Consider the following 69,460-nt stretch of genomic DNA (forward strand, 5'->3'; position numbering starts at 1 on the left):
ATGGAGTGTTTTCTTGAATTGCCTTTGGGAAGCAAGTGAAAAATGGTTCTGAAGATGGAACCCTGTGGATTTCCATCAGGGGGTTCTGATGAACCTGATTCAAACAAACTAAGCACTGAGGATTTGCAGAGACATAAACCACCCCCTTCACCTCCCACTGACAGCTCACCTCCACCTTCACCTCCACCTTCACCCTCCTGTTCGCCATTACTACCTCTTGAAATACAAATAAACTTGTTTGTATTTTAATTTTTGTCCATCGTCACACAACCTGCTCGTGGCAGAGCTACATGGGCAGGTGGAGGGTGGGCGGAGGGTGGGCGGAGGGGCGTGTGAGTACAGGTGTCACAGCATCATTAGAAAGGAAATCTGCTTGGCTGCTGATGAAGTCAGTGACTCAGACTTCCAGCTCTGATAGAGTGCTTGAGTTTCTCTCTTCTGTGTGTGTGTTTGCATGTGTGTCTGAAAATGAGTGTGTGTGTGAGAGAGACTATTTTCAGTTGCACTATATTGTACGGTTTTGAGTTTACTTTTGATCGGACGAGAGAGATGATGTGAAGATTGTTGTGGAATTTTTGGTTTGATGAGTCAAGCTACTGACGCTGCTCAAGGAGGGTTGATCGAGGATTGCAGAGGATTCACACACAAATCAGCTGATTGAGAGCGAGGCTGTTGCTGCGAGGAGCGGCCCAACTCTGCTGTAACTTCCGCCAACATCAAGGCCCATAGCCAGATAGCCAGGTGTCGTTTCTCAGGGGAAAGCTCACGTTGACCAAGTGACTTCAGACAAAACAGGGCATCCTTCGCACGGTGTTCCTGAGAACTTCAAGACAAAGAATTACTCCGAATCAATGATGACGATGATGATGATGGTGATGCTGGCAATGGCTGGAGCAGGCTCCAGAGGAAGGATGGCTCCGCCCCCTGCTGACGCTGTTCACGCTAATTGAAAGGGGAAGACGTTTAAAGAAGTAAATCAGAGAGCAGCAGATGTGATCGGATGAGAGGTCTGTTGACAGTTTGTCCCGGTGAACCGCGACAGCGGCGCCCTGGCTCCCTCCCAGTGAAGACAACCGCTCATTAGTCGGTTTCTCCTTACTGTAAATGAGCACATTAGGATGTGCTGTTTATTTTCTTTGCATTACATGTAAATGAGAGGCGGTGTGAGCTGAATGGACTCTTACAGGCTCACAGCGTCTGCTGGCCTGAGGTAGCTTCATGTACCGATGGCTAACTTTAACCTGTGTGCTCACGGCAGCTCTGTTTACTTTAGTTCCTGGATGCAGTCAATGGTGTGCAGGAAGCATCGGTCCAGAACGAGGGAATACCTCTGAGGAGGAGGATGGAGAAAGAACTCATTCAAAGCTGGAATGACAAATAGGTGAGGCTGTTTACGCACGCAGTGTTTACATAAGTGTGTGTTTGGTTTACTGGGTTATTGGGCATTTTGGAATAAATCTACACCTTTCTGCGTAATACAGCCCCACAAAACAATCCCAAAACTGTTTGGTGAAGTGTAATTTATTTGAGAGTGATGACACCCGCAAATACGTGAAGTCAACAGGAGCGTTGGTACTAATGTGTGACATGAAGTGACACAGTAACACCAGTCTGCTCCAATAACCCTGGAGGACTCCTGGCCTGCTTCCTATCAGAGGCTCCACATCTGGCCTGCTTCCTATCAGCGGCTCCACATCTGCCTTGCAGAGGTTTTATCTGCCGGCGGGACACAGGGCCGAGGCCGCCGCCGCCGCCGCCGCCTCCACACAGGCTGCAGTGTTTCCTCCAACATAAAGGTTTTCTTCATCGCTGATATTTTTGTCTTGTGGCACTCTCTCAGCCCGGCAGCGACCTGCCAATCTCGCAGCGCCTCCTGGAAGAAATACTGCGGTGAGAGAGGCACACACTAACTCAGCCATGACTTTAAATTAAGCGTGATATTTTTTGGGGGGGGGGGGGGTTCGGACACGGATGTTAGTGTAGCGCTTCAGACATTGGGCAAAATATTCCAGTTATATTCAGGAGGTGGAAGAAAACCCAGGCTGCTTTTCCTGAGTTCATACAAACTGACTTTAATGTTTTAATGCTGAAGTGAAGAGAGTCCGACGCCGCCTCCTCCCGGCGTGTGGAGGCTGTGTAGCGGTCAGAGGTCAGAGGTCAGCCGGCAGGAGGACGCCTTCACTCCTCGCCGTCGCTCGACCTCTCCTGCTCTCCTGGCGCTCCTCCTCCGGCTGGAGACGCTGCTCCTCCTCTGTCAACGAGTCAAACACATCCGGTGTGAGCAGTGTGTTAATTCAGCTCCAACGAAGAAGCTCCAGCCTGAAGCAAGACGGCTCCAGTCATCCCACTTTAATCGTGTTTACCAGTTTAGCTCCGAATCATCTCAAAACTTCATTTTTTACCACTCCATTCCAAGATATTTTTATATATTTCATAGATTTTTTTAAAACATGTTCAAAAAATGCTGTTGCAAATTCAGATATAATCATGTAAATAATCCATGATTGATCAAAATAATTATGATTATGATTTTTTCCATCATGGAGCAGCCCGAGCCTGAAGGAACACTGAGTCCCACCAGGAAAAGGACGCCGGTGGCAGCAGCTGACGGCCTTACAGACAGTAGAAAGGTCCGTAAGAGTGAGTAAAGGTCAGTAAAGGTCACTGCGAGGGACACAAACCTTCATGCAGTTCAGCCACTGCGTGAAGGTTTGCATCGGTCCTGGAAAAGGAAGCGTGAGCTGGATGTCCTGACGGAGAGCCAGAGAGCAGCAGTCAACGAGTGTTTGGTGTCAGTGAAGCTGACTGGAGCAGTGCTTCAGCCTCCTGACACACATCATGTATTCATGAATAACGGGGAGGTGGGACGAGAGCAAAGTGGGAATTTCCCAGTGGGAGGTTTGGAACAGTTCCCAGAACCTTCCATCAGCGTGTCGGCAGTTTGGTCGCTGTCACCGCACCAAGCTCAGTCACACCTGCACAGGTAAGGAGAGCAGCTGCTGCTCTGGGATGACAGATGTGATGAACAGCAGCACATCTGGAGGCGGCCATGATGTTTGTCAGTGACATATGAAGGGACCTTCTCCTGCTGAAGCTTGTTTATGGTGATTGTGTGTGTTTGTGTGTGTGTGTGTGTGTGTGGCTGTGACCAGCTCCAGACGTTTGCAGATGACTTTGTCTTCAGACATCAGCATGTTTATGTTTGACATGTCCTCTTCCTGTCTTGAACCTCCCACACTGTGCTCAGTCAAACATGTTAGCATGTTAGCATGGAATACACACCGCCCTGGTTTCACAGCGCCGACACTCATCAGATCCACACTGACCCCCACTCCAGGAAGCACCAGCTTATGACCAAACCTGGAAACCCCCCTGAAAACAGAGGGAAAGACACACACACACACACACACACACACACACACACACACACACACACAAAGCAGCAGTATCTCACGTCAGTAATCTGATTACAGTGACACCATGTCTGGTCAGTCTGATTTACCCTGAACGCATCATTCCCGGGGTAATGTCGCCCTCTTGTGGAGAAACTCCTGAACCGTCGTCCCTGGTCCTCACGCCGTCCTCCGTGTCCTCTCCATGCTGCTGAAAGACATGACATTCCAGGTGAAGTGTGACTCTGAACCGTCAGACTTCAGAGTGTACTTTGGTGTGGATTTCTGTATGTACCTGAGTATATACTGCGGTGTATACTTCTTTGGGTACTTGAGTGTGTACTTTAGTGTGTGCTTGAGAGCATACTTGAGTGTGTGCTTCAGTGTTTACTTCTGGGTGTATTTCAGTGTGTACTTGATTATGTACTTCAATGTATACTTCTGTGAGATCTTCAGTGTGTACTTCGGGGTATACTTCTGTGTGTACTTGAGTATGTACTTTGGAGTGTACTTTGGTATGTATCTCAGTGTGTACCCCGGTGTGTACTTCTACTTTGGTGTGTACTTCAGTTTGTACTTCAGCATGTACTTCAGTGTGTATTTCAGTGTGCACTTGGGTGTGTACTTCAGTCTGTATTTCATTGTATACTTTGGTGTGTACTTCACTGTGTACTTTTGTGTGTACTTCAGTATGTACTTCAGTGTGTACTTCATATCGCACGACGGTGTACTTTGGTGTGTACTTTGTTGTGTACTTTGTGTTGCAGCCGCTGCAGCTCTTTGATCTGAGCATCTTTTTCTGCCAGGGTGACTTTCAGGCTGTGGACGAGCGCGCTGTGCTCTGCCGCCTCGTCGCTCCGCTGGTGGCTCTGCGTCTTCTTCTGCTGAACGGTGAAGCTTTGCAGCATCGTCTGCATCTGACTCTGTTGCTTCTGTTACACACACACAACACGGAGAGAGAACTGAAACATTGTCTCTCAACTGTAAACTGTAATGCGTCCATCTTCTGAAATACTTCACTCGATTCGAGGTCGCTGACGTGATCACAGAGAGTAAAATGTAGTCGACTATGAGTAAAAATGCAAGGTACTGTTCTTCAAAACTACTCAAGAGTATTAGTTTCAACAGCACAACTCATTTACGGTCGGTCTATTTCTATTTGCTACTTCTCTTGTGGATTAAAAAGTAAAGGTGTGTATGACATTGTTTGTGGTATGTGCATTCATCCTGCAGGGGGCAGCAGAGCTGCAGGAACCAGCTCCTCCTCTCCTCCTGTCCCTGTGTTGAACATGTGACAGGAAATCTGCAGTCATTCTAAGAAGTGTGTGTTTCAGTCGGTCCCTCCCTGCTCCCTTCAAGCAGAGTGTGTGATGAATTAATAAAGTCGACTCAGGAAGACGAAAGCAGATTTAGAACCTAAAAGTGGAACTTTCCATCTCCTTCTGCAGGAAATGAGTTCTTATTCAGCTTCAGCATGTGTATTTATTGATTACATGATCGATCTGGTCTTCAGCAAATTGATCTGTCTACAACTATTTATTATCTATTTCATTTATTCCTTCATGGAAGCGTTGAATAGATTTACTTCTATAACTGAACTATAACTATAAACACTCACATCAACAGTCTGTTTCTACCTGAACGTCTGCAGCATGACTGTGTGTGTGTGTGTGTGTGTGAGCGCCTGACCAGTAGAGCGTCCACCAGCTCGTCGTCGTGTCGTCCTTTGTCCAGCAGGGTGCAGACCTGCTCCTTCAGAGACTTCACCTCCCCACTCAGTGCCTTGCTTCGGGCCCTGGAGGCCTCCAGCTTCCTCTTCACGTCTTCGTGCTCTCTGAGCAGCAGCTCGTGTTCGACCAAGATCCTCTGTGTGCAGACGGCAGTCGTCAGGGCGTGAACGCACTCACACACCCATTCCAGGGTTTCCCACGCACCTCCAGCGCCTCCCTCCTCTCCTTGTCCATGGCGCGGATGTGGCTGAGGTTTCTGTCCCCTGGAGGACTCTTGGTGGATGGACAGTTCTCGTATGAGCTCTGTCTCTGGTTCAGCTGCTGCTCCAGATCCCGGACCTGTTTCACAGCAGGAAGGTGTGGTCAGGTCCCTCCCTGTACCTTGACCTGTACCTGTTCTTGGGGTGGGGGGGGGGGGCTAACCCGGGTCTGCAGAGCCAGGATCTGCTGCGCTCTTCCTCTGAAGCTGGTCGGGCTGGCGAGGAGCTGCTGCAGGGGTACGTCCTCTCCGAGCTCGCTCAGCAGAACCTGCAGCGGCCCACAGGTTTGGGGAGAAGTTGGTTTCCTCAAGTTGTTCTTGAAGGAGTCCGAGGAAAACACTTCATACCTTCTGAGCCACCTTCAACTCTTGTTTGGAAGCCTGAACCTGGTTGCGATATTCCACCACCTTCAGCTGAGCTGCTGCCAGTTTGTCCTGCAGACATCTAATGGTGGGACTGTCGGCAGAAGCTGTGGTTCCAGAGAGAAGGTTCTCCTGACGGCCTTCAGAACCGTCCACCTGACGGCCCGGAGCTGCCTGCAGCTGCACACACAAGCACAACATCTGCCGTCTCTTCTCAAAAGCTCAGTTAAAACACCTGAAGAGAACCTGCACCTCCTTCTCCAGCGCCATGATCCTGAAGGTCTGCTGCTTGGTTCTGGTCTTCTCCTGCTCCAGTTCAGCACTGAGCTCTCGGATCTTCTTGGAAAGTTCAACGATCTTTGTAGCAGCAGCAGCTGCAGACAAGCTGGGCGAGCCTGGAAAAGAAGGAACAACCATAGATCCTACTGGAGGAGGAGTGACAGGAGCGTAGAGCATCACGGTACCTCCTAAAGCCTGCCTCCAGAGTATCACAATACCTCCTCGTCCACATCGTCTTTTTGTTTCCTTTTGTGTTCCTGCTGTTGTCAAACTTCTTGTTCTGCAGCGCAATATTCAGGTACAGTCTTCGGGAGCTTTTGGATCTGAGTGGAACTCATTTTGAGCCTAAAAACAACTTGCTGGACTCCGGATTCCTCCTCCGACTGGATTCAGCTAATGTGGCTAACCAGGCCATCCCCAGTCAACATCAGCCAAAGGCCTCGCATCACCAGCACAGGCCGCACACAACACGCTGAAGTGGAAGAGAGGCAAGAGAGGAGGGCTACATGCTAGGCTAAAGGCCACAGCCACGAGACCACCGCTGCCTAGTCTGCTCGTAGCTAACGTCCACTCACTTGATAACAAAGTAGATGAGCTACGGACCAGAGCGACCACTCAGAAGGAAATGAGAGACTATTGCGCTCTTATGTTCACGGAAACCTGGGTCTCGGACAGCGTACCGGACTCAGCTCTGCTGCTTCACACACACACTGTGCACCGCGGAGATCGCACATCAGACTCGGGGAAGACCAAAGGTGGAGGTGTCTGTGCCTACTTTAACAGCAGGTGGTGTACGAATGTTCATGTAGTAGGAAAACATTGCTCTGCCAACATCGAATTGCTCATGTTAAAATGCAGACCCTTCTATCTACCGAGGGAGTTCAGCGCTGTGTACATGCTCTCTGTTTATATTCCACCATGGGCTGATCACGTGACTGCACTTGGGGTGCTGCACGAGCACGTCGGCAAACACAAAACTCTACACCCAGATGCAGTATTCATTGTAGCCGGCGATTTCAGCCACTGCAACCTGAAAAGTGTCCTTCCAAGGTACAACAAATACATAGACTTTCCAACAAGGGTGGACAACATCCATGAACAGGTCTACTGCAACGTGAAGGACGCTTACAAGGCCGTGCACCGCCCCCATTTCGGACAGTCTGACCACATCTCCATTTTCCTGTATCCTGTCTACAGACAACTCCTGAAGAGCACTCCACCAGTCAGGAAACCCTACAAAGCATGGACTGAGGATTCAGAGCTGGTTCTCCAGGATTGCTTCAGGCGCACTGACTGCTGCTCTGAGGACTGACGGTTCTGTGGACCTGGAGGAGTATGCTGTTGGTGTGACTGGCTACTTCAGCACATGCAGAGATCTCATCATCCCCTCCAAGCAATGCAGAATCTTCCCCAACACCAAGCCGTGGATTAACGGGGAGGTACGATCCATGCTACATGCCCGCTCTGCTGCATTTGTGTCCGGTGAAGCCGAGGAATACAAAAAGGCCAGATATGGCCTGCGCCGTTCCATTATTACACCAACTCAGACTCTCGGCGCATGTGGCAGAGACTGCAGCAGATCACGGATTACAGGCAGAGGACTACATGGCCCCCATCTAGCCAGGCGGGACTTCCAGACGAACTGCACAAGTTCTACACCCACTTTGAGGTCCCAAACACTGACCGCTGTACTGCGGTGCCAGGCAGCGAGAGAACAGAGGCGATGCCGGTCTCAGTGAGGTGAGAAGTAGAGGTGCGTAGGGCCTTGAGCAGAATCAACCCTCAGAAGGCAGCTGGTCCTGACTCCATCCCAGGCCGCACGCTGAGAGCCTGCTCAACAGAACTAACTGATGTGCTCACCGATGTGTTTAATCTGTCTCTGTTACATGCAACTGTACCTGCCTGCTTTAAATCCGCTACCATAGTGCCACTCCCTAAAAAAATACCAGTGGAGTGTCTCAGTGACTATCGTCCCATAGCGCTCACCCCAATAGTGATGAAGTGCTTTGAGAGGACAGTCATGAAGCACATCAAAACAGTAGTACCACCCATCCCAGTCTGCGTACCAACCAAATAGATCCACTGATGATTTGGTCGGTGCCATGCTCCACACGGTTCTCACACACCTCCAGGGTAAGGACACGTATGTCAGGACGCGGTTTGTTGACTACAGCTTAGCATTCAACACTGTCCCCCTCTGAGGCTGTGTGAGAAACTCCTGGAGTCAGAAAAACAATTTCTCCTTGAACATAAACAAAACCAAGGAGATGATTGTTGATCCGAAGAGGAGGCGGCTCCAGCATTCTCCCGACTTCATCGGGGAGGCTGAGGTGGAGAGGGTGGATACATTTAAATTCTTGGGTACTCACGTCAGTAATGATCTGACCTGGACACATAACATAACACAAATAACTAAACAGGCTCACAAACAACTGTACTTCCTTAGGAGGCTGACGAAATTCAGAATGTCTCCTATGATCCTCAGCAACTTCTATAGAGGCGCAGTGGAGGGTGTGCTCACCAGTGCAATCACTGTTTGGTATGGTAATGGGCCATTTTCACAGCTCCACTACTTCCTGAAATTAACTGTGCACATTCATTTCCTGTCTTGCATTATTGGCCAAAATGATTAATCCAGGTGTGTCTTGTTGCAGCAGTCTAAACCAGACACACCTGGATTAATCAGTTTGGCCAAAAATGCAAGACAGGAAATGAATGTGCACAGCTATTTTCAGGAAGTAGTGAAGCTGTGAAAATACCCCATTGCACCCTGCTGGACAGGAAGTCACTCCAGCTTGTGATAAAAAGCACACAGCAAATTTCTGGAGTGATCTTCCCATCCCTGCAAAACATTTACACTAGTAGAGTCATCAGGAGAGCCCACAACATCATAAAGGACAACACACACCCGACTCGCAGCTTCTTTCCTCAAGCCATTCATCTCCTGAACAATAAATGCCATACATGACTGTGTAGGCAAGCACTGTGCACTTTAAAATAAATTATGCTGCTAAACATGAAATTTTACTTAAAATTTTTTTCCTAGTTATTGTTACTTCTCTTTCTTTTCTTATGTTGCTGGGAAGCTTGCAGTCTAAGAAATTCACTGCATAGCAATAAGCCTGTGTGTTTTTTTTACTGTGTATATGTGACAATAAAACTTGAATCTTGAATCCTAAAGCCTGCCTCCAGAGCATCCTGAGAAATCCTAAAGCCTAAGCTCCAGAGCGTCAAGGTACCTAAGCCATCCTCCAGAGCATCATTCATTTTCAGCATACATTGTACCGGTAATATGTGCCTGTTTATTTGTATGTAAATTCTATTAGCTTTCACGCCTTTTGTACGTCCTGTCAAAGTTACACAGATCCCCAAAGCCCACTTCTGACCAGACAACACATCCCTGAGACGGTTTCATCCAGAGGCATGGCCAGCAGGACATTTTATTGGTGACAGCACTTCCTGTCAGCCAGCTCCCCTTGTCATACTGGGACAACTGAAAAGACCTGCTACTTTTTCCCACCTTTTGCACCGACTCAGTCTTAGGAGTTGGTCTGCCCTGCGGTTTAACGCAAATTTTTCTCTTCGTAAGGAAGACTATCAAATCTCATTTGTCGCACGAATGCAGTCACGTTCAACACGTCCGGTGAAAACACGGCGTTAGAGCAATCGCCACTGCTTCCATGCCTCCAGAGCATCACGATACCACCTAAAGCCTGCCTCTAGAGCGTCATAGTATCTCCTAAAGTAGACCTGTTAAAAAAAATTCCTTGTCTCAGATTTTTATTCAGTACGATATTCCTGTTCTCCAAGCTCTAAAATGACTAAATATACCTATATGTTGCTGGGACTGTGTTTTTGCCTGCTACAAGAGCCATGAAGTTGTATTATTGACGTATTGGTGAAATCACCTAAAAACGTAGCACACGTGTCTATTTTTCTTAAAAAAAAAAGACTAAATGTTATGGCATAACAGGTGGTACCAACTGAAAGCTCATAAAATTTCCTTTCACATGACACCAAGCACATACACAATTAGAGGATCTGAAGCTCTATACAATCATATGTCAATAATACGACTCCATGGCTCTTGTGGCAGGCATAACCCATGGTCCCAATTGGTATATTTAGTCATTTTTGAGCTTGGAGAATGGGAATCAGGCTGTACTGCCTCTACAGTTGAACAGTACCTCCTAAAGCCTGCCGCTCCTCTTCCTGTTTCTTCTTCAGGTGTTTGATCTCAAAGTCTTTCTCACTCAGCAGTTTGAAGAGCCGGCCGTTCTCGTCCTGGAGCTCCCTCAGAGCCTGACTCTCCTCCTGAGACGTGCTGAGGGACAAACAGCAGCGTGAACATTTCTGCTCCTCCTGCACGTCGACCTCTGACCTCAGGTGGGACTCACCTGTGTGTCTCAGCAGTTGGCTTCGACTTCTCAGCGCTGCTCACGTCAACGCTCTCTGCTTTCCTCTGCTTCTTTTTCTCCTCTTTTCTTCTCTCTTGCTGTTTCTGCAGCTGCTGAAACTGAAGCTGGAGCTGCTCCATCTCCTGCTGCTCCACCTGCTGCTCCACCTGCTGCTCCATCACCAAGGCTGCGTCCAACAGAGAGAGAATCACCTCACAACATTTAGAGAACGTCTCACTGTCTGTATTAATGGGTGTTGGTAGTAATGCTAATAACAGTCACTGCTGTTGTATTTTTATTCCAGTACTTTCAGAGTCCCCCCCCCCCAACACGCACACACACAGACACAGACACACACACACACACACACACACACACACACACACACACACACACACACACACACACACACAGTCCGCTGGACTGGTATCAACTCACCGTTTGAAGCCTCTTCTGCTCCGGGAAGCACTGACTGCGCTCCGCAACACACACGCGCGCGCGCGCCCTGTCCCGTTTCCACAGTAACGCATGTCAACACGTCCCAACTCCCACAAGAATCCGCGAGAGCTGCAGCGTCATCGAGAGAGCGAGGTAACCATGGCAACGACCGGGACAACATCAGTAACGGCGGAGCGTAGAGTCGAGTGAAACTCAGGAAATCCATCACGACTGTAAAGCTGACAACATTCAAGCTGAGGGACTGTGTTCCTTAGTTATTTTACAGCAGTTATTTTAAGGATTTTTTTTCAGGAAAATTTTATTTAATTTTCTGCTCTGTCTTTGGAACGTTCATGTTACAGTATTTGTATTCCAGTATCTGTCAAAAACAACATAAGAAAAATGGAATTGTGGATGTATAATTGTCAAATCGAAGGGTTATACATTTGTAAAAAAAAAAAAAAAAACAAGCATAAATAGAACATCAAACAGTATTTTCCACCAAAAGCTGCTGATCAAAGCTCCGTTCTCAGTTTCAGTCAGATGATCTGACCATAAACTTAAAATAAGTCAGGCAATATCATGGGCAGCGTGTGCCTGAGGACCTCTGTTTGTCTTCCTGGCTGCGCTGAGTGTGTCACTGCTACACACTCTGGTGAGTTTCACAGTTTTTGATGTTTCAGACAGTCAGTATCCCTGTGAGGGCAGCTGGCCCAGGCCAAGGCTTCCTTTCTGTTTTAACCCACAGTTAATTGAATTTAATCACCTGACTAACATTATTGAGACGCTAACAGCTGAGGACTGCAGGGTCTGTGGTTGTTTGATTTAATTCAATCAACACAAAACAAAGGCACTAAACCACTGGGGGGACGAAAACACAAAACAACAGCGAGCTGCAGTGTGTGATATGATTTGATCAGGGGCCTGTTGCACAAAACCAAGATCAAATCAGGGATTAATCTGGGATATCTTGGTTATCCTGGATGAAATAATCCTTGATTCAGTTGCTGTAGAGTCTAAAGTAGGACGGGTAAAGTGAGATACTAATATATACTAAAGATAAACTGAGCTGCATGCGACGGGCACAAGGCCGCCGTGGAGAATGCAACGTAGCCACAGGCCTGCAGTGGAAGACGGAGGAAGAGGCTGGAGTTTGGAGACATTTCACTGGAAACAAACCAGCCAAAACGTGTGACGCTCAGGTCTCACTTCATGACAACGCGACGGCCGCGCGGCAATCTGAAACACCAACACCGCCCAGCCGCCGGGGCGCAGCTCAACTTCAGGTCTGGAGCAAAGCGCTGGACACAGTCATAAAAACATAAAGTGCAATAAAATACAACAGGAACAAGAAAACAACAGAAGACAGCGATAAAACAGTAAAAGCAGGAGCAGCCTCATAAAAATATTTTAAAATCTCTTTTAAGAACAGACAGTGAGGAGGCCTGTCTGATGAGAAGTGGCCAAACAGAAAACCCTGTCCCCTCTGAGCCTCCGTCTGGACCCGGGTACCCCTAGGACCCGAGCCTCCATCTGGAGCCAGGTACCTCCAGGACCCGAGCCTCTGTCTGTACCCGGGTACCTCCTTTTTGTACCTGAATTTTGTATATTTGTATGTTTCTGGACCAGGTTCTGGTCCACAGGGTCCGTAGGGGCCCAGTCTACAGGCTCTGGTCCATAATGGTCTGGTTTCTTGTCAGTGGCCTCTGTAGCTGTTGGGACGTGGCTCTGGGGGGGTCTGCTGGTCCTCTCTGAGGCCCCCATCACCTCTTAGCCTCTCCTCCTTTTTGAAAACTCTCCAGTTTGTCGGTTGTTTGAAATTTACAACGCAATCAACCGAGTTCCTTTATTGAACATCCAAAGTTCAAATCATTAAGAGATCAGAGAAGAAAGTCGTCTCCTCTTCCTGTTTGCAGCTGTGACTGATTGACATTCCTACATCGACCTGAACCACAGAGGAAGAACTGGAACACTTCACTGGAGAGAGAGAGAGAGAGAGAGAGAGATGGTTGGGGGGGTTCTGTCAGGCCGCTTTACTAAATAGAAAGGTCTTAAAGGGGCCTGGTTTTTATTCAGTTTTCTAGGTTAAGAGAAGGGTTTTAATTTGTATTCTGGATTTATCAGGAAGCCAGTGAAGAGAAGCTAATATTGGGCCGACGTGATCTCTCCTGCTGGTTCTTGTCAGAACTCTTACTGTAGCATTTTGAAGCAGTTGGAAAACTTTTTAGGTAGTTTTTGAGGCCCTCTTATAACAAGGAATAACAGTAGTCTACTCAAGAGGGGACAAATGCATGGATTATTTTCTCAGCATGGCTTTGAGTCAACATGTTCCTGATTTCAGAAATAGTACGCAGGTGAAAGAAGGAGGTCCTGCAGACCTGTTTAATGTGGGAGTTAAAGGATAAGTCCTGGTCAGAGGTGACTCCCTGTTTCCTCACAGTGATACTGGAGGTTAACGTGACACCATCCAGGGTCACTGTCTGTTTAGATCATTTCTCTCCAAATATAATAACTTCTGATTTATCTGAGTTTAGAAGGAGAAAATTATGACTCATCCAGGTTTTAATGTCTTCAAGACAAAAGTTTGACAAGTTGATCATCTGGCTTCAGAGATCAGTAGATTTGTTTATCATCTGCATAATGATAGAATTTAATGGAGTGTTTCCTGATGACATTCCCTACAGGAAGCATGTAGAATGTGAAGAGTGCAGGTCCTATAACAGAACCCTGTGGAACTTCATGTTTAACTTCGATCTGAGCTGAAGAGTCATCGTTAACATTAACCAAGTGGAACCTGTCTGCTAAATATGATTGAAACCAGTTTAATGCTGAACCACAGAGATCACTGATCTTTTTCTATGGCAGTTGTGCTATATAACCACTAGAGGGCTCTGTCTCTGTTGGAACACAGTCCTTCGTGAGCCCAGTAAATCAAAGAGATTCCAGTAGTTATTAGACAAAACCTTTATTCGATCATCTATTGACACAGGCTGCATGTCGAGTCCCAACGTTTCAGCTGTTAAGGTGCTGATATGTTCCCTACGTGTTTTGCTGCATTTCTTCGATTGTTGACTGTAAAATCCCTCATGCTGGCCTGTGAACCGCTAGCGGTATCAATAAAGAGCTAGCTAGCTAGCTAGCTAGCAGTAGCGACTCTCCACTTTTTTGGGGTGTTTCCGTGACAGCTGGTCTCTCCTGGACCCCGTGCTGCTGGTGTAAACCAGCTTTGCCTGACACAGCCTCCACCCAGCAGTATTTCCAGTCTGTCAGAAGAGCTGCCACATAGCGCTCTGCTCGTTGTTAGCTGCCATCGCGTCTCCAAGTCAACTTGAACTCTGGCTGCTGCCGCGTTTTTTTTTTTTTTTTTTTTTTTTTAATCAACGTTGCGTCGCATGTATCTATTATGTATGTGGATAACTTCACTAGAGGGAATAGTTAGTTAGTTAATGTTATTATCTGAAGCTTTCAGGCAACATCAGCACCCCAAAAAACATGATATATATTGGTGAAAAAGAAAAAGGGGGAGGAGGAAGAAAGTAGCTGTTCATGGTTATTGATTTTTCCACAGTTATGACTTGTTATCCGTGTAACCGTTTACATGTGTAGATGTTGACACCCCTGCTCTGTAGCAGGATGTCATGATCAACAGTATCGAATGCAGCGCTGAGGTCTGACAGGACCAGGACAGAGACCAGACCACAGACCTGGACAAAGAACAGACCAGAGACCAGCACAGAGTCCAGTCCTTTGAGGCCTTGAGAAGATCATTAGTAACTTTTACCTGAGATGTCTCTGGTCTATGATGAGCTCTAGAACTTGACTGAAAATACTCTACTTGATCGTTATGATAAAAATGTTCTCAAAGCCGACTTCAACAACTTTCTCTAGGATTTTATAAATAAAGAGAGGGTTGGATATTGGTCTGGAACTTGTTAGAACACCTGGATCAAAGATGGGTTTTTTAAGACGAGGTTTAACAACAGAACCTTAAAGGCCTGTGGTACAGAACCTGTTACTAAACAAAGGTTGATCTGATATATTGATTACTAATCCAGGGGAAATGTTTTGAAAGAGTCTAGTTGGTACTGGATCATGAGACCAGTTGTAGGTTTAGATGAAGAACTAAGAGAGTTCTATAAGATGGAAGATGGATAGCTGTAAGTCAGGTTCGACTGACAGATCTGAGGATGTGATTGATCAGTCTGTCACCACTTTGGGGAGTGTGCTTTCAATGTTATCATTCAACAGAGAAACTAGGATCGTTTCTGTCTTGTTGTAATCAATCTGCTCTGACACCATGAAAGAGTCCAAACAGTGAAGCCATGCTCAGAAACTAAAGAATGAATAACTAATATGGACTCAATCTGTTCTCTACTGTGTCTCTGGAGTGTGTGTCTGGGGTGTGTCAGAGGGGTGTGTCTCTCTGGAGAGTGTTTCTGTGTTTTAATAAACTAAATCTTTTTGAACAGAGAATCGAGGATCAGATTTTAAAAATATTTCACGTTTTTATTATATTATCTAAGCAAAAAGTAAAATTTGAAAACCCTACATTTTGTTAGACACTCGAAAGTCTCACTTCCTTGAAGGTGTCTTGGCTCAAAGGTCAGACCCTTGGCCAGCGATTCAACATCATGAAAATATAACAAAAAGAAATGTCCAGCATGGTGTAATCGTGTGTGTGTGTGTGTGTGTGTGTGTGTGTGTGTGTGTGTGTGTGTGTGTGTGTGTGTGTGGAGGGTGAAACGCCTTTGTTTTGGCAGAAAAACTTAAAAATGCTAAACGATCATTTCACAATGCAACGCTCAAATAAATACAGTGACGCTGGAGTAAGAGGACGACCCTTGACCCCTGGAGTGACGTGACCCGGTCCGTCAGAGGTCAAAGTGAAGCAGCTGATCACCGATGGTCCATCAGAGGTCAGAGGTCAGAGCGACACGGCTGATCACCGACGGTCCATCAGAGGTCAGAGCGAGGCGGCTGATCGCCAATGGTCCATCAGAGGTCAGAGGTCAGAGCGAGGCGGCTGATCGCCAACTGTTCCATCAGAGGTCAGAGGTCAGAGCGAGGCAGCTGATCTCTAACTGTCCATCACTTTTGCCTCACGGCCTTCTGCTCCTCCGCAGGCTTCAGGATGTATTCCTTGTACATGGAGTAAAGCACGCCTGCAGGACAGAGGTCAGAGGTCAGGCAGGGCTCACAGGTCAACGCACTCGGCTGGAGGTCAGAGGTCGACACGTACCCACAGTCATGGCTCCCACCACGAAGCCCTGAGCCGCCACTCTCATGTGGATCAGGTGAACCGACATCTTGGTGTCTCCGCGGCTCTTCAGCTTCATCAGCCGGTAGCCCACGATGGCAAAGAAGCCCGCCATGCCTGAACACACACACACACACACACACACACCCTGGTGAACCGTGTGTGTGTGTGGTGTGTGGTGTGTGTGTGCATGTGCGTGTGTGTGTCTCACCGATGGGAACAAAGGGGTTCTCCTTTGCCTTCCGCATGAACTTGGAGTCATTTTCCTCGTAGGTGGACATGTTGACTGAAAGAAGTCAGAGGTCAAAGGTCAGTTCAGGACACAGGTTAGCTTCATGGGGCATTTTAACTGGTTAACTTAATAGGCTAGCTTCACAGCTTAATTTAATGGGTTAGTTGAACTGGTGAGTTTAATGGGTTTCATTCGATGGGTTAGTTTAACAGGTGAGCTTCCCCGTTCACGGTAAAGAGACATCAAGACACCATGAAGACAGTGATTTCACTGGTTGCCATGTTGATCGGCCATGTCAGCTGTTTGGGACTGTTCAGCTGGTGACAGACAGTCAGCAGCTCCTCAGACAGGCACTTTACCAAAGGCTGTGAAGACAGCAGGAATCAAACCTCTTCAAAAAGTGTCACCTGGAGGCATCTGGAGTTAAAGAATCCTGACAGGATCCAGATTCAACACCTGGATTTGTCACAAACACAACTCTCCACATTGTAGCATCAGTTAACACCTGTTCCACTGTCTTTCAGTGTGTTTTACTGAAGTAATGCAGAGAAGAGTGTTTGCTGCTCTCTTTCCTCCTCCGCTGCCTCAGCAGAGCACGAACCCCGCAGGACGGCTCCCGGTCTGATTCCACCTGTGTGACCCTCCGACAGCACCGCAGTGCTGGAGCCACTGAAAACAACACCGTTGCCGTGGAAACGGTCGTTTTCAAACTTTCCTAAAATGACGACTTTCCTCTTGAATCGCCTCGGAACCAGAACCTCAAACACCTGCTGTGGAACACCTGCCCGCTGCCTATTGACACGCTGGACTAGTTTAGCTGGTTAGTTAGTTGTTTTATTGAGTGAGAAGAGCAGCTCTATGGAGTAATTATGATTCTGTATCGTAATATCAATCTATTAAGATGATTCAGCTCCTTGTTTTAATGTATTTCCTTCACTTCCTGGTGGAGCTGTGAACTGCGTCAGAACGGAGGAGAAATAAGCTCAACTTGTCAATATTATACTGACACTGATCACAGTATAACTAAACAGAAAACAGATAAACTAAACTGAACTACTAAACTGATCCCAGGCGAGTTACTGGCCTGACACGAGTCACAGATCAGTCCGAGCCGAGGTAACAAACTGACCGGAGGTCAGTTACACCACAGGCTCACACGGAGGTCAAACCAGAAGCAAGCCTGAACCAGCCGACCCCGAACCCGGTCCCGGTACCGAACTCCTACCCAGACCCGGACTGGACCCTGTACTTACCAGAACAACCCGGACCCGGTGCTGGCTGGATGAAGGAGTGTCAGGATCTGTTCGGAAAGTCCGCACGCTCACCGGAAGCCATCAGCCGGTTACGTGACACACGTGACCACCCGACGCGCCGTCTGACGTCAGTTACGGCGTGTTGTGTTCAGGTGCGGGTGGAAATGGGAACACCGAGAGGCGCCCGTGCATGACTTTGGGGGTATTCCTTTAAAACAAACTAACGACAACGAGAACCAAACATAAGACCATCAGATAGAAGAAGATGCTGAGGGACACACATGGCGACACACAAAAGTACACAATTAATGGAAAAAAAAAACAAATGATAGCAAAAAAACTGAGGGACCCTGAACGCAGCATGTTCGTAAAGCTGTCTTCATGACACTGTGTGTGTGTGTGTGTGTGTGTGTGTGTGTGTCCTCTCCGATGATGTAACGTGCCCTTACGTCACATGAGCACGTTCCTGCCACGTGCTCCGTCAGCTGGAGAACAACTAATGAAAGAAAAAAAACAGTCGTGACAAAGCACAACTCCCATTTCCTGTCTGCAAGTAAAGAATCAACAGTCAAGATGTTTCTTCACATCATCAACTGTTCTGGCGAAATCCCGCTGAGCTGTGACGAAACAAGCAAGAAAAAAAAAAAAACTATCAAACTTGGCTCTCACTGCTGGTGAACAATGTTCCGCATGTGTGTTTCATGAAATGGAAATTAAAATCCTTTTAACATAACAAACCTCTTAATACCCAGCAGCTGTTCGTCCACATGATCCAGCAGAACTCTTGGTTCTCCTGGTTCCAGTTTTCTGTGTTCCCGCCGACCGAGGCCTGGCTCCGGCCTCCAAAAACCAGGGCTTTTCAGCTCCCAACTTGTTGGTGGTCCAGATGGGTGGTCAGATGTGTTTTTCCCCACCTGAAAAATGGAAAAGTGGTCTGAGGTGGAAACCCAGTGCTTCATAGGTGATGACCTGTGACGTGAAGCAGAGAAGCCAGGTGTGAAATTACAGACAGAACCCCCCCAGACCAGGGCAGTACACTCTCTCTTCACATACATACTTACACACACACACAAAACCCCCACCAAGCCTCGCCCTGGAGTGGTGGTGGTGTGGTGTGTACACCTGTATGCAGTTCCTTGTTCCGTGCTGGCCTGGTGTTTCATGTGTTTCATGTGTTTCATGCGGTGAGTGTAGCCGTTAGCAGCGATCTCCTGGTTCCGGGTTCAGATCCTGCGTTTTCGCCTGGTGAGTTCAGTGTTTGATGGTCTGGTCTGTTTTGTTCTTTGCAGTGTTCACCCTCGTCCTGAGTGCTCCTGAGGCAGTGGTTCCTCAGCGGTAGTTCTGCTTGCTGACACCAGATGGCGGTGTTGCCCGGTTCTCACCCTGGTCAAAGAACATCAGCAGCTCCTCAGGACCTTCAGGTTCTCTGTTCTTGCTCTGAGTTTCAGGACTTGGCACCACTTGACGTTGCAGGGGGGGGGGGGGGGGGGGGGGTGGAGTGGAGGGGTGGGGGTGGGGCTTCTCTTTATGCTCAGACAAGTGGATTAATAGCTCTGCGAAGCCAGCAGATGTCTCCGAGTGACTGATGGAGACACTCAGGCTGCTGCTTTTTTGGACGGGCTGCAGGACTTCAGAGGATCTGCCCTTTGGGGGGTGGGGTGGGGGTGGGGGGGGGGGGGGTACTAATCAAATCTCAGAGTGATAAATTCTCCGGCGACAGCTTCATCTGACCAGAATGAGAATTAAAATGTTTCACTCAGATGGCGAGAACCAGCTGAAACATGAAATCATGAAAAGCAGTGAGACTGAGGAGAGAGGAGGAAGCAGAGAGCACGAGCACCACCTACTGAGCAGGATGGGAATGTTCAGCTGCAGTTTAGCAGCTCGATGATGAGACGGCGTGAGCAGTGGCATGTTATCATGAGAGCTTTTCCTAGAAGGTTAATTTTTTGTTTTTTACAGAAAGAACAGTTTGTCCTGCAGGACAGTCACTGATGAGCCCATTCAGAAAATGTGACTTTTCATTGTTCACACTAAAGTATTGAAGTAGCCTTAAAACCATCATGTCCTCCAGCGACCCGACAGGAAACAGCATCTGTGAGAACCTCTGAATGACCTTTGACCTTTGAAAGGAAAGAAGGAGCGGATGATTTGAATAGAGGCTCCCTGAAGTGACACTTTAACAGCCCGAACAAACGGACGTGACTGAATGATGAGAACATGGACGCCAGGATGCGGAGCTTCAGGAGCGAGGGCGGCCCGGATTCAGACCCGCGTCCCCGGACTCCCGCCGGGAGCTGGACGTCAGTTCTGGACAGTGATAAGCAGGACGGGATGAAAAGACGAGGCTGTTGAAGAGCCGCAGCAGTAAAGATGATATGCCACTGGACAGTGAGCGAGGTCGTCCAGTCCTCGTCTCCGTTGGATCAGAGCAGCTGGAGCGACTGGCCTGAGCTTCATTGATGACTCTGATGAGGACCAATAAGTTCCTCTGATCCTCATCGGCGATGCTGGGTTGTTACTACAGAAGGTCCTGCAACGTAATCATTGCTGATCAACCTGATCATTTGTTGACTGATCATGAGCGATTGATCACACACACTGAGCGGGTCTGAACGGTTGTAGAGAAATGTAAATGATAAATGAGTGTCTGCAGTATTCAATATGGCCACCAGGTGTCAGTGTCCCACCTCACAAAGCTGCTCCAGGAACAGGAGAACCTCCACGACTGCTGGACAGCAAGACAGACCTTTCCAAAAAGTGCCGGGGAGTTTTTGTAGGTGATCCTGTGGTATGACACTACAGCGTTGGTGTTTGACGGCGTGTTTGACGGCTTGTTGACCTTCCCGCTGTATTGATCTGCACGTCAAAGCAAAGCAGCCTTGCTGAAGAAATGCATTGAACACGTTCATGTCCTCATCCACGGAATGGTCATTTGGATGGTTTCATTTGTCATGTGATCATTTCGAACCACTGACTGACTCTTCGCTTCAGGAAATTCAACTTTTTCTGTTTTTCTTCACATGCATTTTGTTCTCACGACTTTGAGGATTGAATAAAAAGATGTAAAGAGGAGAGTGGTCAGTGTTGCTGCTGCATCCTGCTGCATCCTGCTGCATCCTGCTGCATCCTGCTGCACCCTGCTGCATCCTCCTGCATCCTGCTGCATCCTGCTGCATCCTGCTGCATCCTGCTGCATCCTGCTGCATCCTGCTGCATCCTGCTGCATCCTGCTGCTTCATGGCATTGTGTGTTGAGTAATGTGAAGAGAACTGATCTGGGTCAGTGTGTGTGTTCCTGCTGCAGGTCAGATGAAGAGATGTGTGTTCCAGGCCAAACTCTCATGTCGGGTGACGGCGGCCTGGCGGTCGGGTAATCGCCTGGTTGACAGGTGGCAGTTGGGTGACGACAGCCCAGCCATCAGCTCAGTTCGTCTCGTTCCTCCTCTAGTTTTTCTCTCTCTCTCTCTCTCTCTCTCTCTCTCTCTCTCTCTCTCTCTCTCTCTCTCTCTCTCTCTCTCTCGCTCTCTCTCTCTCTCTGAGGGAAAGCTGTGCTGTCGCTCGTGGTCAGCGGTTTAGTTTGACCCTCAACTAGAGAACTTCCATCTGTCTGGCAGAACCGTCGCCGGAGGACGTTTGGCATGTTTGGACTTTTTCTTAGCTGCTTACACACACACACACACACACACACACACACACACACACACACACACACACACAGTGTGACTGAGAGTGAAATCCTGCTGTCCTTTTTCTTCTTCTACTCTTTCTTTTCAGGCCTGATGAGAAGCTGGATTGGACCATCTTCACTGACGTGTTTCAGGAGGAAACATCAGGTGAATTAAGGTCTTTGACTTTAATTTAATGAGTTCAATTAACACAAGTGGTTTCAGTCACATGGACTTAAAATTTCAATTTGTTTCAAATCTACATTTTGCATCAATCCAGCTTAAAATAAAATAAGGCAACTTAAGGTTTTCAGTTTTTCCAGCTGAATAATTTGCATATCTTGAAAGAGAAACTTATCTTTTCTCACTTAATACTTTGGTTGCTTTTAAATCAGTTTTCTTTATTGGAAAACCAGTAAGCATTGAAACATATCAAAGAAGGGGACAGTTGTTTCCTTTTTCTGTGTCTGTCAGTCCCATCACACAGACCAAAGAATGAGTTACATATTCATGTTGATAACCTGATCAAATGTCAAGACAAATTAGAAATAAATTGGTTTCATATTGCACCTTTTCTCGGTGGACTCAAGGTCACTAACAGTTCCATTATTTATTCATCCCATATTCCATAGTGGGAAACTCCAGCTGTATTCACAGCTGTGTGCCTGAGGGCTGCCGGGGCGGACTGGCGAGGGCCAGGCTGCCGATCTGCACCGTCGACCCCTCCAACCACCACCGCCCACTCTCTCTCACTGCGTCCTCTGCAGTGATTAACTGCTCTTATAGCGTTTAGCATTTAGCATGAGGAGTTATGGATCCTGAGGACAGTTAGAGACATAGTCGGAACATTTTCAAGAAGTTGGCGTATGAACAGACACCTTCGAAAGTGTGTACTTGTAAATGTTATAAATGTGACCTGAGTTGGCTTGAACCCCGAAAATCACCCTCAGAATGTGCTTCAGATCAAAGTCGGCCTCGTAAATCTTCCTTTCTGTCGTCTGAGTGCAAGAAGCAGGTAAACACATTCTTTTAACTTGTCTCTTCTTTGCTTCCTGGCCAAGAAAAGTCAACACAAGCAAACGAATCCCTCCATCGCCTTCCTGAGACTCAGCAGAGCCGTGCTGCCTCCTCGTCCTCCCGCCTGCTCGGGCTGGCTGCTGTTTTCCGTCTGAATGGGGGAACTTCTGAACGAGGCTGTCGTCCTTCCTGCGTCCCGAGCTGCTCTGCAGTCTCCACACTGACCGCGTGGCGTCCGGCAGCTGAAGTTTAACCTGTGTGATCTTAAAGTAAAGGAAAGGCCCGGGTTTTTCCTCAGTCACTTTACAGCCGTGTAAAAAATAAATAACAAAGAAGAGGATTAATGACTGTAGTCAGTGATCAGCTTTAAAAACCACAACAGTTTGTTTCTCCAATGTCTCCCAGGAAACCTGAAAACCCAGAAGAACTAACATCTGAATCTGACACCAGAGTCCTGGATCTAACAGGGTCCGTCAGTGATCCTGGACCTGACGGTCAAACTTTCCGCCTCAGGCGGACTCAGAGTGTCGCCTTCTGCCGTTGGCAGTAAGAGGGAACATGGTTTGATTATCTGCTGGCTCTGAAGTGACAAGTTTAAAGGTTTGTCACACAGCTTCAGGTCTCCTGCTGCAGCAGCTGATCTGCTCCAGCACAATCTGACTCATATTTTTATATCAGAAAATGATCTTTAGTCGTAAAAACCCACAGGAGGAGCAGAGGATGATGATGAAGCCAGGAAGGAAAAGTGGCATGTGATGGAGCGGTGTGTTGTTCAAACAGAGAAACGTGGAAATAATGACGCCTCCATCTGAAAAGGCAGAAATTTAGACAGCAGGTTGAGCTGTGAGTCTAAACCCGAGAGGTTGGAGCAGGTGCTTCATGTCTCTCCAATCCACATGAATCCATTAAAATATTTTCCTTTAACTCGTCAGGATTTCTTTTTCTTATTGATCTCCCATTTTCTGACCGCCATAAGCAGCAGCCTTGCTGTCTCAAAGGCCCTGGTTTCTTGGTGTTTTGATAACAGAGTTAACTTTTATTAGGAACTACAGAGGAACTGAAAGTCCCAAGTCAGTGATCTAGATTTAGTTTTCCAGCCCAGTGTGAGCCGACAGATTCCCGTCTGCCTGCTTTGATGAGCATCACGTTTCAGCCGGGGTTTGTAAGACACTACTAGATACTGGACTTAGACCACATCGGGATACATCACACATCTTATTTAGTCCTTAACACTGGAATAATGTGCCATAACTCTTACCCCATAACACTCTAACCCTATAACCATTTAACTCTATAACCCTATAACTCTATAACCATCTAACTCTATAACCATATAATCCTAATCATGTAACCATCTTACCAAAACCTAAACCTAACCGTCTAACCCTCTAACCCTGTAACTATTTAACTCTAACCCTATAACCATCTACCATTAACCCTCTAACCCTACAATACAATATGAGGATTGGTACCGAGAACCTTCCATTTCTTCTTCTGAAGCAGAAGAGAGGATCAGATCAGTCAGGAATCATCTCGCCTCCAGCTCTTCTTTTCCCATTAGCTCATTACTCTTTGCATGTTGTGTGAGAGGTTCATATCTGGGTTGGTCATGTGCAGGTGGGGGGGTAAATACTCCACGTGCCATCTGACACCACGCCGAGCTCTCCTCATGTTCTCATTTAGAGCCATCCATATGTGCTAATTAGGTCAAGCTTGGAGGTCTGAGATGAGGGGAAACCAGGCTCCGGCTCCTCACTCCACGTTGCCCTCCAGTGGTGCAGTGGAGCGGAGGCGGAGCAGGTCGGGTGGTGTAAGAGCTGCTCAAGCTGGGAACTTTCTGAGGAACACACACACACACACACACACACACACACACACACACACACACACACACACACACACACGAGTGCAGGCTGCGTGACTACTGTGATTTCTCTTTTTGCAGCAAGTAGACAAAAAAATCTGCCCAAGGAAACAAACACTGAGTGAAAACACAACACGTTCCTGCTCAGAGCCTCTGAGGACAAAACCTTCTGAGAACGACTCTCAACGTGGAACTTTTGCAAAAACACTCTGACCGCATCGTCGTGTCAACGAGGGAAAACGACACTTTCTGGAGACGCTCTTGCTCTGTCTTCTCGTAGAAGACAGGAACGCTGTTACACCACAGCCGTGTCAATCGCACTGTGTGTGTGAACAGACTGCTCCCCCAGGGCCTCAACCTGACAACTACACCGTTTCAGTGTTTCGGCTGATGCCGTCGAAACTGACATCGTTTTTCAGAACGATACACTCGAATGGTTGCCGTGGAAACGGGGTCTGAGTGTCTGTGATTGAACACACTCGCTGCTGCCTGACGGCGGTGCGGGAGGTCCGCCCGTCTCGGAGACGGTTCTGTGTGTGCAGCTCGGTGTGTCAGGCGTTTGACCCGTTGGACATTCGGTGTCTCGGCTCGTCCTGTCCTCGTCTCCGTCCTGAACACATCATGCATCGAGGTGTGAGAGTGTTCTTTCAGAACAGACTCAGAGCCTCTGCGGCTGTGGTCCACCTCCCCAGCAGCTGGGTCTGGACGGCTCTTCCTCCTGCTGGGATGGATCAGCCTCCTCTTCTCCCTCTCCTGCTGTTCTCAGTCCTTCCTTTTCATGACCCATTGTTCTCAAAGCTGCAGTTCTTTTCTTGAAACTAAACATCAGACTGTTTCTGTGGACAAAGAAATCCAACACAGTCATGTTGTGGCATTAGTTTGTCTTTTTCTGGACTCTCTTTTTGTCCTTAAATTCAAACCAGAATAAATAAAAGTCTGACTCTGGTTCTACAGAAAGTCTCCTCAGAGTCTGGTTCTGCAGGTTTCTTCCTGTTGAAAGGGTTTCTTCTTCTTCCTCCGTCTCCTCTGTTGCTCATGTTCAATTTTAGGATTTTCTCTGTAAGTTGCTCTCCATTGAATGTTGGTCAGCTGTGGTGAATCCATCTTGGTTGTCTAGACAGAGGAATGTAGTGTAAAATGCAGGCAAGAACAATCTGACCAATCACACGAGAGTTCGCGGACTACACAGAAGAAGAACGTTCACCCTGGACGAAGGTGACGCGTGACTTTCTTCTGATAGATGGAGCTGTTTGAACAAAATGAAATGAAGCCTGGCACAGCAGAACCAAGACCAGAGACCAGGGCCTTTCTTCAATACAGCTGCTTCTTCTTCTCCTGCGCAGCGACCCAGCCAGAGTTAGCATGGAGCTGCTAACTCAGACCAAGAAACAACCGCGTTGCTAGCTGCATCAGACCGGCTCTTCCTGCAAGCACACTGAGGAACGTGGAGAACATGGAGTCTGTCGGGGCTTTAGAACTGAAGAAGTCATGCTAAGCTTAGAACTGTTTGATTTTCAGGAGGTGTTGATTTAATTCTGTGATTGAGTTCCTGGTTGACGATCTGAGGATTAGTTAGCCAGTCTGTAAGCTAATGTTAGCGTGGCCTCACCCAACGCAGGGTCCCGCATGATAGTCTTGCTTTACTAACCTGAAACTTGAAATCCTGCCCCGTCACACCAAAGACAACATCAGTTAATCAGTTAATCTGGACGGCCTGAGACATTTTCAGCTCAAATCGCTCACATGGACTCAACTAAACTGACTTTCAACAGACTTACACCTAAAGAAGCAGGCTAATGCTCCGTCTTCTCTCCTCCTTCATTTCACCCACCACATGTTGAGAAAACAGTCCTGACCCGAACGACATGTCGACTTCTTCTGTGTCAACAGCTCCACCGTCCTTCACTCTGGACAGTTAGTTTGGATAACTGTGTATCTGGTGCTACAGAAACAACATTGGATTGACCTGAATCCCACTTTTCTGATTTATCTGTGTTTTAACTCTCGATCTCAGGCGAGCCAGACTGATGTGTCAAAATCTGATGGATTTTATGGTTGAAACATGTAAACTGAGCCGTTTGCGTGGCGTTGAACTCCACATCACGCGCCTCGGCAGGGCCACGTATAGCTCTATTTCTGAGGGTGAAGTCAGTTGAAGTGAGACAGTGATGGAGAGGCGGCGCCGGGAACGCCAGAGGACAAGGAGAGAAACTGAACGGTGAGAACAGTGAGAAACACTCTCCTTGCGCAAAGGCATCGGCCGTCTCCTGACTCAGAGCTGTCAGAAACCACCGCCCCCCCCTGGACTTACTCCTCCCCTCCCGAGCCTCACTCCTCCCGCCAGAGTTTCACTCCTCCTCTCGCCACCCCCCCTTCAGGAATCCCAGGCAGCGTTTAATTGCAGAGTGCCGAAGCTTCAGTTGAACTAATGAGCTCAGCGCCGAGACGGTTTCAGACTCTCTGAGAGGCAGAAACCCGATTGGAGCTCCGGCCAGCAGAAGCTGACTGAGCAGCCGGATTTCAGGTGGTGGGGAGGGAAGAAAGCCTCCAGTTCAGGTACCGCTGACCGCGTGAGAGAGAATACCAAGAGGCAGAAGACGGGGAAGGAGGTGGAGAGACGAGAGGAGGGCGGGTGGAGAGGAAACGGGAAACGGAGAGAGAGAGAGAGGCTGAGAGAGAGAGAGAGAGGCTGGGAGCCTGCAGCAGCAAATGAGACAGAACAACGAGGCGGGAGAAGGAGAGACGGAGCGAGTTAGGGAGGGAGGGAGGGAGGTGGAGAGGGAGGGAGGGAGGTGTAGAGGGGCCCCGTGTAGGAGAGAGGGTTACAGGGTGAGGAAGAAGAAGAAGCAGTGAGAAAAAGTTTGGAAAAGACAGAAAAAGAGGGTGTGAGGAAGGAAAGTAAGGTCTCTCAGACTGAGAGCTGGAGTGGAAGAGGAGAAACAAACGACAGGAAGGAAGAGGAGGAGAGTGGAGAGCGAGCTGGAGAAAAGTTTTCTGTGGGAAGCTTCAGATGAGGAAAACAGAGCCAGCGAATGACTGGGCTGCGGAGGGCTGCGGGGGGAGGAAGCCACTGCTTTTCTAAGGCGTTTTCTCCACCAGTGTCAGGATTTCTTTGGACATGTACACAGAAGGCGCCCAGACGACGGGACACCGCCGCTTCCTTCAGGACCACGGCTCCAAGGCCCCCGTCCACTGCCCCTGCCAGCACTGCGCCCGCCGAGAGCCGCCGCTCGACCGCCACGGCGGGCCGGAACGCCAGCCGGCGCCCGCCCGGCGGCCGGACCGCCGTTCGGACTGCAGGAGAGACGTTCAGGCGCCATGGGCGAAGGACGCAGGGGGCGGGGCTTCGGAGAGCCACCGCAGCCCCCAGAGGAGGCCCGTGTTCGCCTGGCCGGGGCCACACCTGGACCGCCTGGACCCGGTTTACCCCTGGGAGCTGATCCCTGCCCAGTGGAAGCACCCGGCCGAGCCCGGACCCCATCACTGCGCCTGTGTGGCACGCCCCTGTAACGCCGGGATACCACATCCTCTTCCTCATCTGCAGGTCAAAGGTCAGGACCACCGGCTCAGGAGGACCGTCAGATATGTGTCCGTGGAGGAGGAGCGTCATTCGGACCACCACGGTCCCCCGCCGGGTCCGTGGCTCGCCCTGAACGGACACTGTGAGCCCAAGGGGGGGCAGGAAAGAGATAAGCATCACGACCGGGGAAGACCCAGGGCCGGGTCACAGGAAGCCTTTAATGGATGTGCCGCGCCTCGTAACGGCTTCTTCCCCACCGAGGTCCCGCAGAATCACCTCAGTCAGAGCAGACGGACGGCCGCCCCCCCGGACGCCGGGTCCGAGCCCCGTCCCCCGGGTCCGGAGCTGCCGAAGAGGACCAAGCAGGACTCAGTCAGGGAGCAGATCAGACAAGTGGTGACAGATCTGGAGGACGTGCTGGGGGGGCTGAAGCAGGTTCACAGCGAGATGAAAGAGGTAGGAGGCCGTGTGATTATAGCTGTGTGCGTGGAGGGATGTCTGCGTCCGGTCGCCGCCTTTTATCGGTCCCGCTCCTGGATCCCGGCACATTTAGACAGATCAGCTCAAAGCCGGGCTGCAGACTCCCGGCGTGCGTGTGTGTGTGTGTGTGTGTGTGTGTGTGTGTGTGTGTGTGTGTGTGTGTGTGTGTGTGTGTGTGTGCACGTGCCGCCTGCTCCGTCTGCGGCTCGGCCGTGCTCTCTCCCCGATCCAGAGCGACCGGCGGCCGGTGCGTGGAGCAGCCTGGCTGGATCGGTCGCGGCGCTCCGCTCTGACAGCGTCCGCTCTGCATGCAGCTGAATAACAGCATCAGTTCACAGCCGAGCGCACGTGAGTGACGTCTGGAGGACGGAAACACACCTTGAGTCTGATTCCAGCAGAAACACAGCCTGAGACTGAGAAGAAGAAACGGGGCAAAGAGAAAGAGGAAAGGGAAACGTTGACGTGAGCTGACAGACTGAATTAACAGGGTATCAGTGAACCGTCAGCACGCTGCTGCAGCCAGGACGTCCGTGTTCACGCCGCCCCAGACGCCACAGCAGCACCAGGAAGTTTGAGATGATGCTCTCTTTCATTTAAGAGAAACCAACATCGCTCAAATCTGGAGGTTTAAAACTGAGTGAGAAGCTTCCTGGTTACGAAACGACAGGAATAAACAAACACATTGAAGTGAGAGCGCTTTAACAGGCTGACTGTCAAAGCAAAAAGCTGAGTGTCAAAGTAGAAGCATTCCTGAGGATAGTCATCAGTTTCTGAGACTCTTTAACCACATTTCAGGTGAAAACACATTGAAATAGAAAAGCATACGATTCGTACAAAAATGTTATTGTTTCACAGTAAAGTCCAGGAATCGAGTCTGTTTCCACGTCAAAAGCAGAAACCCTGAAAACCATGCAGTGCTCATGTTAGTCCACTAGTTGGTGCTGTTAGTCAGTGATGAAACCATGGAGGACAAGGAGAACAATACACTCTGATCATTGACAAAGGAGAACACAGACGTTCATAGGGACAGAACACCAAGCTGGATTGTTATTATGGTGACTGTCAACTCGAAAACTACCCAGTCCAGGAGAAACTGGACTGAACCTGGACCAGGACCAGGAGAATATGGACTGGGACCAGGGCAATCTGGACCAGGAGTCATGATGTTCTGGAGGAAAACAAAGTTCTTATTGTCTGTCTATTGAGCATGAGCAGAGCTACTGTTTAATATGACCAATTAGCCCAGGACCAGGAGCGGGACCAGGAGCGGGACCAGGAGCGGGACCAGGAGCGGGACCAGGAGCGGGACCAGGAGCGGGACCAGGAGCGGGACCAGGAGCGAGAGCAGAGCTTTTACGTCTTTACAGAGTGTTGGACTCCTAGTGTTTTGAAAAAGCTAGCTTCAGTTGCTGTGAACAGCGTTGAGACAGCCAAAACAAGACGAGGGTTTTGTGTTTTTAGCTGAAATTGTCGTCTCGAAACGGCTCCAAGAGGGGAGGAAGTTCTCATTCTGTTTCAGCCACTGTCAGAAGGACGGAATGAAACCTTCACTCAGTCACAGAACTGGGGCCTGCATATGCTGGTAGTGGTTAGCGCTGTGAGCATTGTTTGCGCCGTTAGCATTAGGTTTGGTTCCTGTTTAATTCATATTGAATAAAGTTTTTCAAAAAGTCACAACCTCACAAGGACAAGGTGGAGGTTCTTCTGATCGTACTGCGGTTAAGGACCTTCTCTCTCCATTGTCATCAGGTGGTGGAGCAGATCGATCGTCTCACAGCCACTATCGACCTCGGCGAAGACACTCCCTCCTCGGCACGCCTCGGAGAGTCACGCTCGGCCCCGCCGCCCAATCACAGACCGGCGCCGTCCGAGGACCGGGACCGCATCATCCTCCGGACCAACGCTCCGTCCCCCGTCCACATGGCGGCGGTGGTCAAAACCAGAGGATTCACTCCGCTGAGTCTCAGCCACGACAGGCCGGGCGCCAACGGCCACCCGCCTCACCTGCACGCCCTCAGAGACTCCGCCCCCACGGGCCCAGAGCCCCGCCCACATACATTAGACCCCCAGGTCATCGTCGGGAACAGCACCTCCAACCCCAGAACTCAGAAGCCTCCGCCGTACCCCCAGAACGGGCGGTGTGTGAAGGGCGCCGTGAGGACCCCCGCCTCGGCCGGGAGGGGCCGCGTGGTGTGAAGGGGGGCGGCGGTCCTCCCCGGAGCCGCCGGGGCCTGAAACACCAGACTCTGCTGCAGGTCGACGTCACAGACGACCCGGCGGGAAACAAGCCACGGTGAGGTCACCGCCACCGGTGTGTGTGTGTGTGTGTGTGTGTGTGTGTGTGTCTGTGTGTGTGTGTGTGTCTGTGTTGATGTCACATGGTTTCCAGTCTCTTCTCTACACTGTAAAAAGTGTCGGTTCAGAGTCGGAGCTTCACATCTGTTTCTCATCAGCCTGCAAGGGGAAACAAATCAAGCGTTTGTGTAAAATCCTTCTTTTTTCAGGAGTTTTGTGCTTTTTCTCGTCTTTTGAAGCATCCAGACCTGCTGGATTCGTTTTGTTTCTGAGCCGGAGCGTCAGAATCGGGCCTGTTTGATCCAGCCGGGCTCTGCTTCGTGGGGTTGTTCTGAGTCTGAAGTCGCTCGGCAGAGAAAACCTCCAGACTGTTTTTGCAGCGTGGCTGAGTCAGACGCTCAGACTTGGCAGGAGTTGAGAGGTTTCGCGGCTCAGGAAGTTCCTCCACCGCCGCTCGGCTGGAAGCGGCCACGTGACACAAACATCAGGTTTACAGCACCATCGCAGCTCTGACTCGGGACGGCATCATTTCCCGCCATGGGCCGGCGAGGGGGGGGAGGGGGGGGGGGGGGGTGCACGCCGCTCCCACACACACACGTTTCTGCAGCCCCCTCTTCTGCAGACTATGTGTAACTGCAATCTATTTTTCTTTTGGGCATGCACGGTCTGGTTTGAATCATGGGGCCCCCGGGCCCCCGGGCCCCGGGCCGGGGGGGGGGGAGACACACTCCTGCTGGATCTGTGACGTCCATGTAAACAGGAAAACGCAGCGCAGCATCAAACACAAGCAGGATATTCCACATTTTCTTCCATCTGAGGGGACGTTAGGGAGGTCAAACCCTCGTTCGGAGCAGCATTCAGCTGACTGACGTCTCCGTCTGACCGGAGAAGCAAAGACTCAAGTTTCCCTTTTGTTTTACTGCAAAAAAGGAAAAGGTTTACATTTAACAGATTTGATTAAAAACCTGAAAGAACGGCTGAGACATCATCCTTTCTCTGGCCAGTCTGGATTTCCTACAGCCTTGAGCATCGCGCTGCTCGGAAATCTCTACATCTTCCAGTAAATGTCTTCTTTGTAATTTGAGCTCGTTGCTCCTTCATGCCGTGGGCCAGATCGGACCCTGTGTGTGTGTGTGTGTGTGTGTGTGTGTGTGTGTGTGTGTGTGTATGTGTGTGTGGCGGGGGGGGGTGTGAATCATCAGAATGAGTCACCTGCGTCTGTTCACCGTGAAACCACAACAACAAGCCAGTGGGTGCTCAGAAACATGGCGGCGCTCCAGAACTGTCCCTCGCCTTCTGCTGACGGAACTTTGTGACGACTCACGAGCAGAACAGCTCCACTCAGCTCCACCCAGCTCCACTCAGCTCCACCCAGCTCCACTCAGCTCCACTCAGCTCCACTCAGCTCCACTCAGCTCCACCCAGCTCCACTCAGCTCCACCCAGCTCCACTCAGCTCCACTCAGCTCCACTCAGATCCACTCAGCTCCACCCAGCTCCACCCAGCTCCACTCAGCTCCACTCAGATCCACTCAGCTCCACCCAGCTCCACCCAGCTCCACTCAGCTCCACTCAGCTCCACTCAGCTCCACCCAGCTCCACTCAGCTCCACTCAGCTCCACTCAGATCCACTCAGCTCCACTCAGCTCCACCCAGCTCCACTCAGCTCCACTCAGCTCCACCCAGCTCCACTCAGCTCCACCCAGCTCCACCCAGCTCCACTCAGCTCCACTCAGATCCACTCAGCTCCACCCAGCTCCACCCAGCTCCACTCAGCTCCACTCAGCTCCACTCAGCTCCACCCAGCTCCACCCAGCTCCACCCAGCTCCACTCAGCTCCACCCAGCTGACATCAGTTTAAACTGAGTGGTTCAGAAGACGGGATAGCTCCTCCCACTTTCCCCCAAACTCTGCTCCTTCTGGCTCAGCATCGCGTTTCCATGACAACACAGGTGCTGACTTCCTGTCAGGACTTCATGCTGCTCATCAGACCTCGGGAAAGTTGATACCTGATCAATACATAGATCAATAGATTGATCCTATTGGAGATCCAGCAAACGAGGTCTAGGCTGAACCAGGCTGAAACAGAATATGCTTGACCCTTGACCCCCATCTGCTCCAAAGTGCCACTCTAAGAACAGGATGACCTCTGCAGCAGGAACTCCTCCCTCGACAAACAGCCTCAGTGGCTGATCTGAGGACAGGAGGAGGAGCAGAGACACTCCAGAACGCTGATTTACTGCCGCGCGTCCTGCGCCAGGCAGCATAACTCACAGCGTTATATTAACCACCCCCCCTCCAAGCTTCTGCCGGAGCTGAACCCCCCCCCCCCCCCCCCCCCCCCCCTCCAGAACCCTCCGGCTTTACCGCAGCAGGGGATGAAATTTATCTCTCCATCATAATGATTAAAAACACTTAATAAATGTGGCCGAGCATCGAAGCAGCACAGAGCTGCCAACTGAAAAACTCGCCTAGAAACTCTAAACAAACTTTTCCTGGCGTTCAGGTCTGGTCCTGGACTGGAGCAGCCAGCAGGGGGCGACAGAGACTCAGAGAGCTCTGACCGGTTTGAATATAGAATCAGGAGAAGAAGGTAAAGGAAGGAACTAATAACTTGGTTTATGGAACTGAATTCATGAGTTTAACAGAATCAAATTGGAATGATGCATGAATAAAGTTAAACAATATATTTAAAGGCAAAGCAGATATTTCTGAACTGGACTGGAAACCTGGAGAGGAGCCTGTCCTCACCTGTCCTCACCTGTCCTCACCTGTCCACACCTGTCCACACCTGTCCTCACCTGTTCTCGTTTGAGGACAGTTTAGGATGGATGCATGATGGATGATTGATTATAGATGGATGGATGATGGATTGTAGACGGGTGGATTATAGATGGATGGGTGATGGATGGATGATGGATGATAAATGGATGGATGATGGATGGATGATGGATGATAAATGGATGGATGATGGATGGATGATGGATGATAAATGGATGGATGATGGATGGATGATGGATGGATGATGGATCGATGGTAAATGATGGATGGATGATGGGTGAATGATGGATGATAAATGGATGGATGATGGATGGATGATGGATGATAAATGGATGGATGATGGATGGATGATGGATGGATGATGGATCGATGGTAAATGATGGATGGATGATGGGTGAATGATGGATGATAAATGGATGGATGATGGATCATAGATGGATCGATGATAAATGATGGATGGATGATAGATGGATGCATGATGGGTGGATGTTTGGTCGATGATGGATGGTTCCACTCATTCCTTCCTTCCTTTTGTCATTTTTAGAAAAATGTTTAACAGGATGAGGTTTCAGGGACTGATTCAGGGAACGTTTCCTGTGTTCAGTGTCTACTGATTATCGATTATGTGTCATTTAACAGCTGTTTGTTCCAGAAGCTTCTCGCTGCGGCTTGGTGCTGTTGGTCTTCTTCTCACCGGCTGATGATCAGCCCTGAGCTGGTCCTGCAGCAGAGTTTTGTCCTTAACCCTCCGTCTCTCTCGCTCTCCTCTGCAGTGACTCCAGCCAGTGGAGGACTCCACGGTGCGGCACATGACGGAGCGGCGCCACCTGCTGGAGGTTCCGCATGAAATCAGCTATAAAATCTTTTTTGAGAGCCGTTTGGAGACGAGCTGAGCTCGTGTGTTGAATGTTCAGATTTCTACCTGCATGTTTTCCGCTGCAGTCACTGTTCAGCCTGAAGGTACATGGTGTGACCTGCAGGGGGCGATCTGCAGCAGGAGACGGGAGGGACAATCCAGGACATGTTTTCAACAAGCGATGTGATGAAACTGTTTGTATCAGGACCGTCACACAACAATCTCATCCTGACTGACACCCAATAAACTTTATATTTAAACTTTAATGTTTTTCTTTTAGATTTTATTTGAAATCCAAACAATTTCAATTCAGTTCAGCTTTATTTATATAGCAGCAATTACAACACAGTCATTACCCATCGAAGGGTATTGTTCTTGCTCAGTTTCTTCTGTATTATTATTATTATTCTTTGTCCCACGAGAATGCATTTTTGACCCCCTGAACATAGCTGAATATGGCGTTTTTTGGTATCTACGCGACCGGCCCAGCGAAAAATTCGATGAAATTTATACCTCCACAGTGACAGATCAACACTGGCTCAACAGCGCCACCTACAGTCAGACCCCTATGGCCCACAGAGTGGGCATATTTTGACGTAGAAACACGAAATTCACACCAGTGACAGAGCATGAGGGGACAAACAGAAAACTCTCTTGACTCAAATCTGTGGGACCAACAGGAAGGCGGCCATCTTGGACACAAAATTCACATTTCGCTTTTCATTTTTCAAATGAACTGAACTCTTACTTCCTTTCTTCCAAATGAGCCCAAACTCAGCACACATTAGACACATTGACTTTCAATAATCAGCCAGCTTTTTTTGATACGTCGCTCGGTCTCCTCACAGCACGCCATCTAAAAACGCCTTCATTTCCTGTTATTTCGACAGTCCCTCACGAGCTCAGGCATTGTCCCAGAACACTCAGATTACAGTCAGTTCTGTGCCATAATGGTCCTCATGTAATGCATTATAAAGTTTAATACAACTCAACTCTGTAGCGCCCCCTACCATAGACCTAAAACATTAACATTCTTCCACAGTAACCAAACTGTGCAGTAAAATTCTATGCCTGAAGACAAGTAAAAAATTATATTACCATTTTGATGCATTTATAACCGTTGGCCAGCAGGGGCGCAAAGACCCCCCGGAAAAATACATGAAAATTTCTTACAAGCACATACTTTGTCCGACTGTCTTGAAATTTTGATCAATTATACACAACATGATGCTGATTATATTGATGTATGAATGACTGTGATAGATGCTACAGCGCCACCTATTACCTATTACAATGCAATTTAAAAAAATGACTTTTACCAATCTTTTTCATATTTGACAGAAAATTCCATTGTGGCCTCCTGATCAGAAAAGTCAATCAACTCTTTCCTGTAGCTTCCATGGTTTTGACTCTAGAGGCTTCTCTAAAACCCATTCATTGTCTATGTGGAAATGTCGTTTGGCTTCCAATTATTCAAATGAACTGAACTCCTAGGTGTTTGGACCACATGAGCCCAAACTCAGCATGCTGCATCTAGACACCTTGATCTTCAATAATCAGCCAGCTTATTTTGATCATGGCGCTCAGTCTCCCCATAACAAGTCCACTCTGGGCTGCCTGAACTGCACCCCCCCCCCCCCCCCCCCCCCCCCCCCCTTACCCCCATCCTCAATCTCCTGACTTTGACATACACACTTCAAACTCTGTACGGAATTCTGGCAGAGGACACTGATCAAAATGTCTATAACATCTTTGACCAATTCCATTTCATTTCCATCAGGGGCGCAAAGACCCCCACAAAATGTACATAAAAATTCCCTACACCCACATACATTGTCCGACTGACTTGACTTTTTGATCACTTGCATCATCATGCATGATGCTGGTTACATTGATATATGAATGACTGTGATAGGTGCTACAGCGCCACCTACAGGAGCACACAGACAGACATGATAGATTATGACTCCATGCATTCATGTGATTTTATGCATGATTGACTGACGGCAAATAAAGTCGGTGGTAATGTTTTGGAGGCCGCAGTTTGTGGTGTTAATGTCAATTTAGCGAGCGCGAGACGTCGACGGCAATAGCAGGGAGTGAAGCACTAACGGCGATGGCTTTAATTTCTAGGCTGTTTTTACAGGGAAAACTTAACAGATCTACTTGAACAAGCAGGAGCGCCCGTGGAAAGGGAAAACTCCTTTTTTAAAAGAAAGAAATTAGTAGTTACTGGATGTAACTCCAGTTCTACGAGTAAGTGCGTGCCCGCCTACGGGCTTCGCTAGTGGCACACCTCCAATCTCTGTCCAATCCACTGAGACTATACAAAGCTTGACGCACCAATCCCCCGCACGCGATGGCGCAGCGCCACGCCCCACACCGAGGGTACATAACCTCGGATGGCGCTAAGCAAACCCTTCTTCTGACGTAGCAAAAACAAGGGAAGCAGACAGCTGGGCCAGCAGGTAGGCGGGCACGCACTTACTCGTAGAACTGGAGTTACATCCAGTAACTACTAATTCTACTTCGTAAGTGCTTAGCCCGCCTACGGGCTTCGCTAGTGGTACTCACCAAGGCGAAGGCCGTAGGTCGATGAATGTACTCCCAGCTGGCCTGCTGACGGGATTGGTGCGTAAGACGGAAGTAAACAAACCGTACGTCCAGAACGGCCGTAGAACTCCCGAAGGACGAGGCGGGCACCTAGCGACGTAGTGCGGCCCACGACGTACAAAGCATCGCCACAGCGACACACTCACACGCCGGCCGGGACACCACAGCGGCAGGCGGTGAAGGGGGGGACCCCTGGCCCGCGTTCCACGCACGGGGAGCGGCAGCGAACCCAAAAACGGCAAGCGGCAGAACTCCTGCCCCTGCAACACCGTAAACAACATCCGCAGACCGCGGCAGAGTCGAGCGGCAGGCGGGGAACCCCTGGTCCGCGAGCCCACCCGGGACGCGGCAGCCAGGCCAGAAGGACCGAAACGGTTAGACGACCGAACTCCTGTTCTCGCCGAAAACCGACATGGCCACAGAGTCAGTGCACATATCCAACAGATACGAACGCACGAAGGTGGACGCAGAGGCCCAGGAGGCAGCCTGGCAGATGTCACTCACCGTGACCCTTCTGCACAGGGCCGCAGAGGCAGCCACACGTCGTGTGGAATGAGCATGAATCACTGCTGGTGGCGAGAGATTCTGTGCCTTGTAGGCAGCTGCAATAGCGCCCCCCACCCAGTGGGCGAGACGCTGAGAGGTCAGCGGGGAACCACGCCCCCGGACTCCAAAACTCACAAACAGCTGGTCCGTGGTGCGAAAGCCAGCTGTGCGCTGGACATAAAGACGCAGAGCCCTGACCGGGCACAGTGACCGCAGGCGTGGGTCGTCCCCAGACGAACCAGGCATGGAGTCAAGCGTCCTGATCCGGATCACTCGCGACCGGAAGTCCGAAGTGATCACCTTGGGATGAAAGGCCGGGTTAGGCCAGAGGTGCACGAGTCCCCCATCCTGGCTGAACACCATGCAGGATGGGTGAACTGACAATGCGCAGAGATCCCCAACTCTCTTGGGGGATGCTAGCGCCAACAAGATGGCGGCCTTAAAGGAGAGAAAGCGGTCCTCCGCCTGCTCCAAAGGCTCGAAAGGAGGTCCCTTAAGGCCCTCCAACACCACATGGAGGTCCCATGGAGAGATCACATGCCTGGGGGGCGGTCGCAACCGACACGCCCCGTGCAGAAACCGCTTCACAAGCGGGTGGCTGCGTGCAGAAAAGCGGCCGAAACCGCCGTGGCCCGCTGTGATGGCCGATGCAAACACCGCCAGGGTGGATGCAGCGCGACCGCTGTCCAGCAGGGCCTGGAGGAACTCCAAAACTCCACCAATGGTGCAGGAGACCGGGTCCAAGCCCCTCTCCGAGCACCACGACGTGAAGAGCTTCCACCGAGACCTGTAGGCCTTGACAGTAGAGGGGGCCCTGGCACTCTGGATGGTGGACACCACCGCTGGGGGGAGGTCTAGTTCCACCAGCCTCACCCGCTCAGCCTCCAAGCCAGGAGCCTCCCGCCCAGGAAGGGGCGGGACCGAAGGGCGCCTCCTGCCTGCTGCAGTGCGTCGGGCCCGTCGGGAATCGGCCACGGGTCCCCGACTGCCAACTGAACCAGGTCCGGGAACCACCGCGCACTCGGGGTGTCCGGAGCCACCACGATCACGTGAAGATTGTGCAACCTCACCCTGCGCAGCAGCGGGGTCAAGAGGTGGACTGGAGGGAACGCGTACAGGATGCCCGACGGCCAGCTCCTGTGTGCGAAGGCGTCTACCCCTAGAGGGGGGACGTCTGACGACCTGAGCGAGAACCAGAGTGGGCACTGTGCGTTCTCTGCACTGGCGAAAAGGTCTGCCACTGGGCATCCGAACCTGCGCCAGAGTCGGGCTGCGACCCACGGGGACAGGCCCCACTCGTTGTGGAGTGGGCCTCCCCGGGACATTCTGTCTGCACCGACGTTGAGGACTCCGGGCACGTGACGCGCTCTGAGAGACGCGAGGTGCCGGTCCGCCCACCGGAGGATCTCCGCCGCTATGCGATGAAGAGGGGGAGACCGGGTCCCCCCCTGCCTGTTCAGGTACGCGACCACCGTAGTGTTGTCCGTCCTGATGAGCACATGGCTGTCCTTCAGCCTGGCTTGGAAATGGAGCAGGACCCTCTGCACCGCCGTCATTTCCAGCACATTGATGTGAGTGGGAGTCAAATCCCAAGCACCGCCCACCGCGTGGTGGTCTAGGGTGCCTCCCCATCCCGCGAGAGACGCATCGGTGAACACTTTGACGTGATGCGACACGCAGCCCAGGGGAACTCCTTGCATTAGGAGAGCAGGATCCATCCAATAAAGGAGATCCTGGCGTGCTTGGGGCGGGATCGGGAACCGTTTGCATCCATCCCACTTCCCCACGCAGCGGAGGCGTGCAAACCACCGTTGCAGCCTGCGCATGTGTAGAAGGCCCAGCCGGACCACTGGGTGGGCCGCGGCCATTAAACCCAGGACGGTCCTGATCAGACGAACCCCGACCAGGGGTGTGGTCACTGCAGACCTCAGGGTCGAGAGAAGGGAGGTCCGTCTCTCCTCGGAGAGGCGGGCAGTCATAGAGAGCGAGTCCAGCTCCAACCCCAGATAAGCCATGCTCTGAGCTGGGGTGAGCGCGCTCTTGTGTCGGTTCACCATGAACCCCAGGAGCTCGATGTGGTGCAGGACCTGGGTCGTGTGCAGCACAGCCTCCTGATGAGAGGACGCCAGTATGAGCCAGTCGTCGATGTAAGTGAGGATCCTCAGACCACGACGACGGAGGGGCTCCAACGCTGCTTCGACACACTTGGTAAAGGTGCGAGGGGCGAGAGAGTAGCCGAAGGGGAGCCGGTTGTATTGAAAATACCTGGTCCCCACGGCAAAGCGGAGGAAGGCTCTGTGCCTTCTGAGAATGGGGATGTGGAAGTAGGCGTCCGTCAGGTCGATCGAATTCATCCAGTCCCCAGGTCGAATGCTCTCCAGGAGGTGTTTGACCGTCAGCATGCGGAACCTCCTGGTGGCTATGTGAGTGTTGAGGACCCTCAGGTCCAGAATGGGTCTTACACCCCCGCTTTTCTTGGGGACCAAGAAGTAGGGGGAATAAAAACCCGAGTGCGCCTCTGTCGCGCTCAGCTCCGTGACCGCACCCCGGCGGAGGAGTGAGGCTACTTCTGCTTCGAGAGCGGCCGTCCCCGCAGGGCATGCGAGCCGCGTACGAAGGATGCCGTTGAAGAGAGGCGGACGACAGGCGAACTGCCGGGCATAACCGTTTCTCAGTGTCCTGGACAGCCAGGGAGAAAGCGGTGCCAACATAACGCGCCACGTGTGAAACCGGAGCGTGAGTGGCTGTACCACGGCCAGCGGGGACGGCCCACCCGTCCTCCCGGCCTCGGGAGACGGGGGCCCCCGGCGAAAGGGCTGTGGAGCAGGCGTCCCCTGAATGAGAGCGGGCGGCCTCCAGGCGGCCGCGGACCGGCGCTTTGTTGGGGACAACCCGAGCAGAGGCAGCGCGATCCCGGAGTTTTCCGGGTCGCTGTCCTCGGTGCTGATGTCGGAGCCTTCCGGATCGCTGGCCGTGATGCTGAAGCCGGAGCCGGGACGCTCAATAGCGGGAGCCCGGGACGGCAGAGCTCCGCTGCTCCGAGGCTCCGCTGTGACAACACACGGGAAAGCCGAGGGAGCGCTGCCGGGAGCAACACCAATAAGGCCGGGATCGGGGCGCTTTACGGCGGACACCCGGGCCGGCGTGAGTCCGCCGCTCAGCGGAGAAACTCCGCTGGGAGCGGCATGAGTGGCGCCGGGGCTGGGGCGCTGCACGTCGGCAGCCCGGGGCGTCACGGCACCGCCGCTCTGACGCCTCGTCATGCTAACACGAGCGGAGGTCCGCGGACATACGCTGCTGAGAGCGCTATGGGTGCGGCCGGGGCCGGGACACCCCACGGCGGGGATCCGGGCCGGGCCGGAGCCGTCGCTCTGACGCTTCGAAATGCTCACTCGAGCCGAAGCCGGTGGAGAGTGCAGCCTGGAGCGTTTGCGGGGCGCTGAAAAGACATCAGCAGCGCACCGCTTGCGTGACGCACACAGCGGGAAAGCTAGCGGCTCCAGCGCGCTGCTATGCCCCACGTCCGCAGCCGCATTGCGGCCAGAGCGCGAAGAAAGCGCCGGTGAAGAGGCGGTTCCGTGCGCATTCCGCTCACCATCCTCAGCCGCCTTATCGCGGAGCGGGAGGAGGGAGGGAGAAGGGCCCAGCCGGGTTTTGCACTTTTCGATCATGCTAACACGGGGGAGAGGAGGGACTGCTGCTCTTTGGAAGATGTAACGGGCCTGACGGCCTTTATTTGCATGTTTGCTGGCAGGTGCGGGTCGAGCGGACGGGGCGCTCCGTGTCTCGGGAGCGCGGGACCGTCTGGGCTGATCGGCGCCCCGGGAGGATCGGCGGAAAGACGGTCCGGTCTGTCCAGGTGCCGAGGTGCTCCAAGGAGCGGGACGCCGCTGGTCCGCGGAGCGACGGCGCTGCGGCGGCGGCTCACGGCGGGGCTGGAGGTGCGGGGCGAGCTGCTGCGAGCCTCGTGCTGCTGCCTCCAGGCGCTCGATGATCACCTGTATATCGGGCCCAAAAAGAGAAGAGGTGGACAGGGGGAGTCCCAGGACGCCCCGCTGGTCCCGCTCAGATAAAGAAGACAGACCAAGCCACAGGTGCCTCATGGCGAGCTGTGCGTTGGCCATGACGCGGCCTCCACTGATGGCGATGGCTCTGCACATGCGCATCAGGACTTCGGCCGTATTTTGGACTTCCACGATGTCTTCGGGGGAAAGCTGGGACTTCTCGTGGCAGATCTTGTCCACAGAGCCCAGGAGGAAGGTTATTGGCTAGGGCGAACGTCAGGTTGCCGCTAGCGTAGCCACGATCCAGGAAGCTCGCCATGCGCCTGTCCCTTTCCGACGGCAGCACGGGCTTTCCGCCGGGCCAGGCGGAGGATCGGGGGCGGAGGCACAGCCGAACGGAGTCCTCAATGGCAGGCACTCCGGAGACCGGCGGCCAGCCCTCCACACAAGAATACTCTCGGTAGCCCTTCACCGTACCCTTGGCGGTAAGTGGCGTACCCCAGTCCCGCTGTACGTGAGCTTGAAACGACGGCACGGCGGGACATAGGACCGCAGTCCGGGACCGAGCCCGTGACCGGGTTGCCAGCCCGAGTGCAAAATCACGCTGCACCGGCTCCGGAGGCTGCGGCGGCAGCGCGAGGCCGGTGCGCTCGGCGGCTGAAGTGAAGAGCCCCGCGAGGTGCTCCACAGGCTCACGGGGGAGACGGGATGCGGTGGAGGCGGAGTCGAACCGAGTCGAACTCCGTGACACAGACATGCTGCTGCTGCTGCTGCTGCTGACGCTGCCGCGGATCTCGGCCCAGTCGCAGGCGGCGGCGGCGGTCTCCTCGGCGTCGTCCTCACCGGCAGGAGCAGGGGAGGTTGCGCCCATAAAGGCTGCTCGCCGCTGGCTCTCTTCGAGCGGCAGCGCGAGGCAGGCCGGGCAGGAGGTCCGCTGGCGGTGATGCTGCCAGCCAAGGCAGAGGAAGCAGAGCTCGTGACAGTCCTGCACGATGAGCGGAATGCCGCAAGAGCGGCAGAAGAACGGCCCGACGCCCGATGGCGACTGGTCCCGGGCCGGCGAATCCATTCAAGTCGAATCTTGATCCATAGAAGAGGCTTCTAAGTCTCATGGAGATGCTGAGAAAGAAGAAGGGTTTGCTTAGCGCCATCCGAGGTTATGTACCCTCGGTGTGGGGCGTGGCGCTGCGCCATCGCGTGCGGGGGATTGGTGCGTCAAGCTTTGTATAGTCTCAGTGGATTGGACAGAGATTGGAGGTGTGCCACTAGCGAAGCCCGTAGGCGGGCTAAGCACTTACGAAGTAGAACCTGCAGGACCAGGCTTAGAGATGGAGAGAACCTGTGAACCTCCAGCTGGCCAGCACTCTGAGAACCTAGTGTTCTCCTGGGGCAATATGGGACTAACAGCTGTTAAGCCCTTGAGTTTTCAGCGGCAAGGTTCATTTAAAAAAAATCTATCTGTATTAAATCAACAATATCTCCACAATTGTTAGGACTATATGCATAGTCTTGGTCTCAACTGATAGCTAAAACCTTACACTGTAAGGCTGTAATTATATTCTGTCAGGCTTACAGGATATAATTCCAGTGTCAGAAACACTGTGAATTTTAGCATGCCGGAAAAAATTTGATAAGTAAAGGGAAAAAAACAACTCCTTGACTACAGCTGGATTGAGTTACATGAGAATAGCACAAACCACATAGATTTATTAAAGTGTGTAGTTTGGATATTACCAGCAAACCCTCCATTTGGCCACTTGGAGACACAACCTGTGCCAAAGTGTGCTAAATGGGTTTTTTACTTCTTTGAAAGGAATGTGACTGTTAAAAAACTTTTAATTTCCAATACAGAAGTCAGTATATATACAATGCACCCTTTTGCCCTGAAATTTAGCCACCATATTATTAGTTTCTATCATTGTGCACAGTGTAAAATAATTTTTTGATAAATGACTGAACCACAACATTTAGTTTCTAATTGAAAAATATTTATTTCAACAATCGATATAAACTGTCAAATATACAAAAAAGAGAATGTATATACTTATATAATCAGTACAAAAATAGCCAAATACATAACAGGGGGGAAAAAAAATCCTATTTGCAATATGCAAACAACAATCTTTAGAAAATGCACATAAAGAAAAAACAAAAGCAATGTGCTGTTTAGTGCGACTTTGATCCAAGATGGCGGCGGTGCTCGTGCGGTTACGCTCAAAGACATCTCCCAGCTGGAGGATGCCTCAGTGAAGTGTAACATGCAACCACAGATCGTTAATACACCTGATCGAGAAGATGAGGAGATGTAGAATGTTGAAAAACTTTATTTAAATACAGAGAATAACAACAAACCCACAAGATGATCAGCAGATGGCGGTAGAGCCACCGGACGGGATGCAAGCGGCCACAAAACACCATGAAGAAGAAGTCCACAAGATGGCCGCAGGAGGCAGCGCATCACATCCGGGCGCATGCCGCTTTTTCACTATTCCAGAGGATTATGCCGTTAATTTTGTTCCGAGGACAGCATGGGTAGATGAGAAATGCCCACAAAACGGTAAGTAAATAAAATATGTTGTGTTTGGCGTGAATAGTTGTGGGATTTGGTAAAAAAAGTGTGTGAGAATCATGCAATCTGAGGTGCTGGCTGTGAGGTGAAGCTGGGTTTTAGGTGCGTTTTGCCCCTGGCGGGAGGCGGTCGGCTCAGAGAATGTTGTGCTTGGTGTCATCTGAAAGTGCTGTTCTTGTTTCATAAAAAACCCAATATGTTGTGGTGGAGCAGACGAATCTTGTGTTCTGATGCTGCTCCTAAATCTGCCCTGCCAAATAATGCATAGCCTACACTTCTCTACCTTAAATGAAGGAGCTTAACACATATTTTTCAGCATTTTGGAATTACTTTGTGAATTTCTAATCTGCTCCTGTCTTTGTTTCTAGATAAGCTTGAATCAAATTTTTTGACATATATTGTCTTACAGCATAAAATGACATGAAAAATGCAGTTTTTCCAGCTGTTTCCAATGGTAGCCTTGGTAAACACACGCCGTTGGTCAGCAGTGCAGGCTCAGCAACAGCCTGTTCTGAGGAGGGCTGTTAGAGTGACTTTTTATACCGCTGAAACTCCGAACAAAGGATGAATTTGGGGGGAACAAACATAAATACTATGTCTTTGGGCTTCTGAGATCGATATGACGTGACTGAAAAATAGCATAATATGTCCCCTGTAAGCCCGGCAGACCCAGTATATTTTGTATACGAGGGTGTACCCAAAAAAAAACGGAATTTGATTATAACTTTTTATTTATGACATTTCAAAATAAAACACCACCGTCGCCTTCAAAATAATCCCCATCTGCATTCATGCAGCGCTCCAGCCGTGTCTCCCACTTCACCAATGCGTCGTCAGACCCGCGCGTAAAAGTGCCATTTTTTGCCGGCTGCGATTTTTCTGTCACCTCCTCCACATCTGCAAACCGCTGTCCCTTCAGCTCTTTCTTCAACTTGGGGAACAAGAAAAAGTCACTCGAGGCTACATCTGGCGAATCAGGCGGATGGGAGAGGAGATTCATCTTATTCTTCACCAGAAACTGCGTGACGCGCAGCGCCGTGTCCGCTGGCGCACTGTCGTGGTGGATCAACCGGGCTCCACTCCGCCACTCCGCGGGCCGCTTCCTCTTCACGGAGCCATCTGAGGACTTCCATGTAGTAGTCCTGGTTTACAGTCTGACCTGGAGGGACAAACTTGCTGTGGACGATACCCTGGACAGCGGAAAAGCAGCTCAGCATTGTTTTTACGGCTGAGCGCACCTGACGCGCGGACATCTGGCCCTTTTTAAACCACCCGAACCACTCATGGACCTGATTCTTCGCCAGAGCATCATCCTTGTAGGCTTGCTGCAACAAGGTGAGTGTTTCTGCTGCTGTTTTTTCCCAGCAGAAAGCAGAATTTAATGTTTACGCGCTGCTCTGTCTTCCCCGTCAATGTCGCCATTTTGGAAAAAATCGCAGACTGCCTCTGCACTCTGTTGCTATAAATAGCTCCTGACAGGCGTCAGTGTAACTCTCGGAGCTCAAATTTCTCACAGATGTGCATGAGGCTTACCTGCAGCACATCTGACGGCCAGAAGTCGGAACTCATTATTATTATTGTTTTCTGACCAAATTCCGTTTTTTTTTGGGTACCCCCTCGTACATGCCGGGGTCTGCCTGCAGGCAGGAGCCAATCGAACCATATGAGACTAGATGAGAGGAGAGTCGGCAGAGGTCTCCCTCTGGTCTCCCTCTGGTCTCCCTCTGGTCTCCTTCTGGTCTCCTTATGGTTTCCTGCTGGTTTCCTGCTGGTTTCCTGCTGGTTTCCTGCTGGTCTCCCTCTGGTTTCCCTCTGGTCTCCTGCTGGTCTCCTGTTGGTCTCTGGCTGGTCTCCCTCTGGTCTCCCTCTGGTCTCCTTCTGGTCTCCCTCTGGTCTCCCTCTGGTCTCCCTCTGGTCTCCTTCTGGTCTCACTCTGGTCTCCTTCTGGTCTCCTTCTGGTCTCCCTCTGGTCTCCCTCTGGTCTCCTTCTGGTCTCCTAGTCCTGAGGAATGTTTCTGCTCGCTGCCTACACCAACCTGCCTGGACCACGTTCCCTTGTCATGTCCCGCCGGCGCTCACGTGGCCCTGCTTTGAACTGTGACCTCTGCATTCCAAACGTTGCCCTGAGTGACCGCTCCAAGTACCACCGCCGCCGTGCATCCGGAAAGCGCTGGTCCTTGCCGCGGTGTGTTTCGTTGTGATCAGGCCGGCCATTCTGGCCCCGCCCTCACCTGACTCCCCCGCACGCTGGAGTACATCCCTGCAGGTCAAAGGTCGCAGGCCGTCATGGTTCAGGTCTTTCTTTTTCTGCCTGAGTGGCACACACACACACACACACACACACACACACACACACACTCACACACTCACGCTCTGTAACCAGAGGAGATATGCCCAGATGCTGCAGCGAAGCTCCACAGCTGAGCAAACAGTCCGCCGCTCTGCGGCTCGACGGCGTGTTTGAAATGACACACCAGTCCAAAAGAGGCGTCAGCTGAGCGGCGAGCAGCCGGCCGTCAGACGGAGAACACCGCTGAGACAGGAGGGAACCGAGAAATCGAAACGAACAAAAGCAGTTTGATGGAATGGAATTAAATATCAGTAGGACAAATATAGTCCAGTGATTAAAACAGAAGAACCAGCGTAAAGAAATAGAACAGAATAGAATTAATAGTGAGTTCAATAGGTGTTTGCAGACCTGCAGTCTGCTGTCAACACTGTTTAGGCAAAAATATTGAACCTAAGGCTACTTTTAAATGCAGGAAAAACTAAATTATGTTCTTTTCTAGAAAAAGAAAGTGCCTGTCTCTCTACCCTGTAGTTTTTCTGCTCAGACCCCGATTGAGTTTATGAGAACTTACCAGTACTTGGGCATGACAGTCGGTTACAGTCTTTCTTTTAAAAGTCACACTGACCTGTTACTGTGGAAGCTGGAACTGAAGCTCGGTTTCTTCTTCAGAAATAGAGCGTGTTTTTCTTTCAGTGCCAGGAGTTGCATTGTCACGGCCACGTTCTTGCCACTCCTGGATTACGGCAATGTTGTTTGTGTGAATACCTCTGCTCAGTCCTTGCATCACGTGGATGCTGTGTATCGTGGTGCCCTGAGATTCATAGCTGGTTGTAAACCTCTCACACATCACTGTACTCTGTGGTGAACTGGGCTCCTCTGTCTGCACGGAGAACCATGCATTGGTACATTTTAATCTATAAATCCATTATCGGACACACCCACATGTGGGCAGAGGGGGAATTGAACATACAACTCTACCAGCTGAGCCACAGCTGGTAGCAGGAAAGAATCAGCTGAATCCAGTAGAAACAGATAGAAAAGGTCATTTCAACCTGACAGAACACAGTCAGAGTTTCTGTTCTGAAACCGGAGACGTCTTCATGTTCTGAACCGTAATGAGCAGCTCGTCTCTCTCAGAGCGACACTTTGACCTCTGCTGCAGAGAAATCCGCAGTCAGTCGCCGTCTGTAAATATTGTCTCCAGAATTCCAAGACGAGCAGGAATGGACTGGACCGAGGGGGGGGGAGGAGATTTTCCAGACACTCTGGACAACATAGACGATGTGTTCTGGCAGGGCAGCTGTTTGGAAAGTGTCAGTGTAAACCGTCTGAGATGGGCTTCATGTGCCGCTCGGGGATGTAAATACCCGACATCTGTGCATTTAACAGTTTACCAGCACATAGGTGAAGGCCCATACGTCGTCTGGACTGTTTTCCAGCACATCACTCCAAACTGCTTCAGACCACAGGAGGAGGCCAAGTCCAGGACGATTTTAGTCCTGTGTACCCGGGTAAAGCCGTGGTGGTATCAGTCGCCCCGGGTCCAGCTGAAGGACCCTCTGTCCTGAGGCGTTGGTACTGTTGAGGCGCAGCGTGGAGCAGGGAGAGGAAAGGCCTGGTTTTAGTGGACGTCTGAGATCCTGCAGCTTGTCTTCACAGAGGTCCGTCAGTAAACAAGCCTCCTGGCCTCATCTGCACCCCCCCTAAAGAACCCCCCCACCCCCCCAGGGCCACTCAACACGGGTCCACGTGGGCCCAGTGTGGCTGTGGATCCAGAACAGAATTCACTCTTCCATAATCCTCATCCTACATCAGGTTTATTACAGGAACTCTATAAAACAAAGGCAAGGAGACATTCGAAGGGTGTGTCTGAAATGTTAAAGAACAAACAGATCACAGAGAGGAAACAACTTCACAGGAGAACCTTCTGATCCAACAGGTTCCGCTAAAAACAAGCTAGCTCCGCCATCAGGCCCACAACTGTCTGGATGTGAGGACGACTGCAGTGTGAAGTGGTTAGCCCTCGAATTGAAACTCATCCTGAGTCACTGAGCTTCAGGAAGAACGACTCTTAAAAGATTTCACATCAGTATTATTATTTTTTTTTTTTTTTACAAGTTCTGTTTAATGAGAAGATGTTCAGGTGAAATTCCAGGTACTTTCAATGTTTTTAAGAGGTGAAGTCAAAGTGTAACAGCAAACAACAAAGATCAGTGAAACAAACACTTCAAGCATATCAACAATAACCTACAAGTTCAGTACATGAAGGGACAGAAGGATCAAACTGTAGAACAAACACAATGCAGTCATTCTGATCATACTGTTGATGGTGTAACCTGATTTATTATCCGTTGTGACAGAATCGTAGCTCCACATAAAACCTCCCGTATGAACATTACCAACGTCAACATCCTCACACAGGACAGAGAACAGTTCGGCTGGGGAACTCCTGCAGGAAATGAAGATTCAACCCCTGAAAACACAAAGACATGATTGGAAGTGAGTAGACATGAGGGACCAGCAGGAGAGAAGACGAGCAGCGTTTGACTGTTTGAGGCTTTTCTTAAAATATATTTCCAGTCTGAATCGTCAGCTGGTGAATCGACGCCCTGGTATCACGTTGGACTGTGTTACATTTCATCTTTGACAAGTGGAAAATGGCTGTAATGCCCTTTAAATATCTCAATAACGACAGCAGAACTCTACATTTCTGTGTGCGACGCGTTGTTGAATCTGAAACTACTCTCTGAACGTTAAAAGCTTCATGTCCGATTTATCAGAGTCACTTTTCTACGGACGCTTAATGTCCTGATCATTCGGTGTGAAGCTTTTATTTGTGTTCCATACATGGAAAACCAATGTTCTGAAAAGAAGTGAAAATGGACTCCATGTCCATATTCCCCTGGTCCTGGTCCTGGTCCTGGTTACATTGTTCTCAGAAGCTTGTCTTCAGAACCTCGTGCTCAGTACCTGGTTATTCGGCAGTTGCGAGTCTGGACGTAAACTCCCGTGTACGTGATCTCACATCTCACGATGTTGTTGGTGAAGTCGGACTCCAGAACGTGGAAGTCGGGATTGACCGTAACCTGGAGGAGAACGGCACATCACTGACCGGCTTCGCTGACGCGTCGAGAGAGAACCCGACCGAGAACGGGAGCGTCACCTTCAGGATGTAGTTTCCAGGAGGAACGTCCGTGATGTCGATCCACTGACAGTCGATGTTGGCTGCGTAGACGTCATGGCATCCTGGACTCAGACCCTGAAAACACGAACTGGGCTTCAGAGCAGGCTTCACACTACACAGACAGCAGATCGGCTCAGGAAAAGGTGGCAGAACACTGGAACAGCCAGAAGGTCGTCAGTCGATCAAACTACACATTTACATCAATATTCAGGCTTCAAATTCACAGACGCATCGCCTGTGTGTGTGTTTGTGTTTGTGTGTGCGGGCGTAGCAGAGCGTCACCTGTGTGTGGGCGGTGCAGGCGTAGCGCCGCCTGAATCCCGCCTCGCAGCCCGTGTCCTCCAGGCAGAAGCTGGCCTTGTGGCCCTCCGCCACCCTCCGCCCGGACGCCACGTCCAGCAGGTCGTAGTTGCTGAAGGCGTCCATGCTGTGGAAGTGTCTGCAGCGAAAACAGGCAGGGCAGAAGACGACTGAACTTCACCTCTACTTTCATTTTTATTTTTTATAGTTGCTTAACACGAACACCATTTAAACACAAACATAAACCATAATGATGAAATCTGAATCCCCTACTCCCAGAATGCTTTGTGACCGCCGTTCAGCCATGGCTAGCCATTCCTAAACACACAAGTGAGCAAACACACGAATGATCTAAACTTTTCCTGAATAAAGGAGAAATAAAATTCAAACACGCTCCAAGAAGAAACCAGTCAGGTTAAGGGAATATCTGACTGTTGATGAAAAGAGGGCGTTAACATGACAAGAAAATCTTAAATAGACAAATCTCACTGCGTTCAGTTAATTAAGACACATCAAAAGAGTAGGGGCCTGATCGAATTATCGATTTAACAGCTCAGAGTGTTGATTTGTCATTAAATGCTTTAAAGGCTCTGTGAATAAAGGACTTAGAACCTCCACTCCAGTTGTCTCGGCGAACTAAATCCCTCATGTTTCAGTTCCTGTGTGAGTTAGTTGTTCTGCTGCAGGTGATACAATTTCATTGAGTCATTCAGGGAAAAGAGGAGAAGGGTTACTTTGAGAGGTTTTCACTCAAATAGTTTTGACTCAGTTTGTGCACCATCGTCCCATCACTGTGTTTTCTGCCCCCCCGAGGGATTTCTCAGTGTCGAGGAGGTGAACTCACTGGTGGCAGCTGTGCCAGTCCCACTGATACCTGGGCTTCACCGGCAGGAAGTCGGTCGTGCCTTGGTTCTTGACTTTCTGAGGGAACCGCAGGAGAACCCTGAAGTCGATGTCGCGCACGGTGGGCATGTAGGCGGACCTGTGGGAGTTTCACAGCAGCGGAGCGCCTTTAGCTTTCTTCAGAGGAACAGAGCGTTTGTTCCACTGTGCTTCATGCTTTTGGGAAAAACCGTCGCAGAACATTTATGTCTTGGCAGAACACGATGTGAGAGAACAGCTGCTCCAAACACTTTGTGGAACATTCTGGACACAACAGCTTCTGAGAGATGGTAAAATCTTTGAAATACAACAAAAATCTTTTCTGAAACAGATCAAAAGGTAAAGAAACAATAAAAAATGTAGAATGAAGAAATCTGTGGATTGTAATTTTACACAACGCTTCTTTTTATCTGCATTGAATCCACCTGCAACCCATCTGGTTCCAGGATGTGATGTGAAGTTCACCGTACATAAGTCACAGCTGTTGCTGTGATGGTTGCTATGCTGGTTGCTAGGGACACTGAATGCAAACAGGAAGGAAGTCGATCTGCGTCAGACTTTTTTTTTTAATGAAATAAGTTGCAGCTCTTAAAACACTGACATCTGTTCACTGATCATTGAATAACAACTAATACCAAAAACTAACACTGAGCAACTGATAACATTAAATAACACATTTTCAAAATAATTTATTTTATCGTTTATTATTTATTATTTGAAAATCAAACTGAAGTTATTATTCAATGCAGGGAATCGTATTTGTAGTCAAAAGTAACCACTGTTAAGAGCAAATCGAACTTTATTACCTCTGTAAAAAAAACCAAAACAAAACACATGGTCGGTCAGTCAGTGACGTTACTGACACGGCCTGTAGGAGGCGCTGGATTTCCAACCTGACGTAATTTGGGACATGAATTAATGAATAACTGCAGTGGTTTGAGGTGGACGATTCTGACATTTGACTCTGTGTGTGCGTGTGTGTGCGTGTGTGTGTGTGTTCAGAGTGAGCTTCTTCACCTGGCCAGACAGTTTTCCTCGGCCGCACAGCGCAGCGCGAACATCTGCATGCGCTGGATGTAGGCACCTGCTTGGATGGCGTAGGGGTCTGGAACGAGGTCCGGCAGGCCTGTGGGTGGACGGGGAGACGGGGGGGAATGGAGGGACGGGTCATTCAGAGAACGATCATCCCAGTGGGACCTCGTCGGAGAGTTCTCAATTTGAAACTGTGGAAGATTCTTCTGCGTTGGTGACGTTCTGTGGAGACTATGAGGGTCTGATCAGGACCGCTCCGTCACCCTCAGGATGCTTTTAGTGGACGACGGCTCAACATTCAACACACCTGATCAATATGCTGGTCACTGAGAGCCTCCAACCTAAACCAACATCACATCTGCCATCAAGAATAACCAGCAGAGATTTTTTTGAAGGCCTTCAGCAAGAAGAGCGTGTCCACGGAACTTCTGTTCATCCACCCATCCTGTTGACCTTCTGCATCCATCCGGTGGTGGAGGAGCAGCAGGGAGGATCTTCAGAGGTTCCCAGCAGCCCCCTCACCTCCCTGGTGGAGCTTCACGCCTCCTGAACACTACCCAGGAGAGCTCACAGCCTGTTTCCGCCTGTTCCACCCTCATATTCCACCTTTCTCCAGCTCCGAGTCACTGGTTGTCTGATCCTCTCGCCGGACTCACTTCTATTTCTCTCAAGGCTTTTTTTCTATTTTCTACATATTGAGAGAGTTTTTCTGTCCTTGGTATTAAATGAATGTTCCCACCACTGAATATAGTGAGTATTGTCCTGCGACATTCATTTTCACTTTAATGTTCCATTAAAACACTGCAGCTGTATTTTCTCTTCAGCCAGATGTAGAAATAACTCATTTAAAATATGAACACTCCTGTCACTGACCGTATGTGGTACTTTATCAGGAACCTAAGCACTTTTTGGAATAATTTAATCAAGTTCACTTCTTGAAAATCAGAAATAAAGGCAGAAAAAACCCACCATTTGAATTAATATTCATGAAATCATTTCCACCATATTTTCTGCGACTGTCATGATCTTACTGTCAGTTTGGAACAAAGTGTGAAGGAATAGAAATATAGAACCAAATTCAGATCACTTGATAAATTATTTTAAAAACAGATGACAAAATGCTCTCTGACAATAAACTACCAATCTTTAAGCCACAGAGACCTTTCTGCCATTTTCCATTAAATGAAATTTACCCGGAAGCAGAAAACCCATCTGCAGCTCCAGAACGAGGCCGACAGAGCTTCATGCGACTCACATGGACTGAAACAAACGCTGGTCTTATGTTGCGTTCATGAAGTTTCAATTTCAAAAGACAAAAGTCATTGTGAGAAGGACTCAAAATGATTATTGATTTAGTGAAACCTTCATTAAGCTACGACTGCAGGTCCAGAGAGCCACATGTGGATCCAGATCAGTAGTTTGAGCAGACATCAGAACCTGGACTGTTCTAACTGCAGACTCTTTAAACTACAGTCGGATCCAGAATCAGACTCTTTAAACTAGAAACTCTGATCTGAACTCGGACCAGTTTTAATGAACCGGAACCATGCAGGTCTTCCAGTTTGACTCTTTATAGACATATTGGCATCATCACCGGTCCCGGTCCCGGGTCTTTACTCACCGTTCTGAAAGTATCTGGTTCCGTATCCGGTTCCGGGCGGACGCCGCATGTGCGCCGCTGTTCTTCCTCTCGATGGATGCATGTTGTAGAAAACGGAGTTGCGGTGGTTTTTGAAGGGATTTCGAGGGTCGTCGTTCACCATGCCGTCTCCGTTGAACGTGGCCTCGTTTGAGCCGTCGTCCCCGGCTGCAGGCGGCGGAGCCGGAGCCTCCGACAGGCGAGCCGTTTGTGTGCGTAACGGCTGGTTTTGCGCGGTGGGTCCGTGTTCGGCTCCTGCGGAGCGCTGTGCCGGGCTCTCCCCTCTCCTGCTGGGTTGTCCTGTTGAAGGTCCGGGTGAAGAGGAGTTGATGCGGTCGGTGTATTCAGGGTTAAAGAGGCGCACGGCTCCGGGAGCGCGCTCTGGCTGCGCCCTGGCTCCAGACGCGCGGCCGCTCACGGCCGTGAACGGTCCTGAAGCCGCGCTGTGGTCACTCCTCAGCTGCCTGGAGTCCGTCTGAGCTCCTCTCACCGTGCCGTCCCTCCTGCTGGACACATAGACCCTGGACTGTGGTCTGGACCGAACCGGAGCCTGGTACTCGGACCCGGTGCTCATCAGGCTGTAAACCTGCCCGTTGTTGTGCCACTGGATCCGGTGGCGCCAGGGCCCAGCCGCAAGCTGCTGCCCAAAGAGGACAGGAAGTAATCCCTGGAAAAAGTACAGAAACAGAAGAGACCATGTGGCCATGGCAGTGAAATCAGGATTCATCAGCGAGAAAAGAAAAGGATGAGAAAGAGAAATCCAGTGCAGCGCGCAGGTGGAGGCTCTGAGGAGGAGGAGGAGGAGGAAAAGTGACACACAAGAAGCCCGCAGAGCCTCTCCTCTGCTGGTTTATCCGAGTCAGCCCAGTCCCACAGTCAAACTACTAGCAAAGAAATGTAACCCTTCCCCTGCCGGGGCTCGGGGCTGCGCAGGATTTACACCGCAGAGACATTTACTGAGTAAACTTTACGCACCGGTGTCAGCTCAAGTCATCCACATGTTACCATTCAGCAATTTTCAGGGATCCCCGTCGGAGAGAGGGCTCTTTCTATGAACCCAGCCGAAAACACTTCAGGTGGACTTTCACTTCAGCTCAGTCCTCTTCATGAAGTCTTTACAAACAGTTAGTGGCTACATTTGGTAACCTGTGTGTTTCTTTGTGTTTTGTTCTAAATGAACAGTAAACTGAAGGAGACAGATTATATGAAGGATATAGTGCTAATTGTTGAGTCACATTTATTCTTGAAGTATCTGTTTCAAAAGCAACTTATTAAGTATACACAAAACAGATTTTAGCACAGAAGAAGATGATGATACACACTTTTGATTTACACCTGACACATTGCATCGTGTGGCAGGATAATGTTTGAGGAGCTCTCACCTCTCTCACAGGCAGGATCTGAGCAGGGAAAATGGTGAAATATTAGTGATTTCAGTTGGTTTAAGGATGCTTTGTAAAATATATAACTGGCTGTGAAAACTCAATGTGAAGGGTTTAGGATAACCACATTTCATTTAACGGAATGATCAATTGGATCATCAGCAGCAGGTCCATCAGGACTGAGCTTCATCTGTCCACATGGTGGCAGTGAGGTTCCATCAGTCGCCCTCCTGCTGCCCAGACTGGAAACAAGCAGACTCAAATGAAGAACAGTTTTAATTCAGGCATACCAGAAGACTGCTGATCAAATAATGCAGGTCATTTGGGGGAAAAAACAACAACAACAAAAAAAAAAACTCAATATCATGGAAACGTTTTTTTATTTCCATAATTCCATTCAAAAAGTTAAAGTTTCATAGATTATAGATTCAGGGCCCACAGTTGAAATAATTTCTAGTATTTATTTGTTTATTTTTACATAATTTGGGCTTCCAGCTGGTGAAACCCACAAACACAGGAATTCAGAAAATTAGAATACTGAGGAGAAATCAGCCCAGGTTTTTCAGACGTGAATGTTTTAAAATGAGTGTCACACGCATCTTCTGCTAAACTCAAACCACCTGCTTCAGTTCGGTTCAGAGTGGGGTGGGGGGTATTGCAGACTGGACAGCTTGCCAGAAGACCATCGCTGATCCCCTCCATAGCATGGGTCAGCCTCTAACGTTCCCACCTGAGGAGGCTGGCTGTTCAGAGTGGCGTCCCAGCCCCAGCAGGAGAGATGAGCGTGGGCTTCAGTGGATTCTCAAACAGAGATTCAAGAATGTGTCAGAGATCCAGAAAGTCACAGCTTCAAAAACCATCCGGGAGATGGACTGCAACTGTGGAGTTCCTCGAGTCAAGCCACCTCTGAGCCTGAACAAACGGAGGAATGGTCTCAGCTGGGCCAAGGAGAAGGACTGGACTGGTGGCCAGTGGTCCCAGCTCCTCTTTTCCTATCAGAGTAAAGTGAGTCAAGGTCCAAGAGTTTGGAGAAAGATGGATGAAGACCAGAACCCAAGCTGCTTGAGGTTCAGGGTGAAATTGTCTGAATAATTGATGACTTGCATGTGCAGCATTGTGTGTGTGTGTGTGTGTGTGTGTGTGTGTGTGTGTGTGTGTGTGTGTGTGTGTGTGTGTGTGTGTGTGTGTGTGTTCTCGTATTTCTATCCTTGTCGGGGCCAAATGTCCCCACATGGATAGCAAAACGTGGAACGACGTGCCTTGTGGGGACCTTTTTCCGGTCCTAAGTAGGAGAAACAGTGTTTTCTTGACCATGTTGTTGTTACTGAAAAAAGTAAAAGTGCAAAAACATTTCTTTAGGGTTAGGCTTTGTTGTGGTGTGGGTTAGGGTTAGGGTAAGGGTCAGGGTTAGGGGCTAGACATGAATGGGAGTCAATGGACGGTCCCCACAAGGATAGAAATACAAGACTGAGCGTGTGTGTGTGTGTGTGTGTGTGTGTGTGTGTGTGTGTGTGTGTGTGTGTGTGTGTGTGTGTGTGTGTGTGTGTGTGTGTGTGTGTGTGTGACGACGCATCTGAGCATGTTTTCAACTGTCTGATCTGACTGAAAACCCGGTCGAATCTGATTGAAAAACCTACTGGCTGGAGCTGGACATACGGCTGGAGCTCCTGTTATCTCCCAGAGGTGAAGTAGATGCGGCGATCTCCACCTGCTTGATCGTGGCGGACTTGCTGCTACACAGTGGACCAGGGAACCGGTGTCTCCAGAGTTGGAGCACCAACACGCTGTCAGCTCTGACGCGTTCATCTTCTCAGGAGTTAAGGGAAGTCCGCATCTCTGAGCCCTGCTCTGAATCATTTGTTGTGACATCGCCGAGCGTCCTCATTCACTCAGTATGTTGTTCGGTACCCGAAAGTGTAGACTAGACTGGGTCTTCTAACAAGGACTGGACGGGATGCGTCCCAAGGCTGAAAACCCGACCTAGACTACAGATACCGCCGGTTTGATTTTCTGGAGCTCTGCTCTCTCCTGCATGGCTGTTAGCATGTTCCTGTTCCTATTCTCACTTCTCTACCCACTGGAGAGGTATAGGAATCAAAAAGATATATATGCACTGTTTCCCTTGCTAACAGCAAGATGTACACACTGGGAAAACAGGGGGTTTGACTCCTTGCCGATGTCTGTGGAATGGACTCTGGACTTGGTGTTTGACTTTAAAAATGATGTCTCATTCAGTACGTCTTTACTGCACTCAAGACTAGCTCCTCGCACTTTAAGATGCAGTTCAGACCTAAATGATACCCTGGTTCAACACCAGTTTAGCCACTGCTGCCACTAAAGCGGTGAACATCGTTGAGGCTCTAAAACTACTGTGCAGCCCTGTTCATCGACCTGTCAACGCTTCAACAGTTGATCATGAACAACTTCCTTGATATTGGCTTATCAAGCCAGGCCGTTGAGTGGTTTGGGAATTATGTAACAGCCAGAAGTCAATGTGTTCACTCTGCAGGTTCCTGTTCTTCAGCTCTTTCTGTTTCAAAGGGTATCCCCCAAGGCATCCCCCCAACGCTAGGACCGTTGTTGTTTGCCACCTATGTTAATGATCTTTGTGAAGATATATCAAACTGTGTATGCCAATGACACAGTTTTTTATTGTGCATCTTGTTCTTCGACACAAACACTTGATTTTCTCCAGTCTGCTTTTTGATAAAGTTCAGTCACATTGAGCTTATCGGTTCAAACAGTGTTGAATGCTTGTAAATCCAAGCTGAAGGTTTCCTCTGCTGGCAAAGCATTACCTGTTGACCCTCCTAAAATCACTACAGCTCAAGGGACAGAAATTGAACTGGTAACCTAATATAAGTACCGGTATTTGGGGATCACCATTGATCATAACTTGTCCTTTAAGGAACACATTGACAGCCTAGTGGCGAAGTGTAAACTCAGATTTGTTTTTCGCACCAGGTCAGAGATTATCTAATCTCCACAACTTTATTACCGCTGTTGGACTACGGTGACTTGCTATTTATGAATGCTGCTGAAAAACATCTAGAGAAACTGGACTAGGTGTATCACTGAGCTTTATGGTTCATCACTGGTTGTGCTGACAGGTTCCTTCTCTGTCTACTGTGCACTGCTACAGACCATCCCTCCCTGTCCGTCCAGAGACAATCTCACTGGCAGTTCTTCATTTACAAATCTATTCTTGAGCTGCTTCCTTCGTGTTTGAACACATATTTGATCTGGTCAAGAATCACTTTGGACTGCGATCCCAGGATTTTATTAAAACGACTGTTCCCAGAGTCAGAACAGAGCTTGGTAAGACGGCCTGTAAATATGCCACACCCTCTTCATGGAATAGTCTCCCCAATGGATTTGCGACTAACGGAACTGGTCGCTGTTGGGAAATTTAAAATTCTGAACCCCGAAAGAGCTTCTTCAGCGCACTGCGACTGTTTTAACTCTTGGGCGTTCATAGCTTTATCTCAAGCCGCTGTCTCTGGAACTACTTGTTTTTTTTTTTCAGTTATTTTTTTCCCTAATGTATTTAGTGTGATTTTTTTTTTTTTTTTTTTTTTTTTTTTTTGGTGCTCTGCCAGGTCCCTCTGGGAAAAGAGAGTTTATATTTTAAACTACAATTTTACCTGGTTAAATAAACGATATAAATATAATGAATAAAATATCCTCAGTCAGTCATGGTTTGGGGTGCAGTGTCCAGTGCAGGCGTTGGCAAACTCTGCTTTCTTAAATCAAAGGTTACCGCGACAGTCAAGCAGAATGTTTGAGAGGACTTGATGATTCCTTCTGCTGAGGATCTGTATGGAGATGCAAATTTATTCTTCCAGCAGGACCTGGCCCCTACCCAGACCGCCAGAAGCATCTAAACCTGGTTTGGTGTAAAAACCTTCACAGTGCTAGACTGACCGCTTGTGGTGTCTCGTGATTTCGCAAAATTAAATCATGGCAATATTTCTCGTTCAAAGGAAAAGCTGTCTCGCAGGCACAAGGCAGAAGAATCAGACTGTGAGCACACACGGCGTGGACAACAGACTAGTTTTTCTGGCAAATTGCAGTCTAAGTGGACAGGAAAATGGCCACAATGCAGCCAAAATACAATTTTTAAATCTCTCTTCCCAGTGTCCTGCAGAAGCTGCTGATGTTTCTTGATTTAGTAGGGCACAATCTAATTGTGTTGTGTTTACAGAGCGCAGAAGACGGTCCAGCTCCATGCTCAATGTCTTCTTCTCCAGTGTATTTCTGGCAGAGTGCCACCTAAGGGCCTGGCGTATGAACTACATCGTTTTGAATTTTCATGATGCAAACGCTTTTAAGCACTGAATTATTCATATTCCAGGGAAATTTAGGCTAAAAGTTACTTTTATTCAAACAGAAAGGCTTTTTTTTAGTTAGCAGAAATGATACACAGATTTTCCCAAAGTTAATAAGATGATGTACAAGAAGCACCCTGGTGGGAAAAAAAAAAAAAAAAAACTTCTATGCTTTTATTTACATTTGAACAAAAAGTGGCATGTCCAGAATTATTCACACCCTTCTCAGTAACCAATAGGAAAGTCTACATTACAGCAATCAAGCTCTTCCTATGATTACTGAACAGCTCTTTGCATGTCTCCACTTGGATTTTTGACAATTCATTTCCAGCAATGAGCTCCAAATATTTTGTTTAAAACATGTCCTCCCTCTGAAGAGACACCTGTCTCCAGGGGACCACTTGGATTTTAGGGTGTCCCCTCACATCTGTGCAGAAAATGCACCTGTATGGTTTTGTGACTGTGAAATTAAAAAAGTATATTTTTCCATTCATATATTAAGTCATTTTATTTTTCTGAAAAGTAAAGAGGAAATCTCGTCTCGACTCGTGATCGTGACACCAAATTTCGTGTCTCGTCTCGTCTCATGAGCTGAGTGTCTCGTCACACCCCTACTGACCAGCCAACTGGCCAGACCTGAACCCCCATTGAGAGTCTCTGGGGGAATTTCAAGAGGACATTGAGGGCCACCAGACACCAAAAACTAAGAAGCGCTCCATCCATCCATCCATACATCCATCCATCCATCCCTCCATCCATCCGTCCATCCATCTTCAGCTGCTTATTCAGGACCGGGTCGCAGGGGGAACCGTCTCAGCAGGGATATTTAGACTTCCTGTCCCCAGACTCTTCCTCCAGCTCTTCCTGGAGGACCCCGAGGCGTTCCCAAACCGGCTGAGAGACAGTCTGTCCATCCTGTCCAGAGTTTTCCCCAGGGCCTCCTCCCAGTGCGACATGTCCAGAGCAACTCTCTGGGGAGGTCTGGAGGCGTCCTAAACAGATGCCCGAGCCACCTCAGCTGGCTCCCCTGGATGTGGAGGAGGAGCGACTCTACTCCAAGCTCCTCCCTGGTGATGAAGCTCCTCCCACTGTCTAAAAGGAAGCTCATTTCCGCTGCTTGTATCCGGATCGTGTCCTTTGGGTCCTGACCCAGAGCTTTATGACCATAGATGAGGAGAGCAATGTAGACTGACCAGTAAATCTAGAGTTTCTCCTTTCAGCTCAGCTCTTTCTTCACCACGATGGACCGATGCAACTGCATCACTGCAGATGATGCACCGATCCGCCTCTCAGTCGCACCTACATCCTTCCTCCACTCGAGAGCAGGACTCAGAAATACTTGAATTCCTCTTCTTGGACCTGGTCCAAGACGTCTTTCCACCAATCCAGAGAGGGCACACCACCTCCTTCTGGTCCAGGGCAATGACCTTGGATTTGGAGGAGCTGATTGCCATCCCCGTTACTTCACACTGGGCTGCAAATCATCCCAGTGCATGATGGTCCAGGTTCCATGAAGCCAACAGGACATCATCATCTGCAAAAAGACGAGATAATGTGGTTACAGAATTTTAGAGTTCATTTACCAGAAGTTCTGAAAACACAATACAGAACAGTATTTCCTGAAAATGTGGATCCCATCTGAAATGACATTAATTGGATGGTGCTGCATATGAACTGCACGGTTTTATTGAATAAATTACGATGACAATCATTAAATCAGAGGTCTGATTCAATTCTGACCAAATGTCATTTCAAATCAAATTTGTCTTCTTTGATTGTTTTATCCATTTTTACGATCTATTCAGTGTTCACCTTTAGACCTCTTGATCTGTTTGAGGCTGTTAGTTGCTTATCTGTTTAGAATTATTCTCTTCACGTATCAAGTGTTCAGTCGAGTCAGTACTGTTGGCAGTGAATGGTGTGTGTGAAAACACACACACACACAGCTCATGGTGGTGTGGGTTCCCCCTAAATAGGGCATGAAGGCAACTCTGATCTATTCTTGCCCCCGGCTCCACCCAGAGGCTCCTCCTCCACCCAGAGGCTCCTCCTCCACCCAGAGGCTCCTCCTCCATCCGCTCCACATTTAAAAGCGGCCCGAGGCGGTGGGGTGCGGTTTGGCAGCAGAGCTCCCAGCAGGACTTGTTCCCTTCATAATGTAGCAGTAAGTATTGACGCTGAGTCGAGTCTTTGTGTGTCTGACCTGAACGTAAACCAATCACAACAAGCGCTGCCACAAAGTAAACTAATGCTGGCTGTAACTTAGGAGTGCTTGGAAATAAAATGGACCGCTTGTGGTTGTGTTCGTGGCACACTTCTTTGCCATCATCATCATCATCATTATCATAATCGGCAGCAGCAGCAGATCTCTAATCCTTCTATGAATATATCTTATCCCATGAATCTAGGTTCCCAGGCTGCTCACAGCTTTGCTTCTTGTGAGATTAAAGGAAGACGATGGTCTTAAAATGGTTTTACCACAAGAAACTTCCCCTTCGTGGAGTATCCCTGTTGTCCCCCTCCCCCGAGGCCTCACTGCCCTCCTGAGGAGCAGACACATAGATCTGCCACAGATGATGGGGAGACACGACAGGTGAGACGCTCAACAGACGTGTGAGAAGCGTGGAAATGCCTCGACTTGCTGTGCTGTGGATTCACTGGAATGGGATTATGTGATGACCGCGGTCAGCGGCGTTCTCACGTTTCACGTTTTGATGGGCCCACACGTGACGGAGCAGCTCTTTTAATGTGTGAAGGAGTGATAAAGCAGGGGACTCTGGACCTCATGTGGAGATTAACAGAGAATCTGACAGATTATCTCAGCCTGAACAGCGTCAGATTAACTCAGACAACAGTTCTGCGTCACAGCTGCAGCCAAACACTGCCGAGCGGCAGAGCTTCAGCAAAATGCCTCCAGCTGACAGTCGACCGCACGGACAGTGAGACTTCAGAACTCATCTCTGTCATATCTGTAGAAGTAAATTAAATAACTTTTGTATGAAAATACTGAAAATCTGAAGGAAAAATACATTATTTGCATTAAATATGCCTTCAGAAAACATAAAGAAGCTCAGGGAAGCATTAAAAATGGATATTTCAGGGCCAAATTTTCCATGTTTTAATAAAATGTTGTGTAATCTTTAGGAAAGTGTGAAACAGGCCAACATGATGTATTTCTCAACTTAGTTGTAAGAAAATTCTGATAAATATATGATACATTACAGTGACCTTTCATTGACCTTTGGTCTCACATCGTGTCCAGTCGACCCTCAGCTGAAGTTCAGACATTATTGATCAGGGTAAACTAAATAAAAACTAAAATAAAAAATCGCATTTGATGTTGTCAGGATTTGCTTTATTTGCTCCCTGTTGAAATGAGGTGGATGATTTTTTTTTTTTTTTTTTTTTAAATCAACTTAAAGTGCATTATCGTCCATTTTTCAGCTGGTGTTATAATGAAAATCCTCTTTAAAGAAATGTTTAGTTTACTGTTCCCATTTGGATGATTTTTAACAGCTGTTCAGACGTCTGGAAATAAAAACCACACTGTTGTCCTGCCTGTTTTAGGTTGTTTGTTTGAATGTTCCTCATTGTGTTGACGCTCTGCTGCTGGACACCTTCTGATTTGATCATTTCATGTGTTCTCCTTTACGTTCAGTCTTAAAACGTGTCTTTTAAGATTATTATTCTTAGTTTTATCTGAGATTTATATCTTTCATTGCTCATTGGTGTAGCGGTTGAGCCTGCAGGTCTTGCAGTTTGCTGGTTTGAATCCCAGTGCTGTTGAGACCCCGTACTGCTCCCTGTGGAATGCCGATGGCTCAGGTTTCAACAGGAGAAGGGTCAAACTGGAACCAGCTCTAATGGGGTGTGATCCACTGTGGCGGAGATCCAAAACCCAGAGTCCCTGATCCAGTCCTCTAAAGCCCAGACTCCCTGATCCAGTTTTCAAAACCCAGAGTCCCTGATCCAGTCCTCAGATGCAGAGTTCCTGATCCACATTGTGTGGTGAAACCTGTCGGAACCTGCAGTCCTCTTCTCAGTTCTCACTTTTAAGGTTTCTATTTAATTTTGTTGGTGTCTAATTTTCCTGATCCGGTCCAGTCCAGGTCAGCCGGAGCTGTATATGCCCCCTGGCAGTCGTACTGCCCCCCTGTTCCTGCCCCGGGGCATCAGAACACTTATTTAACAGTCAGTTGTTCTCGTGTGTTTTTGACCCATAAACATTCTGCCACCTGCTCAGTGGCAGAAGAACAATGTTCTGCCGCATGCCTGGGGGGCATGTTTTATCTGACCCCCACCCACTTATCGACCCCCCACCCCCGTCACTCCCTCGCACCCCTGTCACTGCCCACACCCATCACCCACTTCACTGCCCCCCACCCCCTTATCTGCCCCCCCTAACATGGACCTTGTGGGCTGTGACGCTGAGGGCATATCGCTGTCACAAGGTTCTCAGCTGATGAGGCCAGGGGGCTGGTGGGGGCCGGGGGCGGGGGGGATCGGAGGGATGGGCCGGGGGGGCTGTTGGTCAGGGCCTCCGGTGGGACTGCTTGCTGCTCCTGAGTTAAAAATGTTCTCCTGACACCTGGAGACTGAAAATAGAACCATCAAGAACACAGAACAGCTGAAACACTGAAACACTGATCACAAGGTCCTCTGGAACCCCACCCACCTCCTCTTCCACCCTCTCCTCCTGTACAGTGTGAGCTGATCTAGATTTATACAGTCTGAGGCTGAGAGGATGTCATCTTCATCTTCATCTTCCTCTTTGTCACCATGTTTCATGTTTGAACCTGAATTCTTCGATCAGCTGATTGAACATGTTGAACTTCCTGTCTGCGTGAAGTGTGTTGCTCTGCAGCTCAGTTTGAAGCACGCTCACTCACTCAGTCATTCAGATACTGACTGATCGCCGTCCTCTTCCTGGTCAGATTCCCATGCTGGGAGCAGTGGATTGTGGGTAAAAGCCCCAAAGTGGTAACTGGGATTCAAACCGGTAAACTTCTCAGCAGCAGCTCATGTAAGCCGTCCACTAACAGGTGAAGAAGTGTCGGAGACGTCTGCGGTTTGTCCTCCGTCCTCGCCGTGTGGACGCACTCGGTCAGACGGGTGAGTTTCATCGAGGCCTTCAGAGGAGTGCTGTTCTCAGGACATCCTGTCATTCCTATTGATCCTCACCCTGCTCTGGAATCTTCATCCACATTTAGAAGAATCCAGGTCCAGAATCTCCAACACCTCTCAACAGCTCAGTGAAGAACCCTCTGTGGTTCACAGAGGATAACTGCTCACACAGTTAAATAGAAGTGAGCTGAACTGATTGTCTTTCTGGCCACGGTAACATCATGCTTTCTAATTTCTATTAAATCATTATTTGGAATTAAATCATTCTGAATTGAAGTCTTCTCATTCCTGTTTACATGGGAACAGTATTTCTGAATTAAGGTTTATTAATTCCTCTTCAGTTGTGGGGGTTGTGAAGGTTCTGATTGGCCAGGAGGAGGAAGTGATTTACATGTCGAGGAAGTAAACAGACTCCACTTCCTGCTACGTTTCTTTCCTTCTTGATTAATTTTGACACTTAAACTAAGGTCCATGTGTTCGTACTTCCACCTCCGTACATGGGTGGACGAGTGTGAATTTCCAGCGCTGAGTTACGCAGTAGCACCAAACACATTCAGGAGAGCTGAGGAGTGTCACACCCGGAATACCACAATCTAACCGCCAATCTGGGTAAAATAGCTTAAATCCTGAAGTGTGTGAGATGCAGGAAGCGCACAGATAGAAACAGACACAGAGATAATTCACAAAACTGAAAATATATGCTGCAGTCATGAAGTCCACTGTTTCATCTCTTTTTGTCTTATTTTAGTGCACAGAAAAGAAGAAACCCTTTGCCTTTTTGTTGTTAGACATGTTAAAAAAAACCTGTTCCATATTGATATATTTATATGTTCTTTTGGAGATAGAGTAATGAAATATATTATCAATAATCAGGAATGTCGATATTATTTACAACCAACAATAAAATCTTGGTTCATAATGTCAATAAACTCTTCAGTAATGATACAGACATTTCATTGAATCATCCGCTCTGTAAATGGCCGTACTTGTATTCCTCGGTCTCAATTGTTTTTTTTTTTTCTTTCCCTTTACCAGGCAGTTTTCTTACTGTGTGTCAGAAAATCTAATCTGGATTATAAAGAGGCCCGTGTGAAATCTGCAGGATGTTATCAGTCAGAAGAAAAACAGGAAACAGTCATGTAGATTCAGTGTTTTGTTTTTTTTTTCTTCTTTTGCTTCGTCTCAGCGGGTCATTTAATCTGTTTACATACGAGATCAGATTGAGATCCTTTTTTTATGCTGTTAATCACTGGCCAGTCCAGAGGTGGGTCTTCGTTTAGAAAAAAAAAAAAAAAGTTACACAGGATTATACAAAACACAAAGCTTCTGCCCTCGTTTCTTAATAAGTTACATGATTCACTATTTACAAATCAGGCTAGAAGTACAGAGCTGGTGTGACAAATCCATATTTACAAGTCTATACACAAATCCGCTGCCAGGCCGGCCCTGCTGGGGAGAGAGAGGAGGGGCGTTACTCCTGATGAACGCTCATCACAGACAGGAGACTCGTGGTTGGATCTACCTATAAGCTGTTGAGCAGGGAGTTCTGAACACTCTCAAAGACCTTGTTGTAGATTTCCTCCTTCGACGTCATTCCGTCAAGGTACTCTGCAGAAAGAGAGACATCCTGAGTGAATCCCAGTCGTTTGCAGTGGGGCTGGAGCTGCGGACGCTGTACCGACCTATCCTGTCGCAGTAGTCCTCCATCTCCTTCCTGTGTTTCAGGTACATGGGCCAGACGTGGCCGTCGAACAGGCCCGGGGGGTCTGGGACGGTGTATGTTCTTGTACTGTAGTGGCGGAGTTGAGCGTTAGCGCTGCTTGAACGGCGTCTTATTGACAGCTGAGACAGTCAGAACGTCTGTTACCTCCTCCTTCTCTTGCACTCCTCGTAAGGAATGGAAATGTAGAAACACTTGTCGTAGATGTCAATGAGGGGCCTGTGGAGGACAAGCAGAGCTCAGATGAGTGATGAACTGGGAGGAGGTCAGGGGGGTTACATTCCTGAGCCAGTCACACACTTGTAGTTGTAGATCAGGAAGCCTTCCACGATGAGGATGTGGATGCCGTCGTCCCCCGAGTCGGCGTCGGGCGAGAGGCTGACGCCGTGAGAGCGGGCGAACTTGACCGGGTTCTCCTGCCAGCCTTTGACAGTGTTGGTCATGGCCTCCATGTCCAAGGCGTCGATCACTGATACACAACAAGGAGAGAAAAACCCAGAGCGGGTTTCAGTACACTCGCCACCAACCAGCCCCACCAATGTGTTGTATCACACATCAGTCACTGTCAGTGAGTGTCTGTAACACTCACAGAATATTTGATAGATTATCAGAAAGTTTAGGATTGATTGGTTACCAATCTAAAGAAATGTGCAGGAAAGAAAAAGTACGTTACTGCATGGTTTTCCTACGCGAAATCCATTCTTACCATCCCACTGTCTAAAGCCGTCCTCCCCGACTTCTATTTGATCGGGTCTCTGAAATAACAGTCACCAATAAAACATTGCTGCAACCCAGTAACCAGTCGGAGCTGATCACACCTGGACAGGACAAGTCAAGGACTCGTCTCCACCAAAAGTGAACGTGCGGCCACACTTTGTTTCTCGGGGCAGTTCAATTGTTGCGCTGTGAAGTATTGATTGTCACTCCGTAGGACCCATCCTAAGTGAAAATCAAGAAGCTCTAAGTGTGTAGCTCTGTGTTTGTTGAAAAGACTCTCGTCAGGAATCATGTGCAGGCTCTTGAAAAACTCTTATTTTTGAGGTAAAACTCTAGCAATTATCCTTTACTGGGCCATGAATGCATCACGGCAGGGAATGAAAAGATCGTCTTCTTCTTCTTTTGGTCTCATGAAGTCAATCGTCAGAGGAAAATTTGGTTGGAAATTGATCTGACTTTCAGTGGGGACGCTCAGCCCTTTCATTGGCTGTCCAGGAGACAATCAGCCAGATGTATTACTAGGCTACTGCCATGACAGGACATCTGCAGGTCACACTGACGGGTCATTGGCTTCAAGGGCAACTTTAAGCATTTTCAAAATGACTACCATTAACTACTTACTGTCGCTCTCACAGTAACGGCGTGGTGACTCTGATTGGCCTTACCTTGAAGAAGTCATCCTGATGCACTACACAACAGTTGGGTAATGTCTTTAGCAGTCTATTTGTCAGAGTGGTCTTCCCACCGTTGGTCACTCTGAAGAGAAATGCCACACCACTTTTAGTAACTGCTCTGAAGTTTGAAAAAAATTTCAGTCAGTAGAAAGTGCGAAGTTGGACTTACCCTCCGATGCCGATAATGATCTTCATTTTCACTTCTTTTTTTGGATTGGTCACCTCTGGAATTCAGTAAGTAAAAGCAGGGAACGTAGCCAGAGCCAGCAGTGTGTCTCTCAAAGCCTCCTTCTCCTCGGCCACGGACGTTCCCCCCTTTTACTACTTCATTGATAGACAATCTTAGACTCGACATTTAAAGGATTTGGCCGTGAGCGTCACACCCCAGCAGACCAATCAGCGCCTTTTCCCTGCAGCCAATCAGCTGTCGGTTCGCAGGCCACGGCACCAATCAGACCTGACTCTAGAGCCTCACAGATGCTTGAATGTAGAGACTGACTTGCACCTGCTGTGAAGGGGGCCTGAGACTGCCGCCCAACCCAGTACCCGACAAATCCCACACCCAGAGTCGTCCTGAGACCATTTCCACAATGAGAGCTGAAACATCAAATGGCTCCTAACCTTGGAAGATATCACTTGAATATAGTGTGAAGGAGGAATCAGCTTCAGTGGATGTGGTGATTCAGAGTTGAGTCTGAGTTTGGAAATGTGACGCCTGCTGCTCATTACTGTACGATCATGACACATTAGCTATTTTAGATTATCTCCCAACCCGTTCTGAAACGTCTGTAACCAAGAAAAACCACACTGTTTAGGCTTCAGCAGGAACATTTCCATGCTTAGACAACTCTGGCTGAGTGAAAACCGGCAGGACTATATTTAGCCGGCTGTGTCTGCTGCTGCGTCACACATTTTTCTGATGCAACCCTGAGAACAGTCCAGCATGTGACCACAGTGTCTCCAGGCGCAGCTTCAGGTACGATAAAAAACAATTCCTCCGGTGTCGGGCGCTCTTATCGGCCCTGGGTGTTCTGCACCCCCTGGTCCGCCCTCGTATTTTTCACACACATCTCCTTTATCAGCACTGTAAGCGTGAAGGATGTGAACTTTGGCTGCAGCTATCTGAGCACATGGCTTTCTGTTTCCGCCCTGCTGACGAGCCGCTTCGCCGTTTCCAGAGAACCTGCTGTTAGTAAACACAAAATGGACATAAGTGGAGAGCCGGACTCATGTCTTATTTAGAGTGAGGATGAGTTCAGGGCACAGAATCATGTGGTTCGATGTGAGAGCAGCATGTGGCAGCCAGACGCACCTTTACATAACCAACTATTAATATCACAACCTAAGAGTCATTTTTTCCCGGTCCTAGTCCATACACAGGGTCTAGGTGTGTCCCAGAGAACCCCATCCACAGGGTCGATGTGTAGCCCTGGGACCTGGCAGCTGGACCTCTTGATGGACTCGGACCAGCAGACGCTGTCTAGTGTTGACCTGAACTCATTCGAACTGCTGCCGAGGCGACAGTTTCAGGGTTCTCGGATTAAATTAGAACCAAATAAAGTTAGGTTACAGTTACATTAAAGTTACGATCATACGAAACAATGGTGCCTTAAGAACGACGATAGACTTTTATATTCCCGTTTAGGCTCCATTGATATGTCGTTTCAAGTGAAAACTCATCCGTTCTGCATTTTTGTTTCTCAAAAGATTCACATCCACATGACAACATTCTGAAAACGGTTTGTAGTGAAACCACACACACACTGCAGAGAAGAATATGGACAGAACAATGAATTGGATTGTTATGATGGTGACTGTCAACTCTAAAAGTACCAAGTCCAGGAGAGTATGGACTGGAACCAAGACCAGGACCAGGAGCAGGGATAGAACCAGGACCAGGACCAGGACCAGAATTGTGTTCGAAACTGCATACTGCCTACTACATCCTTCCATACTCACACTGCCCATACTGCATACTGGATACCCAGTCCATCAGACAGTATGCAAACCGTTTACACTACAGCATACTACATAATAACCCACAATGCATTGCATTCCTCCCCGAGCAAAATCGACCTGCTAAAGCTGATTTCACTTTACCTCTAAACTCTTCAAATGTATAACTTTATCGAGATTTTTTTTTTTTTTTTTTAAATTAGGCGACAAAGTGGTCGTTTAGAGCCTGAGTGTGTCATTTATTTGTCCGAATACCAACCGTTTATGATTTTGTTCAGACGAATTTGGAGAAATTTAAGCCAGCCGCAGTGAGCGGCTCCAGCATGGAGGTGTCAGAGAAGCAGGGAGAGAAGCAGAGCACACACGAACCCCGGACCCGCCGCGGCCACAGCGCTGGGCAACATGCCGGGCGGGGGGCCCC

At 49.2% G+C, this 69,460-nt stretch overlaps 5 protein-coding genes across 7 annotated transcripts; 1 reads left to right on the forward strand and 4 right to left on the reverse strand.

Moving 5' to 3' along the window:
- Window positions 1–1,756: 1,756 nt before the first annotated feature.
- ccdc13 (coiled-coil domain containing 13) lies at window positions 1,757–10,599 on the reverse strand. The gene is made up of 13 exons (XM_030115002.1): window positions 10,588–10,599; window positions 10,421–10,545; window positions 10,211–10,347; window positions 5,997–6,139; window positions 5,730–5,924; window positions 5,546–5,650; window positions 5,327–5,461; window positions 5,082–5,258; window positions 4,148–4,324; window positions 3,503–3,600; window positions 3,283–3,372; window positions 2,072–2,251; window positions 1,757–1,873 (listed from the first exon to the last, which is right to left on the reverse strand). Exons 1-12 carry the CDS (start codon window positions 10,597–10,599, stop codon window positions 2,179–2,181), a joined length of 1,467 nt encoding a protein of 488 aa, XP_029970862.1. The 3' UTR covers window positions 1,757–1,873; window positions 2,072–2,178.
- A 3,592-nt stretch (window positions 10,600–14,191) lies between these two features.
- higd1a (HIG1 hypoxia inducible domain family, member 1A) lies at window positions 14,192–17,828 on the reverse strand. The gene is made up of 4 exons (XM_030115922.1): window positions 17,601–17,828; window positions 16,327–16,401; window positions 16,098–16,232; window positions 14,192–16,020 (listed from the first exon to the last, which is right to left on the reverse strand). The coding sequence occupies exons 2-4, from the start codon at window positions 16,394–16,396 to the stop codon at window positions 15,947–15,949; spliced, it is 279 nt and encodes a 92-aa protein (XP_029971782.1). The 5' UTR covers window positions 16,397–16,401; window positions 17,601–17,828; the 3' UTR covers window positions 14,192–15,946.
- Window positions 17,829–26,953: 9,125 nt separating this feature from the next.
- LOC115405515 (uncharacterized) lies at window positions 26,954–34,335 on the forward strand. Its single transcript, XM_030115113.1, has 3 exons — window positions 26,954–28,124; window positions 29,898–30,441; window positions 33,997–34,335. Exons 1-2 carry the CDS (start codon window positions 27,267–27,269, stop codon window positions 30,342–30,344), a joined length of 1,305 nt encoding a protein of 434 aa, XP_029970973.1. The 5' UTR covers window positions 26,954–27,266; the 3' UTR covers window positions 30,345–30,441; window positions 33,997–34,335.
- Window positions 34,336–49,064: 14,729 nt separating this feature from the next.
- LOC115405426 (protein-lysine 6-oxidase-like) lies at window positions 49,065–53,844 on the reverse strand. Its single transcript, XM_030115003.1, has 6 exons — window positions 53,121–53,844; window positions 51,485–51,593; window positions 50,430–50,567; window positions 49,568–49,724; window positions 49,265–49,360; window positions 49,065–49,187 (listed from the first exon to the last, which is right to left on the reverse strand). The coding sequence occupies exons 1-6, from the start codon at window positions 53,842–53,844 to the stop codon at window positions 49,065–49,067; spliced, it is 1,347 nt and encodes a 448-aa protein (XP_029970863.1).
- An 11,308-nt stretch (window positions 53,845–65,152) lies between these two features.
- On the reverse strand, window positions 65,153–67,396 carry LOC115405316 (nicotinamide riboside kinase 2-like). Of its 3 annotated transcripts, none has more exons than XM_030114868.1 (8): window positions 67,253–67,396; window positions 67,075–67,165; window positions 66,399–66,447; window positions 65,993–66,161; window positions 65,840–65,911; window positions 65,655–65,761; window positions 65,495–65,580; window positions 65,153–65,418 (listed from the first exon to the last, which is right to left on the reverse strand). In XM_030114868.1, the coding sequence occupies exons 1-7, from the start codon at window positions 67,276–67,278 to the stop codon at window positions 65,495–65,497; spliced, it is 600 nt and encodes a 199-aa protein (XP_029970728.1). In that variant the 5' UTR covers window positions 67,279–67,396; the 3' UTR covers window positions 65,153–65,418. The 3 variants fall into 3 exon arrangements, with proteins under 3 accessions (XP_029970728.1, XP_029970727.1, XP_029970729.1); XM_030114867.1 differs by having other exon boundaries at window positions 65,153–65,421; XM_030114869.1 differs by lacking the exon at window positions 66,399–66,447 and having other exon boundaries at window positions 65,153–65,421; window positions 67,253–67,294.
- Between the last annotated feature and the right edge of the window lie 2,064 nt (window positions 67,397–69,460).

Source organism: Salarias fasciatus, chromosome 18 (genome assembly GCF_902148845.1).
Source record: "Salarias fasciatus chromosome 18, fSalaFa1.1, whole genome shotgun sequence".
Lineage (NCBI taxonomy): Eukaryota > Metazoa > Chordata > Actinopteri > Blenniiformes > Blenniidae > Salarias > Salarias fasciatus.

Coding starts and splice junctions, on each gene's coding strand:
- ccdc13 (XM_030115002.1), bottom strand. Junction 5,651..5,729: donor AGTTGAAGGTGGCTCAGAAG/GTATGAAGTGTT, acceptor GGGCCGCTGCAG/GTTCTGCTGAGCGAGCTCGG. Junction 2,252..3,282: donor GGCGCTGTGAAACCAGGGCG/GTGTGTATTCCA, acceptor ACTCGTTGACAG/AGGAGGAGCAGCGTCTCCAG.
- higd1a (XM_030115922.1), bottom strand. CDS start 16,396: ATGTCCACCTACGAGGAAAATGACTCCAAGTTCATGCGGAAGGCAAAG. Junction 16,233..16,326: donor GAACCCCTTTGTTCCCATCG/GTGAGACACACA, acceptor GTGTGTGTTCAG/GCATGGCGGGCTTCTTTGCC. Junction 16,021..16,097: donor GGTGGGAGCCATGACTGTGG/GTACGTGTCGAC, acceptor TCTGTCCTGCAG/GCGTGCTTTACTCCATGTAC.
- LOC115405515 (XM_030115113.1), top strand. CDS start 27,267: ATGTACACAGAAGGCGCCCAGACGACGGGACACCGCCGCTTCCTTCAG. Junction 28,125..29,897: donor TTCACAGCGAGATGAAAGAG/GTAGGAGGCCGT, acceptor CATTGTCATCAG/GTGGTGGAGCAGATCGATCG.
- LOC115405426 (XM_030115003.1), bottom strand. CDS start 53,844: ATGGCCACATGGTCTCTTCTGTTTCTGTACTTTTTCCAGGGATTACTT. Junction 50,568..51,484: donor GAGGAAAACTGTCTGGCCAG/GTGAAGAAGCTC, acceptor AAACTCCCACAG/GTCCGCCTACATGCCCACCG. Junction 49,188..49,264: donor CTGGAAACTACATCCTGAAG/GTGACGCTCCCG, acceptor GTTCTCCTCCAG/GTTACGGTCAATCCCGACTT.
- LOC115405316 (XM_030114868.1), bottom strand. CDS start 67,278: ATGAAGATCATTATCGGCATCGGAGG. Junction 67,166..67,252: donor ATCATTATCGGCATCGGAGG/GTAAGTCCAACT, acceptor ATTTCTCTTCAG/AGTGACCAACGGTGGGAAGA. Junction 66,162..66,398: donor CGGCTTTAGACAGTGGGATG/GTAAGAATGGAT, acceptor GTTGTGTATCAG/TGATCGACGCCTTGGACATG.